The sequence below is a fragment of the Rhodamnia argentea genome, chromosome 3, assembly GCF_020921035.1.
Source record: "Rhodamnia argentea isolate NSW1041297 chromosome 3, ASM2092103v1, whole genome shotgun sequence".
NCBI lineage: Eukaryota > Viridiplantae > Streptophyta > Magnoliopsida > Myrtales > Myrtaceae > Rhodamnia > Rhodamnia argentea.
Genome location: NC_063152.1, coordinates 27,319,554 through 27,391,642, shown reverse-complemented (window position 1 = coordinate 27,391,642; position 72,089 = coordinate 27,319,554). Strand labels below are relative to the sequence as shown.

At 36.6% G+C, this 72,089-nt stretch overlaps 1 long non-coding RNA gene and 1 pseudogene across 1 annotated transcript; one reads left to right on the top strand and one right to left on the bottom strand.

Annotated features, from left to right (window-relative positions):
- Positions 1 to 1,144: 1,144 nt before the first annotated feature.
- On the top strand, positions 1,145 to 13,421 carry LOC115728420 (annotated as a pseudogene).
- Positions 13,422 to 32,132: 18,711 nt separating this feature from the next.
- LOC125314456 lies at positions 32,133 to 55,624 on the bottom strand. Its single transcript, XR_007197940.1, has 4 exons — positions 55,614 to 55,624; positions 45,807 to 45,813; positions 34,342 to 34,348; positions 32,133 to 32,375 (listed from the first exon to the last, which is right to left on the bottom strand). It is a non-coding gene; the product is annotated as an uncharacterized LOC125314456 (long non-coding RNA).
- Between the last annotated feature and the right edge of the window lie 16,465 nt (positions 55,625 to 72,089).

Genomic DNA, 72,089 nt, shown 5'->3' with positions numbered 1-72,089 from the left:
AAAGAAAAGAATGAAAGAAAATGAAATAAAAAGAAAATCAGAAAAAAAAAGGAAGGAAAAGAAAAGAATACAAAGGAAAAATTCCAATGGACGAAATTGCCCTCGGTATAGTGGCCGGCTGACGAAGATTTGGCCGGCCAAGTTTGGATTTTTATTTGAGATCAAATGAGCATTTTAGATCCTTATTTATAATAAAATTCCCCTTATTTTCTTTATTTAAAAAATGGATATGTTCACTAGATATCCTAAAACTTATTACGAAAGTGCAATTGAGTCTTAAAATTTATAAAAAGTGCCATCGAGTTCTAAAATTTGCTAAATTGGTAAAAGTAACATCCTTCCGTTAACTCCGTCCAACTTAGTTAATAAAAAATGCTGACGCAATTTAATATTTTCTCTCTCTTACATGACAATGACATGGCTAAAATGAGTTGTTTTTATCCAAATATGATTTTTTATAATTTTTATTTAAATTAATTGTAAAACATAAGGGGAAAAAAAAGAGAACCAGCGACGAGGGCTGGGCTTTGCAGCCCTCATCTCCGTTGCCCCACCATCATTAGGAAGGGCCGGCCATGGTGGGGTGATGGTGGCAAGAGTGGTTCCGTTTTGTTCTGCTTTAATTTTTTGGCTTAAAATTATATTAAAAAATCAGATTTGGACAAAAACGATGCTGTTTTAATCACGTCATCATCACGTAAGAGAGAAAAAAAATATTCAAAACATTCAAGTCTGTATTTTTCATTAGCCAAGTTGAACGGACTTAACGGAATAATTCGATTTCATCAATTTGATTATTTTTAGTACTTGATCGTAGTTTTTGTAACTTTTAGGACTCAATTATATTTTTGTGCTCAATTATATTTTTGTGATAAATTTTAGAAATTAGAATACATCCTTTTATAAGATAAACCTACTGTCTTGAAATTTTTCGCTTTCCTTTTCAGAGTTTTTCAACCAAAAGGAAGAAAAAAAAAGTTAAATGGCCCCTACTGGACACGTGGCGACTAGCTAGTGGCGTGAACCATGAGACTCTGATGCAGTCCAAACTACCTAATATTTTCTTCGCCCCTGGCTCCCTCTGCGCCCCCTCCTCTTCTCTCTCTCTCACACCAACCGACTGTCCTTTATATGCTCGGGCTGGTAGCCGACTCATGTTCTTCAAGGGATGGAGACAGAGAGCCAAGAAGGAGACGGGTTGCGCACAAGCTCTCTGCTTCTCCACAACTATGGCAAATCCATGTCTTCAAGTGATCACTCGGTCACGCCTCTGGTCGTTTTTAGCACGCTCGTTGCCGTTTGCGGGTCTTTCGCCACTGGGTGTACTGTGAGAATTATTGCATCAAGTCCTTTCGTTAATTGTGTGCACATATTTTGATCACTAAGAACCCCGCTCAATTTTCTGTCAAGCACACTTTTTTTTTGGCTTTCCCGCGACGGGGTTCTTCAAATTCGAGTGAACGCTTCGTTAGAAAAAGAAAGAGGACGAAGCCAATTGCTCGGCCCATGTTTGTCTTTTAGCAACTTTCATTCCGGATAAAAAATGGTGGCTTTCGTCTTGGCATTCGTCCGATGTTACAACGAGCAAGATCCTTGTCTGCAATTCTCGTTGAATGTCTGGTTGTTTTTTGTTTGTTTGTTGGGGCGTGTGGGGAGCGAAAGGGAATAATGTTGCAGAAGCACCTGCTGAGGATCACATGGTTTAATAGACCAAAGATATTATGCTGACCTGGATTTTTCAAGAATGTCATAATTCGGACAACATTAAAAGACTAAAGTTGCTTCTTTAGGATTAATTAAGTTTGTTATGAAACTCGGTTTGGGAGAGAGACAAACTAATTAGATTTCTTAACTGCTCTGTTTAGGCCGTAGTCTCTCGTATAGTTACTCTTCACCGGGTAGAAGTTACCATAACCAGTGGCGTATTTTTATAATGCAGTCTGGGTATTCGTCGCCTGTTGAGTCGGGCATAATGGAGGATCCGGGCCTCTCTACGGCGGCAATGAGTCCTATCAAGCATACATGCTACATGTTCTCCGTGTATTGCTAGAAAGTATAATGAATTGCTACCAATTTCAGCCAATTCTTCGTTCGGTGACATTTTGTGCTGAACATCTACTAATACGATCTCAAATCACATCTTAGCGGATAGAATACATCTCGAGCTTGAGATCGGAGGGCGTAAAGTAGTCGTAGCATATGAACAATTTCCGCACTGTGGCATTTATTAGAAGTAATCATGCGATCCATGTCCCTCCTTTGAATAATGTTTTACTCTTGAAGGATTCTTTTCGCCTTCCACTACTTCTCAACATGTGACGTCTTGGAATGTCCTTGGAACTTGTCTGCCTCTTTATCCTCAAAAGTGGATTTGCCTGCCTCTTTTGTTTTCTTCCTAGTCCCAAGTTGGACTTCGAGACTTGGGAAATAATTGTTTCTTTGTCATGTCTTGGTGGAGATCTCTTTTGCGCACGAAAGAGAGGTGATCGTACTCTTTCCCGCCAACTTGAAGAGCGTGTATTGTCGGCCATTTGACTAGCTGGTGATGGGCTTCTTTCACCAAAAAGTCAACGATGGTGAGCAAGATCTTCCCTTGGCTACAAATAGAGGAGACCCATCGTGTTTGAAGCGTGCCTTTGAGCACCAACGAAGGGAGGTTTTGCCTATGTGAGTGTTCTTCACGTGAGTTTATTTTTGTTCGTGAATTACACTCGAGAGTAATTTGGGTAGTTAGATTATTGTGTTAAGAATTTGTGTATTCCCTTTGTGAGATTAAAATATCATTTCACACGATATTGTGAGAGCTAAATATTATCAGTTATAATTGGAGGCTAGAAAACGGTATTTAAGTGCTCGAGGATGATTGTAATTTTCGTTGTATCGTTTAATTTGTTATGGAATTTTGTACTGATCTTCTCGTGGACGTAGGTCACAATGATCAACCCACTTTTGTTTACAACGCAACTTTTTCCTAAAAAGCATGGTCGATGCCCCGAAAACGCATTAGCTAGCTATGACTCTTGAGACACCATTGGATAAAGGGAATTTGAGAGTCACGATTCAGGTTTTCTAACATTAGTAATCCCGATTTGACATGTTACGGTACTCGCTTTTTGGTTCTATAATAACAATAGGAGGGGTAATAGGAGCTTTGGTTAATAGCCGGATGACCGATATGATGGGCCGAAGATCGGTACGGCATTCTCTAGCCTTTCCAACTATTCTTGAATTTGAAGAACCCGAAAAGGATCTCATTGAGTTCTTAATTGAGGTATTGTTGCGACGTTGCACAATGGGGATTTCGCAAATATTTTGCACTCAAGGAGATGGCTTTCTATAGCATTTGCCAAGGTTCGTCTTGTCTATTTACCTCTTCAGAACTTCGTTCGATAGATTGTCGATGACTTGACTAAAGTTTGGGGACAATTTGTTCCATTTCCTGCTCCGAAAAGGCTGTGATGCGGTTAACGATGTATTTCATCTTAGCTTACGGAATGTTTGGTGGCTCGATATCGGAAGACTATCACATGGAGTTGGCTTTGGGATTCTAAGTTATGAGGTAATGTAGAAACGTACAGATTTTCTTGTCCTAATTGATTTCCGGAAGACGTTGATCATGATTTTTGCGGCCAAACAGGTACCGGTGTACATTGCCGAAATAACACCCAAACACGTCCGGGGAGCATTCACGGCATTAAATCACGTAAACATTTTTTTGAGCCGTTGTAAACCGGTAATGGGGTCGACTCCGATGCGTTGCTCGTCAACCATTGCTTGGTCTTGCTGCAGCTTTTGTCGTGCTGTGGCATTTTGTTGATGTACTTCCTAGGAACTATTGTTTCCTGGCATATCTTGGCTTTGATAGGTTCCTGTCTCGGTTCTCTTGTGCTTTGTTTTGTTAGATTTACCTTGGAAACAATCAGAAGCTCACCGTCCATGAATTCATTTTCGGGTGGAATCCCCTGCGTACTTCACGTTTTTGGTTTATTCCTCATCCCCGAGTCTCCAAGATGGCTGGTGAGTTGTTCATGGAGTGTATCAGGTGCTCATTCGAAACTTTAATTTAGATTGTGGCCCTTCACTTTACTCTATGTAGATTCATCCAGTGGAGACGAATTGATGAGTTTTAGGTCCAAATTAGTCATCCGATGGGACTATTGAATGGTTGAGTAACCATGAGGGGGTGAACTGGATATTTTACGAAAATTAAAACTTTTTCATGAATAAGATACTTTCTCTCCTATGGTGCCATATCTCATCACAGTAGTAACATCGACGATTCTGCACATTGGAGCTCGATTTAAAATGCATATTCCATTTGCTTCCTCCGGACTCTCTTCGTTCATCTCTATCTCGAATAATCAAATTTCGTGCTAAGTTATCTTCTCATAACTTTTTTTACCACTCCTTACAAAACAAGGCAGAATTTACCTCTTCCAAAGTGATCATAATACGCCCATATAGCAGTGATCCATAAAGTGCTCAAAAGAATGTGACAGAGATGCCAACAACATCATATCTTGTTTCTCACCTGGCAATGACTCATTCACAATCTTCAAGTTCATCATGAGTTTGTTAAACTCATTTAAATGGGCTACAAAGGATGTGCCTTCAACCATTTGGCACTAAAACATCCTTTTCAGCATATACAAGCGATTGTTCAAACATTTCATCGGATTAAGTGCCCAAGGTTTGCCCATAATTCTGTGGATTTTTCTCTTCGACCACTTCAATCAATAGCTCATCTGATAGATTCAACATAATTATGATTTTTGCTTTCTCCATCAACTCTACCTTATCGGCCTTTTTCATTGTTTCTGGAAACATATTATTTCCATCCAACGCATTCGCCAAACCTTGGGTTGTTAATAGGGCACACACCTCAATCTCAAGTTTCGCTCCAAACATAATTGCATCTACAGAATTTCCAAATAGTGACAAAAAAGAAAGAAAAAGCCCTACATTAATTCTAGAAACCCTAACCTTAGCTTCAATACCAATTTTTATAATATACTATAGAAACATTAATGAATTTTGCAATTAAATCAATGCAAAATCACTAGAGAAATAAATGAGAAACAATAAAGAACACTAGAGATTGACGTGGTTAGGTCCAAGTAGGTACCTTCTCCACGTGAAAGCCAACAATAAATAATCCACTAACAATAAAAAAGTAACAATTGCTTACACGCTCAAGTCTTTCCAATATCTAGATTGAGCCAAAAGTAAACCCACAAATATTATTTTACAATCTCTCATTCAAAAAACTCATATTGAGAAAATGTGACACTCCTCTTGTTTACTCTACTCTATCTAATAGCCAAGTAATATAATGTATACATGTATGTATATGCTCTATATATATGTATATATGGTGGCATGTTTGTATCCTTTGTAAAAATTCTCTTGTGAGAAAATCTAGTAATGAATTTGATGAAAGCCCTACTGGATATGTACGAGAAGCCCCTGCGATTGACAAGGTCTATTTGATGTGACGTCTGTTTAACTTAAAGATGAACGAAGGTGCATCAATTGATAATTATATCAATGAATTCAATGTGAATGTTAGTCAATTGAGTACAGTTGAGGTTGACTTTGAAGATGAGGTATGTGATTTGATTCTAATATCTTCATTGCTTGATAGTTGAAATACTATTATTATCGCGGATAGTAATTCATCTAGGTCAACAAGTTTGACATTCGATGAGATTCAAGATTTGAGGACATCCATAAAAGAGAGTCTGGTGAATCTATATTTACTGCTTTAGTAGGTGAAAATAGAGAAAGAACTTGTACTCGTGTTAGGAGAAGTAGTATAAACTCGAATAACTTAATCGGTCTAGGACTAGTGGTGATGTCTGTTGAAATTTTGGTAAGAGGGGGCATTTTAGAAGGAATTTCCTTAAATTGAAGAATTAGAAGGGTAAGGGAATTAAAGTTGATTCCGCAAATAATGTTGTAGCTGTTGTTGAATGTAATTCAGATTAGTGCTCATTATGTATTCTCTATTACTAATGATTCGTCATTTGATGAATGATAATGGATTGTAGTTATTCTTTTCATGCTACACCAAACAGGAACTAGCTTTTACTTATCAATGCATATATAGTAGTAAAGTGCGGTTGGGGAACAATAATGAATGCGATGTTGCAGTTGTTGGCATTGTGTGCATAATGGTACTATGAAGACATTGATTGGAGTTAGGCATGTTCGAGAGTTGAAAAAAAACCGAATTCCCTTAAGTTTTCCTGGATTTAGCTAGTTGCTGGTATTCTTCAGAATGCGGTGTTCTGAAAATTGTTCGAGGTGCCTTTGTGATAATGAAAGGAATCAAGCACAATAGCATTTATGAGCTTCAAGGTGAGACATCGACACATTTCGATGCGGAGACATCGGATGCATATGTTCAAGAGTATGAATTGTGGTATATATGTTTGGGAACATTAGCAAGAAAAATCGGAAGGTTCTAAGTGAGTGGAATTAACTATGTGATTATGTGAGTAATGAACTGAATGTATGCGGGTGATGTGATTCAAATCAATGGCGAAAAGTACAGTTTAGTGCGAATGTCAAAGAAATCACGGAAATTGCCGAATTAATACACTTGGATGTTCGGAGGCTGTCATAGTTTTCTTCGAGGAAGAGTACAAAGTTTATGCTAACATTTTTAGATGACTACTTGAAGAGGACCTCGGTGATTGTGTTTAGGCACAAGTTTGATGTTTTTGTCCGGATCATGCGGTTAAGAGCTTTGATCGAAAAGGAGGCTGGTAAAATGATCAATCATGTGCGAACCGATAATAGCATGAAGTTCTACTTAGAGTTGTTAAATGAATTTTGCATGAAGGAAGGCATAATGAGACACGATACTAATGCTAGTAAACCACAATATGTTGCAGAGTTGATGAACGAAACATTATCGGAGAAGGCTCATAAAATGCTCTCTAGTGTTGGGGCAAAAGTGCACTTTTAGTGCTAAAAGTTGTGTACTGAAATTACTTTAGTGCTAAAAATTTCAAACGGATCACTTTAGTGCCAAGTTGGAGAGAAAATGATCACTTTGGTGCCTTCGACCAAAAATTCCAACCAAAATTGCCACGTGGCATTGTTATTTAATTTTTGAATTTTAACTAGCATTTAGAAAAAAATGAAATCCACGTTGGTTCCACGTAGACTTCAAAATTCAGAAAAAATAAAAATAATAAATTAATATTTTTAAAAAAGAAAAGCTAACAGACAAATTTTAAAATAAAAATTTTATTTAAAACAAATTAAAATAAGCTGAAATTTTTTTTAAAAAATAAAAATAAAAAAATGGGCGGCCTTGACGTGAGAGGCTTCGCTTGCGTTGAGGAATCGAGTGAGCCCCGGCGAGACGGAAGTCACTTTATGTATCCCCAACGGCTCGCTCGGCGCCTTCGGTGAGGCCGAATCGCTAGCCTTCTTCAACTTCGCCACAACCTTGGAAGCCTTAGCAAAAGCAGAAGTAGGAGTAGCAGCCACGGAGGAAGCGGACTTCGTGGGGGCCGGTGGTGCCACGTAACTCCTAAAAACCCTAGTAGCAGTAAATGATATCGCTAGGTCTTAGGAGTTTTTCCGCAGCTTCTTCGAATAAGAGGGAGGGGATGGCTGCTTTGGTGGTTTGAATAGGAGGGAGATGGTCACCTTCGTAGCCGTAGTGACTCAAACTGCCGGGGGAGAGAGAGAGGAGAGATGAAGACAGAGGGCTTTTGGGTTTTTTGACACGTAGAGAGGGAGGCGATTGCACCCGAAGGGCGAGGCCCCAATCGGCCATGGTTCTCTCAATCTCTCCTTCACCGAATCTCTCTCTCTTTTCCTTCTCTCTTGGTCTTCAACACAAGAAATTCCTCTTCTTTTCCTCTCTTGGTTTGGTATGGTTTTTAGCTCCCTTAAGAGATCTGTTCCCCCCTTTTTCTTGAATCAACCCCAACAAGCACCAATGAACGAGGAGGGAGCACCGTAGGCTGACCCCACCGGGTAGCGGCCCTTGTCCGAGGCCGCCGAGTGTCATTGGCCCCTAGCCGGGGCTCGGCGACCCTCGCTAGCCATACCCCACCCTCGCCGGCAATGGTGGGGCGGCGGCGGCAAGGGCTACTAAAACCCTTGCCTCCCGCCTTCAAATTTTTATTTGAATCTTCAGTTTTTTTTTAAATTTTTCAGCTATTTCTCAAATTATTTAAATAAAAAATTCAAATTTTAAAAAAAATTGCCATAGTGGACTGCCGGCGAGCCACATCAGCGGAAAATATTAATAAAAAAGTGCCATGTCAGAATTTCGGGGAAGCAAATCGAACTTGGCACTAAAGTAATCGTTTTTCAAGAAAGTTTGCACTAAAGTGATCTGATTGAAACTTTTTGCACTAAAGTAATATCCGTACACAACTTTTGGCACTAAAAATATACTTTTCCCCTAGTGTTGGTATAGCTAGGAGATTCCTAGCGAATGCAATTGGTACGGCGGGCGACCCGAGTGCGGTCGTCCCGAGGCAGCATGATGTATGGTATAGGGCCTCTTTTTCTCTCCCTTAAAGTCCTTCATGGATTTCAAGTCGGGAGTAGAGCAGTGGCTTATTCGACGCTATATCACAATTCATTCATTCTTGTGCATTGCTATTCACGAAACATGCATGGGACATCTGTCGATGGTAGGAGTCAACCATCCAAGTGAGAGGTCGGACCAATCCCATTCATTACGGTCCGATCATAGATCCTCATTAACTGCTATAGGATGTCGGACTCTCGAATGAGTGTGGTCGGATAACATTGTTGATTATTCTGTCATTAGAATATTTGTTTGTCCATGTTATGTTTGAGTTAGTGATGGTATGCTTGATGGAAGGGCAAGAAAGTTAAAGGTGCATATGCAATTGTTGTTATGATGAGGTCCGTAGTTATGTTAAAGTTCAAGCGAGACTTGAACTTGGATGATATCTATAGCGATTGAGCCCATAGGGGTTGTGTGAGAGTAATGACGATGTTCGGACTTTAGTGAAGTTGTTGTAACTTGACTCAAACGTCGAGCCAATGTAGAGATTGTTAAATTATGTCTAGCATTTGAGCCCGTGAATGAAACTCAACTCAAAATAACATATTATTTATATATGCCGTGAAGATCAGATTTCTTTTTTTTTTTTTTTTTTTTGGTGTTAGAGTCCAAATGAATAAGAAAAACAGGGAAAAGGAAATATACGGCAATACCTTTCCTAATGTGTGTGGGAGTTTGGCCACTGAACTTGGAACGTCAACATGGACATTGAATTTGACCTTGATTTGGTCGGACTTCGAGTTCATACATATGTTTCCTGTTGAAGTTGGACTTCACGTCTTGTTGTTGAGTGCTTGAAAGGGTTTACTTCGTTGGTTTTGATCATGAGATTAAGAGATTATTTCATGAGAAATTGTGAGGGCTAAACACTCGTGGGTTATTGAATGTAATTGGAGGTCGGGAAATATTGAGACTGTTTGAGTAACTCGAGTATGGTTATAATATTAGTTATATCGTTTAATTTATAGTGAAATTCATTGCTGCTCTCTCTGTGAACATAGACCTCTATAACTGAACCACGTAAATTTGGTACTTGATTTATTTTCTTATTTAATCTATTTTACTGTTTGATCACTTGCTTCGCGCAACATCTCTGTACACCACTCTCTTTTCCCAAATTACAAGAAATATAACCATCTCAGAGAATAACAATAAGTATAAGCACAAGAGTATGAATGATAGGGAGAAAATAGAAGTTCTTCATCTCCACCAAAGTCCTGAGCCATTCTTTTTAACTTTGATTTACCTTTCAATCTTCAAATTAATCGTGGAAAGCCATCTCAAGGTCACAGGAACCTTTGGACCAATTTATCTGCTCAATGCACCTAAAAATGGTGATTCTATTCACCTGTCCCTACGCAAAGCAGAACATTATAAGAACAGAGGCTTTTGGTTCTACAGGCTATCTGACTCTCTGACTGCTTGGACAGAAAAGGGAAAACTACTATGATCTTCTCCGGTTTGCTTGTTGTGGATTCCAAACCTTGAAAGTAGTTGCTAGAAATCAATTCGAATTCAAATCAAATTGGAAGAAGATCTAGGTCTTTTTATCCAGGAATGTAGAAGCCAACACATCTTATATAACATCTATAGCAGGAGCTGCTTCTGCAACCGGTCCGTCCAGTCTTTCCATACTTCAAATTGAATTTGCTGTTCACCTTCTACACTCCGGCTCTTCCAAACATATGCTTGCCTGTTCAACTTTGTAGAAGCAAAGCACTGCTGGTATTCAGATGTTCCTAGTCCAGACACCAACTCATTGGCTTGCGCATCTATAAGTTCTTTCTACACAACTAGTAGATGCATTGGTAACCTTGATTATTTTGTCAATCGTCAAAATGGTACAGGGTATTCTCTCAACACATGACATAAGGGAACTTGGTTGATTAGATGATGAGCCAATCTAAATAGCACAAGTAGAATGTTGTACGCCATGTGGAGAATCTTTTAGCACACCACGACGTACTAAAAAAAAGATCATTTTAAATGTTTCTCATGCGCAAACACATTACTTTGCCAAAATTTTAGATTGAAAATGGGAAGAGTAGTGACGAATTGAATATCATGCCAATATAAATTTTACTCATGACTGAAATTGAAGTTAATGTTGTAGCAATTTGGCAGTTAGGACTCAGCATTTTCCATTGCGCAGATGATGATTATTGTAGTTAATGACTGGCAGGTAAAAGTCCGTCAAGAAAAGGAGTTTGAAGTCACGTTGCAGAGACTCCGAGGCAAAGACACGGACATTTCCCAGGAAGCGGCAGAAATCAGAGTAATTTCTACATTTAACATATCAGAATTTTCTTACTACTTTTTGATATTTCCATCAGTATTGTCTTACAGGACTATACAGAAACCTTTGAACGGCAATCCCAGTCTAGGATTCTCGATTTGTTTTGACGAAGATATGCTCATTCCCTCACAGTAAGCCTTCCCCAGAAAATATTCGAACCGCACGCCATTTTTTGGTCTTGCTTTTCTTTTTATTTCCTAATGTTTGCAAATCCTAGATAGGAGTCGGATTGATGATGCTTCAACAATTTGAAGGGGCGAATGCATTTGAATATTACGCAACCACTATATTTAAATCAGCTGGTAAAGATCGCGGTATTAATTTGTTACTCAATCATAACGAATGAAGACTTGGTAATCTCAACTTATTATCCTGACAGACTTTTCAAGCAGCATTGGTACCCGAAGCATAGCTATTGTCCAGGTAATCGACTATCGAGAATCACGCTGTAACATAGTTTCCTTTGTCCCATTTTCAAGATTTCTCACCTGTTTTGCAGATCCCAGCAAGCGTTCTTAATGTAATCTTGATAGATAAAGTTGGAAGAAGACCGCTTTTAATGGTGACTAAACCAGTACACATTGACACAGTCGTTAAAGTCGCTCACACGCATAACCAAATCTGACCCTCATTTGCAGTTTTCTTCAGCTGGAATGGGCTTGAGTTGCTTTCTTCTAGGACTCTCATTCTTCATGCAGGTAATCCAACACTAACGAAGGGTTTGTTTGGTAGTGCTCCTGTTTCTTTGATTTCTGTTCTTTTGTTCTCAGAAATAGGAAGAAAAAAAAAAAAAACAGGACTCTGTTTGGTAATGTTAGGGCGCGCATGGTAACACTTCTGCTTCTGAAACACCATCAGAAGCAGAAGTTGATTTTTCAACTTCTCCATCAAAAGGAGAAGTTGATTTTTCAACTTCTCCATCAAAAGTTGATTTCTCATAAAAAAAGACGTTTGATAAAATTTCTACTTCTAAAATTTTTACTTTTAATAAAATACCGGGCGGGCGGCGGCGGGCGGCGGCGGCGGCGGCGACCGGCGGCGGGCGGCGGCGGCGACCGGCGGCGGCTGGCGGGCGGCGGCGGCGGCGGCGACCGCGGCGGCCGGCGGGAGGGCGGGGGACCAACGGGCGGGCATTGGTCGGCGGAGTCAAAGAAGTGATTAAACCGAGAAGCTAAAATTTTTAGCTTCTCAAAGTTGACCAAAAATCCAACCAGAAGTAGAAATCTCTTTCAGAAGTAGAAATTCCTATCAGAAGTCAATATTTTTACCAAACGGATTTCAGTTTCAGAAGCACTTTTGAAGTGTCTTTACCAAACGGATTTCAGCTTCAGAAGCACTTCTGAAGCAGAAATTCAGCTTCTGAAGTGTTATTAGAAGCACAAACTAATATTTTTGTGATGTCATGAAGTGGCCTGAACCTTTGTTTTAATACTTTGCTGTTAAGCCAGGACCTGCAGTATTGGAAGGAAGTCACTCCCATTTTGGCGTATGTATGCATTATGGTAAGCATGTATAACAAATACTTTCTACTTTCATGTTTTTCAACTCTTTATACGGCTAGCTCCTATGATTGAGGGCGTAACGAGTTGTGGCTCAACCCTAACTTACCGGGCAATAATACATTGTCAGATCACAATTCGACAAAAGAACAAAAAAGATTTGGCCCCCAGTAGTTTTTACTCAGTTTTAGAACAATATATTGGTAATGAATTTTTTTTTTTTAGGCTCATTGGTCAATCTGTCCAGGACAAGATAGGGAAAGAAAAGGAAAAATGTTTGACCGCGTTTTCTTTCAAACGTGGAAGCAACAGTTAACTGAATTCTTCATCAAATTTTAGTGCTTCTAAGTGCTCTACCGTCTTTCCAGGACTAGTTGTGTTGAAGATGCTGACAGATTATTTATTGCAATTAGGTGTATTCCATAACTTACTCCCTTGGCATGGCCGGGTTACCGTGGGTTATAATGTCTGAGGTAAGTACATACCATAAGTCTAACATTACACTCTATAATCTCCATTTCAAGGCCACAGATAAGATTAGAAACCTATCTATTCCGATGGACATGATCTCAATAGGTATTCCCAGTAAATATTAAAGGTTCCGCTGGAAGCGTGGTGACCTTGGCTAGGTGGTCCTGTTGTTGGATTGTTAGCTACACTTTCAACTTTATGCTCGACTGGAGCGCCACGGGTAATTAATTCTCCTTTTCTCTTTCTTGTTCCGTAGTTTTCACCAGCTATGCTTCTCTGGAGCCTATAAACATGAACTGCATGTGTTCATGTGTCCGGTGTGTGTACTAACAATTCTATGTATTGACTATGCTGCTTTCAGGAACCTTTCTGATTTTCGCATGCGTTTGCGGTTTGACTATCGTATTCACTGTGAAGCTGGTACCGGAGACAAAGGGGCACGCATTGGAAGAATTACAAGCATCACTTGCCCATTTCCGGCAATGATTTGTGCTTTGTTGAAATCTGAATTGATCCTACCATTGTGTTGGCAGCCTCAAAAGGCGTTGTGAGTCAAGCTTCCCAGAGCCTCCTTGTAGGACTAAATTTTTTGCGCCTGTTTGAGGGAAAAATTTGCAATATCAGAAAAGTAGATAAAAAGTAACGATCATACAAACAAGGGAATGGGATTCTGAGGAATAGGTTATGATTCGCTGGTAATATGTACAAAATAGAAGGTCTTCCAGTGAGGTATTTGAATCTTCAAGTGGTGAGTTCTAGTGAGATGAGAATGGATCTTAGGAGACTAAGTTTGAAATATTAAGCTTGAAATTTTGAAATTGGGAGTTATAGTTCAAAGAGTAAGATGTAATTGGTGTTGTTACCTTGTTTGAAGATGTGCTTTTCTTAAGTATGAATTAAGGCGAGTAGTTAAGTTATTGATCTAAGAAGTTGTGAGGGTTAAATTTTAAGTGAAGATACTTTGAATGGCCATACTCTTTTGGAATAATAGGGTGATCCATAAAGAATTATTGTTAAATTTATAGACGTGGAAATTGAGGAACTAGATGTCTATGTTAGTACAACAATTGGAACATTTATATTAGGTTTTCGGTTTATCGATGGGATATTGCAAAGGAGCTAGGATGATCGCAGAAAGGATTTTTATGGATCTCATGGAAGTTCGATTTACAAAAATCATAAGGCGGATGATATGATATTCTTAGACTTTGTGAATGAAACAAAGGAAATCGCGAAGACTAATAAATGACTAGCAGTGAAAAATTGAGGAACTTAGAATAACAAATTAATCCACGTACCAAAACGCTTCTTATTCATTATTTAATTGTACATATTTTAACCCTTCCTTGGAAGATTATTAGTAGGCATTTTGCAAATAGTGAACACTCTAAGAATATTTTGTTGCCTATTTCGGATAGATTGATATCTAATGTGAATATTTGAGATTCTAGACATTATCTGTTTAGGTTTGATTACAGAAGAAGATTACTTTACAAAATATTTTTATCCTTGACGTTATTGGTAACTTTTTCAATTATCCTAGTCTTTTATTGCACGTTTTGATGGATATTATAAAGTGGGTGAATGTGCTCTCATCTTTAATTTGGATATGTTTCCTCTTTTGAGCATACCAAAAATATTGCATCCCATGCAGATTAAGAAACATTTCAGATAGATTTGCATACTAAATTAGGATTGAGTCTAGATAGATTGCATGTTAATTTAGGATAGATTTTAGATTACATTCCCTAATAGGTTAGGATTGGATTTCTAGATAAGATCGCCTGCTAGGATTAGTTTGGGTATTTTCCTATTTAAATTGAATGCACGTTTAGATAATATCTAGGTCAGATAATATACTTGAATTGAATTGAATGCCAAGGTAAGTATCTAAGATAAGATAGGATTTAGGTTAGCGTATTTCCTAACCTAAAATAGATAATATCTCACTTTAGATAGATTTTTACTTTTGTTAATTTTTAATTACGAATTTTAATAGGAAAAAAAAAAACATGTCATGTAGTTTAATTGCATCACAATCATGTCATATAGTTTAGGTTGCATTCATGTTATGTCATTTAGGATTGCATGTTAGTTCACTTAAATAACCTTTGTATGTCATTTAGAATAAAGTTTAACTTCATTCATGCACGTCATGAGACTTAGGTCATGCATTTTCTTATCGTGTTAGGATAGATAACATTTTGCCGGGTCATTAATTTAGGTTAACTTTGCATATAATTTAGTCTACATTAAACGAATGAAAATCCAAAAAGAACCACTTAATGATTGCAGTTGCTTGTATTTCATTCATTTATGCAATTTATTTGCAATTGTGAGTATTGTTCATTTCATGATTGGGCACCCACTTGGACATTTTCACATGTTAGGAGATATGTCCTAAATTGAATCCAAACTATTTGGTAAACATTTTTTTCTAAATGGTACTGAAAGGACATTGGAGTTATCTAGCGTAATTAAGTCTTCAAACTCAAAATCTCTAGCTCGCAGGAGTAAAATATTCTCCCGTTATTTTACTCAGGTATCTAATAGACCTATGCCGAACTGATTAGTGATAACTCGTGATTAAATCTTTTGAATGTTGATAACTTAAAACATAAGTAGTGATTTGGTATGGACTTAAGAGAGTCCGATCTAGGTTTAAAACTTAGTAATCCTTTTGCCTAGGATGGTAAAATTTTAGGTTGCGACACCAAGGTCGGTGACCTCGAGGCTTGCCGGATCCCGGTGAGATTGAGCTCGCCCGCAACCCCCATTGGCCCGTCGCAGTGGAAGGAAGGAAAAGGAAAAGCAAAGAAAGAAAAGAAAAGAATAATATAAAAAAAGATATTTAAAAAATTATAAAAAATCCCAAATAAAATCTTCAAGTGCCCTCATCTAATGCGTAGTGGACCTTACTTCAAATAAAGACCTTTATTTGAAGTAAGGTCCAAGAAAAGGCATGATCTCACTAGCTAATCAAGGGAATTTTCATCTTTTTCAAAACTTTTAGCTTTCTTACGTTTTAATCTAATTTTACCAAAATCTACATTAAATTTATCTTTGGACGAAAATGCCATGGATCGGTGGGAATATTTAGCCGGTTGACGAGGTCGGGTTCTTATTTGAAAAAATGTGATGGCCACTTGACACGCTTATTTGAAACTATCATGTTCACTTCAAGCCCTTTTTATACAATATTTACTTCAGATCATTATTTGAAAAAATGAGGACCTTACTTGGAAATTTCACAAAAATTATTAAAAGTTTACAAAAATCGTCCATCTTAGCGTTGATGCATCACGTAGAACGGCCAAGTCCACATCAGCAATTTTCAGCCAAACAACGATGTGAAAAATCTACTTAGATTTTCTTCCCCAAACGACAAAAAATATTTTCAAGTTCATTTTAAGTTTCAATTGAACACCGAAATTATCCTTGTAACGAGGTAACAAATTGTTATTAACTAATTCCCATACAACTTTCTTTCCAATTTCTTTCCCTTCTTCCACACAACAATATACCTTTTGATTCTTTCTGCTTCCAGCTTCATCTCATGCACCATCTCCTTTTATTTTCTTTGCCCTCTAACTTTTCCCCCCAAGCATGTGTTACGGTGGTCGGTGGGATCTCTTTGAGAAATCTATACTAGAAACCCACAACACTAAGTGATGGAAACTAATTCCTAAGAAATTGCAGCGGAAGAACATACCTAGGATAGTTGAAACACCGATCGAAGAGTACATCACGAAATTTGGAGCGTACCTTATTGTTCACGGACAAAATGTCGCCTTTGCAATCTCCGGGACGGATCCGGTAACGCTTCATTGGAGGAGAGTTCGTCAAGAGAATCTGTGAGTGGGGAGAACGTCGTATCACTTCTCTAGGGAGAACTGTCGTCATATTATGGAAGACGACGTTTCCTTTTATTAAAAAGGAACTCCCTTATCCATGAGCTGCACAAAGGTTATGGGCTTGGCCCACATGGACGACCCCGTAATCATTAAATAACCTAATATCTCTCACTCGGCCATGATGGGCTAAACCATAACTCTCTCTTCTTTGCAAAGTTCATACTAACAAATAGTCTGTGAGACCAGCATACTTTGAAAGCTCGTTGTCATATATATGTTAGGAGTATATAGCAGCTCAAATTAGGCATGACTATTTAGAGTAGATCTAGTATGCAGCATCCTAGATCGATCATTCACATTTACATCTGTCTTGATTTCTTTAAATAACATATGTTGTATTTACAATTATGATTAAGTTCAAAAAAATCATAATTGACCGGTCAAAGAATACCAATTATAATGTGACTCGAAGATATATCGATCTTCCTCTTCCCTTAAACCTCTCGATTTCGGTTCGGATCGCTTTTCTAGAAATGTCCCATTAGACCGAATCATCTTTGATCATTGGCAATACTCTAAGATAGCAAACACCGAAATGAAACCTTGAGAATAAGTAAGGGTCGTAAGGGCACTAATTGAGGAACTCTTATCCTCAAGAGTCTCACAAGGGCTTAAAAAGTTGAGATCAAAACTTTTGTCACATCTTATTGGTCGAATAATGCATACGTAATATGAAATACGTATTACGGTCTTCCCTCATTCCCTATAGAGTATATGTCTTTACAAATAATACCGTATAGATGATAGTTCAGACATACCTAATGTCTAACTTGAGTTCACAAATCTACCCTCTTTTAAAAGAATCTTTCAGAACTCACATATGGCATTTAAGACATGTAAGGTGAAATGTGTGGGTTACTTCACCTGCGGATATAATAAACATTATGATCTCATCTTAACACTTAGTTAAGACGGCATTAGTTTTTTAAATTTGATCTCTCAATTATCACCTAGATAATAAGTTTAAAATTTCCTCATCTCTATTCATCACACAATAAATGAAGGCGATTACCCGTGTAAGTGGGCTAATCTCTCATTTGTCCGACATACCTTCTCAATATAATGCACCAAGCATTAACATGCATAAATATCAAATTAACTTATAGACATTCATATTAATAAACAACATCATTAATCGTGACCATTTAGGGAAAATACAAATATTCAGTATATCAACCTCTACACAGTTCTAGACTCTTTACATGACCGAAAAAAACACATCTCTAGGAATCGGGTTCATCATAGAATCTGCTAACATTTTATGCGTAGTTATATACTGTACGTTCTCATCCTTTTGTGCTACCATGTCCTTGACATAGTTATACTTAAAATCTATATATTTGGTTATGCAGTGGAACTTATGATCCTTAGTATAAGCTATTGCTGCCTAGCTATCATAATAAATCGATACATGATTTTTAGCATCTCTAGCGACACCAAATGATTCAAAAATCTTCTAAGCCAAACATCCTCTGGTGCTGCCGTTGACAATGCTACGAACTCGGCTTGCATGGTTGATAAGGCTATACACTGTTGCTTCTTACTGCTCTAAAATATGGCCCTATTATTCATTAAGAATACATTTCCAGAAGTGGATTTCTTCTCATCCAAATCTCCTCCTTAGTCAGTATCAATATAGCCCTCAAGGTGCAAATCACTTCTTTGATAAGTCAGCGAGTAATTAGCGGTTGCTTTCAAATACTTTGGGATTCTCTTAACGGCAATCCAATGTGTTGGACCTGGATTAGATTGGTATCTACTAACAAGGTCAATCGACAAGGAGGCTTGTAATGCTCTTGTAATTGTCCGGACCCGGTTGGTATTTTGTTAGCATAGCATTCTTCGTTGAACTAATAGCTTGTCCACAAAAGTATTAATGAAAGTTATGGTCGGGGGAGCATCGGCGGATGGGTGATGAAATGGCAAGTCGAGCTGTGGGATCGAGTCAAGCTGAGAGAGAGGGAGCAAGGAGGCTTCGATGGAGAAGCCATGGTCATCATTGAGAATGTGGGTGTTACGGCTGTAGAGGAGATTGTAGAAGAGGCCATTCACATTCGCAGGAGGCGGAAGAGGAGCCTCTAGGTCAAGTGAGAAGCCGCACCGCAATTTCGGAGAGGAATTTTTCAGGAAAGTGCCCGAATCGAAAGGGAAATCATTTGGGAAACTTTAGGAAGGGTAGAGGAATGGTTGACCTCCATGTAGAAGGAGAGGAAGAGAGAGGAAGGAGTGGGTGATTGTTGGTTTTGGCTTTGGGAGTGAGTGAATTATGTGTGTGAGTTGCAGCTTTGTATCAAGGACACAGGGGCGGGGAAGGGGTAAAGACGGTGCAATAGTGTCCACGTTCATTTCACAAAAATGCACAGGAACCAACCGTCAGGATCCGGCTATAGATTGGATTTTGAGCCTGGGCCAACTTGGATTTCGAACCATCTTGTGAGGCCCTTCACCGACGTTACAACACTCTCAACATCCACATTTATCACGGTGACAAGCAATGGTGATTCACATCTCCATCCAATTGGCTGCCATTTAAGTGAACATCAGCTAAAAACCATCAACAAAATTCTTGGTATTACGCCAGGGCGCATTCCGCCTACACCAGGGCTCATTCATTTCAAGCGATGACATATTCGTCACCCCGATTCTTATGAACTCATTCAAGAAATGAAGCACAAACTTCTTGTCGTTGATGAAATCAAGCCATATGCGATTCATCAATCCATGCCATTCCTCGGGTATGGTGTTTCTTAGTGCATAAAACGTCCTTTCGGGGTTCATTTCTTCTCCTTTCAAAATGATCTCTTGGATCATCTTATTGATCATCGTCACATGAGTTATAATGTCATCATAATTATCCCATCGATAATTGACCAATTCCTCAATCATTACATCAAGAGCTTGCCTTTGCTCATGGGTTATTATCCTTGAAGTTGTTTTTGCATTTCCCACCTTCCAATTTTTCTTAGGCCCCGGCCTCGATGACATTGCTCGTGCAATGAATGCAGAATAAAGTAGATTACTAAAACCTATCAATGATGTAATAATTACGAACATATCGTAATCAAAGACACGCAAATCAAATAACATACAAGCCACTATAGATTGATCAAAGAATTTTTTTTTGGTCAACGGTTAAATGGTCAACAAACAACAGGCTAACGGGTCAACCGGGTAGGGCCACGACCCAGGTCGGATCTCGAGTCGGGCATGTGCCATGTCATCAGTCACATGGCATGCCATGTAGGCAGCCATGCGTGCGCTACGTCAGCAAGAAGTTACCGATTGGTCCGGGCACGTGCGACTCACATGGACGCGTGAGACCCATGCGTAGAGTTTTTTGCTAGGCATATCGGTGCGTGCAGCGCCGTTCGTCATTCTATGGTGACGTTCCGCCCCTTAAAATACTCATATGGCCATGACCGTCGCGATGATATGATCAAATTACATTTTCGTTGAACCCATGTTCACGAAAATACAACTTTTCGCTGCGGACCCCGGGAGCCTCGTCCTGTCACGGCGTGTGCGTCATTGTCCGGCCTCCTCCGGCGACAGGCGACCACTCTCTAGACTCATATCGACGCATAGATTCTAACCATCTATTCACATTGTATTTTTTACTAAACCAATTTTCCAAAAAAAAAAAAACATGAACAAGATCGACGACTAAAACGAACGTGATTAACTTCAATCAACATTGTACGAAACATGGCGTAATTGGTTCAATCAATGAGTGTGTGATCCGGAAAACAAGTTTACAGGCTCTAATACCAATGACGGATACTAAATCCTTTCATCTAAACATTGAATTTGCGGAAAAAAAAAGCCCATAACACAACTTGCATCAATGATCGGGAAACGAATACATCATGAGAACATACCGTAATTGCCACATATTAGATGTCACCTTTGCTGTCTCGAGAGTCCCTTCGCGTAATTGCGATTCAACAATAGAGAGGGAGAAAGCATCTTTCGTGTTCTCCGGAGTACGATCAAATACTGTGTAAAGAGAGAGGAGATAATAATGTCTTCCAAAAGACATTATTTTTTCACTTCAAAATAAAATAACTATAGATAACTGCTTTTGCGGTTATACGTAGTGGGCGGGTGTGATTGCCCGCATGGGTGCACACCGTAAGATCCATATACCAACACACATGAATCTTTTTCTTCACTTGCAACTCTTGTGATTTCCATGTTTGTCTGTAAGCTTTAGTTCAAGTTGTTAATCCATGCTGCCTTGAGCTCATCTTTCCTGTCCGGCGTTCGCGAAGTGTGCATTAAAGAGACTAGTGAGAGTCTCAGAGTCCGATTGTGAGAAGAAATGGACCGAGAAAGAGTCCGATTGTGAGAAGAAACGGACTGAGAAAGAGGCCAAAAAGAGAAAAAAAAAGAAAGAAAGAAGAGACCGCACCATTAATTCCTTTTTTTAAAAATTTCTCTGCTAAATTTCTATAAAAGTAAAGAAGAAGAAGAAGAAGAAGAAGAAGAAGAAGAAGAAGAAGATGATGATGATGATGATGATGATGGAGCTTCCCTTTTTATGAGATGTTCCCGGGTAATGATTTGCTCTGATTGCCAATATGTGATTTGTGCCGTGTTGTTTATTTGTGAACACTTTGGACTTTGGTGTAATTTAGGTGAAGGAAACACTCGAGCGAGCATGTGACGCCTCAAAATGTCACATGGGCTTTATATTCTAAATATTATTACAAACACTTACAATTCTAGATGTCCCAGTGTGAGTGATTGTAACTCTGTAATTCTTGGTTTGATTAGTGGACTAGTTGTTGTTGGCTCTCCACGTGGATATAAGTACTAATACTTAGACTAAACCACATAAATTTTTGGCGTCCTTTATTATCCCACGTTTATTTCTTTTGTATTTTTGTATTTATTTATTTGCAAGATCCGTTGATGTGTCCGCATTATTATCACAAGAATTGATATCTGACAATATTGGTATCGGTTAAAGTGGAGTCCCCACAAGTGAAATATCAATTATAAAATAAGTGCGCCCCTTATTATGTCTTTTAGTGGCAGAAAACTTCTCCTTCTTTCTCCAGGTATAGTCACCGGTTGGCCTTCAGGCCAGACGCCGGGCGAAGCCCGGTGGGGCCGGTGGATCCTGGACTATAAAAAAAAAAAAACTTCTTCTTTGTGCGGTTAAACTGAGTATTTGTCCAACTGGGTCAAGTTTAATAAAGGATTCAAACTCGAGAAATAATTTAACACAGAGACATATCAAGCCGTATGTATGCTAGATGAATGAGTTTAACCATTGTTGAATATCTTTCCAATCAATGGTATGTATAACTGTGAATTCAATAATATGAAAGAGATGTGAGCCTGATGTGACTAACTATAACTTTCAGTAGCAAATAATAGTTTATCTACGTACTTTAAGGTTTTATCCAAAAAATATAATTGGTACTTTGAATATTGTGAAATTGCTACTGATGTTTCCATCCATTAAAATCATCCACAATCTAATGGTCCAAATTTTAAATTTCTCAAATAGTTAAGTAATCATCAAGCGTTATCGTCCAAATTTTGGTGCTTCACACCTTAACCTAAGTCAATTCCACTCTCTCCTAATAGTCCCAATAATTGACTCATTTCCCTCCTTGTATATGAAGTTTTCTCTTGACCTTTTTATGTCTGTCTTTGTCTACAACGCAAGACCGGGTGATTACAATGAAGCCTAGAATCGGCCTAGCTTCGCTGTGTGAACGCCAGATAATAGAAATTTCCTACAACTCCTATTGCAGCGGAGAAGGCGACCCCTACTGATTACAACATGCAGAATGAAGTTCTTGGAGTCCAATTCTCCACCACAGTGGAATTTCAGAGGGAGCGGCATTCGAACATGCGCCAATTGAGGGCAATTTTTTTCGCCTATAAAGCCAACCTGTGTTCTTATTTCGAGGGAGAATCGTAGAAGTAGAGAGAAAAAAAGGGACGAGTTAATTGCCAATGCCTCCACTGTCGACTATCTAATGTGAAAATTGTATAAGACCTCGATGTACTTTGTATCGAATCAAAAGTGTACCGTAGTTCAATGAGTGATAAGTCTTCTTCTTTTTCCTTATTAGAGATATTGTATTGCACTTTAATCTTTCATATGTGCTCTCGTTTGTGCAGTATACCCAATTCTCGCTTTCGCGATAAGCAAGAGTGATTAGGGAATTTCGTTGAATTTTGGTTATATACAAGGTGATTCAGCGAATGATTCTATCTTAGAGTGGGTTATCAATCTTCTTCTTATTCAATTAAGTGTTATCAATCTAATTAGTACATTCATTTCATCACATCCAAGTGCGATTTCAAAGTTTTTCTCTATTACGACAAATCTTCAATTCTTGCTTGGCTTACTATGCACAATCGATCGGCCACCAAAGACAGTGTGCTTAAGTGGATCGTGCGGGTCTCCTCTCACTGCTGCCCCTGTAATTAGTCTAACGAGTATAGAAATCATCAGTATTTTGGCTGTTCCTTTTCTTCGCAAGTCCACAAATCTAAACTTCAACTTCACCACATTGATCGATCCCCTGGGCGGCATGGCCCTGCTCATCTTTTGAAGCATTCCAGTAAAACCATGAATGAGATTCCTGTAAAAGTCAACTCGTGTAGGTAACATTTGGCCCAAATGGTAATGATTTTATTTAGGGAAAATTTAATTAAGTTGAATTAGTTTTTGTCGGCATCTGCCTTTCAAAATTACAACAACTGAATCATGAATGACAATGCCATAACATATTACACATCCATACATTTACCAGGGAAAATTGTCAAAAATATCCTACACCTATTGCACTTTTTGCCAATTTAGTCCTAAATCTTTTAATTTTTCAAATTCAGTCCAAAATATTTTACTTTGACAATTAAGCTTTAAACCTTTTCAATTTTGCCAATTGAGCCCATCAAGTCAATTTTGGCCTGAAATAACTAACATGGACGCCTACCATCCTATGTGGCACGGGCAAGGCTAATATGGCAATTTTCACTATTATTTTAATAGTTTTCAAAAAAATTTAGTAATTTTTATTTATTTATTTATTTTTTTTTACATCTCTAGATAGTGAAAGTCACCTGGTCTAGGGGAGGGCATCGCCACCCTCGCCAACCACTAGTGAGGGCTTCTGCGCCCGGGTAGGACACAAGCGAGAACGTTGGGCCTTGCCCAAATCCAAGCAAAGGCCGAACCTTGGCATGTTGATCAGCTAGGGCGCGAAGACCCTTGCCAAGATCCAAGTGAGGGCCGCAACGCCCTCGCTTGCCATAAGGAGGGGATCGCAACCCTCGCCCATATTGGTGGTCGCCGGCCCTGGCTGATGGCCAGCGATGGTCGACCTATGACCTCATTGGCTAGAGATGTAATTTATGTATATATTCGAAAAATATTAAAATATAATTAAAATTTGGGCACATCAGCTCGACCCATGTCCATGTTAGCGATTTTTAGCCAAAATTCGCCTAATATACTGATTTGGTAAAATTGAAATGTTTAAGAGTGAATTGGCAAAAGTTCAAATATTTTTAGGACTTTTTGGATAATTTTCTCACAATTAATGTCTAGCCAAAAACATAGATATCCAAAGTTTAACATAGAGTCCTCCATTATGGGGAATTGCTTCATCCACAAGATGTGGCTTTGGTACATTAAATGCTATCGACAACCCATTCATTTTCGATGATCGCATAGTTCAAAAAGTACTAGTATCTATAACAGTCTTTATCTTTCACATATTATATCACATATTATCATATTATATGCTTATTAACCTAGGACAATAAACTGAATTACGAATGCAACATTAATGAAACATAAGTGGAATACACATAGCTTTAATCGCGCGCTCTTATCCGAAAAGCTCCATCTCCCTTACTCTCCTCAATTCAAGCAATATGGGAACACAAAGTAACAAACGCCTTTTACATCTTTTAGAAGAATAGGGTGACCATAGAACTATTAAATCCCAAATGAAGATAACTGTATTGGTTGTTAATAAAGTCACAAGACTCACAATGTTGTTTTTACCTTGCGTTTTCTAAAATAGATGTATAGTTTTCTTTTACCAAGAAATGATATTAGCACTACATGCTCTCTCACATAAATTTGTCGCTAAATGCTTTTAGAGAGTAATTCTCTCCATCCTTTGTTCTTAGTAAGTCTATCCCACCTTTGATGAATATCGAATAATATATGCGAGATAAATTAGTTTGATTCATATGGAATCCATCTAATTAACAAAGATGGTAGTTAAATAATAGAAATCAACTGAACAAGCTACGGTTTTTAGCTGCACATAATAACCTCGAGGTTAAGTACATGGCCGGCGAATTCCATAACAATATCCAATATTTATATTGAGTTGCCTTATCCACAATAATATGAGGTTTGATATATCGATTTTCCATAAAAGTGAAGTAAAGATCAAAGGATGTGCATTGACGCGTTAGTGGATTATACAATTCCTACCTAACCTACCATTTATCATATCTCTTGGTATGGAAATATATTGAATGCAAAATATGCAGGTGTATTCACTAATAATGAGACGGGAGTTGCTATTCTAATAATCTGATAGTACTATCGGTTATTTTTTACCACACAATTTTCCAATCAATAAATGCTTTATGCAAAATATGAAAAAATAGTGTGTGGATCTAAGGTTGAGATTGTATCGCCCCTAACAAGATTGTCAGTGAATCATTTCCCTAATGAGAATGGCCAATTCTTTTCCTATTTATACAGCTCTCATCTTGTGAGTCACCTAAAACCTAATAAGCTTACAAGTAACTTGCACGTAACTATTTTTTTTTTTTTTCGGTGGGAAACTTGCACGTAACTTGCACGTAACTTGCACCTCATGGGTTTTCTAAAACCTCAAAGATGAATAGGTTGTCTGAAAACTCACTTAATATAGATTTTATCGGTGCTCCTCTGCCCTGAATTTTCTGTGTATTGCCGAATACTTTGCTTACGGCACCAATGCAAATCAAATCATCATAGTAGTGAAGTGGTTGTTTAAGAGCATGCACAAACCATTGTTTAAAGGGGAAGATGGTCTTCACGTTAATGATTGAGTGACAAGTATTACAGCTGAGCTCACCTCAGGATGAACAAAAAAGTCAATTTACCGAAAATCTGTATAAGACCATTGACAATTTTTTTTTTTTTTCCGAATTTGCTTGTGCTGTAATCAGCTCATCATGAGTTCCATACCCGATTCATCACTAGTGAAGTGATTGATCCTTTTGTTTGCTGTTTTTTCATCCATCTTATGACGAAAAAGGCGTAGCATAAAGCTTAGATAACAGCTCTGTATTTAGGAATTTTCTTGCTGTGTTTGCAGATGTCAAAGTCTATTTGTGTGGCTTGATTGAATTAATTCTCTTTAGACTAAAGGGAGTTTTGTAGATTAGATATCATGGATTTACCTCTTTAAAATTAGAAAATAACAACCCATCAATGCCTTGTAAAACACAAGAAAAGGATTGAGAACATATAGAGGAGAAACAGAAGAAGCCATGAGAAAGATGAAAACTAAGTTTCTTGTATACTTGATAATTGATCCTCACTGATCAATACAAACATGGTTTGAACATCTGAGACTACCAAACTCAGTAGCTAAGAAAGTTGGACAGTTCTCCGACCAATTTGAACTAAATGATCAATCTGATGCGGTCCTTACCCTCGCATAGTTTGTTCCCGGCTCTCTTAGCTTGATTCCATCTACTTTTCTATGCCTCATGGGAGTTGGAGTAATCATGACACAATCATCTCCTATTACTGTCACTTTTATTGCCGTTGCATTGCTGTTATGCATTGACATTTGCCGCTTTCTTGCATTAGAAATCATTTCCAGTGACCATGCTAGAGCATTAAACAAATATATGATTTTCTTGCAATTGCAACTGGCCCTTATTCTAGTACAAATAGCTATAGGAAACTAGCAAATAAGTGCTGACATCATAATTGCATTAGACATTTCTTGCATATTTAGTTTTCCTAAGAGCGTCGTTGTGATGCTCTTCAGGAGGAAACTGAAACAAGTCGAGCCACCCTTTGCCAGGAGGAAAGCATGAGCTCATTTCAACGTGGAAATTGGCTTGATTTGCTTCTGCTGTAATCAGATATAGCTTGAGATAAAATAGATCTTGCCATCTTTTCTAAATTCTGTTGGTTTACCAAGTTTTATTGCTGTTACTGCTTTACAACATTTCGAAAATACTAAGATGATATCGACTGTCACTTCCCTAAATTAACTGTGTCACTCATTGCCGTTCTCCTCATTGTCGGGGTAAGGATGGTTTCCTAGTGGTTAATCCAGCTCAGTGAAGCATTCTCTGAGAACGTTCTTGTTTTCTGCCAATACAAGGAGCCATTATCCTGGATCAGTGACCAGCTGAGATTGACTTTCCGGTGGTCCTACAAAGGAAAAGAGTTTCTACGCATGCATGGGAGCCTCGGTATGAAGGAAAATCAGCGTTTGATTCAACAACAGCAGAGCCAAGCGACAGTAATGATAGCTTCAACAGAGGCTTGCTCGTAGGGCATAAGTCTAGTTGGAGCATCGAGAGTTGTCTTGCTCGACATGGTTTGGAATCCTTCGGTTGAGAGGCAAGCCGTCAGCCACTTGTTCAGAATTATCCAGGAGAAGGTTGTAAACATTTACCATCTGATCAAAAAGGGAGTGGAATGCGACGAGTACTGCAAACAGATCGAGAAAAGTAGATTTTCTTCCCCAGACAAGGAAAATGGCGAGAGAAGAAAATCCAGTGTGGTTGCCGAAGACAGGATATAGGACGAGATGACTTCCAGCAAAAAATACAAGGTTTTTTTTTATCAGATACTTTACCAGCCAAGGGACTCTGATGCAGTCGAGAACTGTGACTCTCAGGCCATCCCATGACTGGTTGTATAAGTGTGACTGGCAGCTTGATCTGAAGTTGAGACCTGGTACCTTATGGCCGTTAATAGTTAGTGCAAAAGAAGTTGCAGTGTCAGTTTTTTTAGGTCTTGTGCTTACTGTTGTAACCAATGAGCTGAATCTGTAATCAATCATCTGTAAAATGTTCTAGTTTACAGAAATGGAATCCGTACTCTAGGTCAGTTTCTGGGTGATTCTCGTTCAGAGTGTAAATTTTGATTTGCTTTTCTGGTTTTTTGCCAGCGGAATCAAGGTCCTTGGACTCGGAAGAGGGTTCACACTTCTCCACATTGCCGTACGATTCAGAGTCGAACCGTTCAGGGCAAGTCCCTCCTATCGACCTTCGGCATCGTCAATACAATCAAGGCTCCTAGCAGTGCTAAGATGACTCTCGCACGAATCTTCTCCTTCGTTTGCGCTCTTGCAATTTCCATTTCCATCCGCAAGCTTTAGTTCAAGTTGTTAATCTCTGCCAATTTGAGCTCATCTTTCTCGTCCAGTATTTGCCATTGCAGAATGGCCTTTCTTTCCTCATTCTCTCCAGATTCTCTCCACAAATTTCAGCTTCTCCTTCAACAATAATTCATCGTAGTTCGGGCAATTGGAGGTCGACCCAATCAATGAAGCCCCCCCATCCATCAAATTGCAAAATGAGCATGAACCTAGCAATTCAAGTCGATAGGGAACATTGATCTTTCGACACTGGTCAATCCAAATTGATACTCTCAGTGCAACTACTGAACATTGATCTTTCTAGTTCAAAAAAACCGAAATCGAAGCGAATCCAATCAACTCAGTCGCTTCCAACAATTCAGTAGGGCATTACCCTCCACAATGAACAACGTAAAACCTCCTCGTGGGATTCTTTGGTGTTCGCCAAGTGTACAGCACAGCACGCTTCTGATGCTTGCAGGATACGTTTTCTCCTTCAAAGGTGAAACTTTTCGAAGCCTTGTCACCTTTTTTTTTTAAATTAATTGCTGCTTCGCATCGACGACATTGCTGTTGATTTGCTCAAGAACCCTAATTTTTTCTTGCCCCCAAATCAAGAACTCTCAAGAGCCCTAATTTTTTTCCCCAAATTCTAATGACCGCATCTCTCTCCTTTGTCCCTATATCGTTGCTCGATGAAACGACGTTGTCTCCAAGACACAAACAGTGCCTTCTTTTAGAGAATTTGACCTTCACTGTACTGCAAGTAATTGACTGGGCTAGAATATAAGATTATCATGGTGGTCTATTCACCGATACGCATCACATACTTTTCCAAGAAAAAAATTTGTTCCGTTTTCTCGATTTCCCTTTCTCATTTGTCATGCATGATGCTTGTTTACTCTTGTTAATTAGCCTCACTATCAATCCCCACATAGCAAGATATTATGCTTAAAAACAACTAGGAGATCATCAAAAAAGTCCTAAGTCTATAATGGTTGTGCCAATTCAATCCGTTTTTTTTTTTTTTACCCAATTGAGCGCTAAGCCTTTTGTATTTATAACAATTCAGTCCATCCGACCCGTTACGGCTGGAAATCACCGACATGGAACCTTGCAAGCGCATTATGCCCAAAAGCCTTTATAAAAGACAGGGATGGGCGCTAGATTTATATGGTGCTTGCCCCGGTGGGGCCAACTTGTTGAAGGAAAACAAAGAGCGGGACGGAGGAGAGGAAAATTTCACGAGGAGAGGCTACTGTTAACCTCTCCCCTCCTCACCCATCCGCCTTGCCAAGGATATCAAGGAAAGAAAATATGTGTTATGTAAAACATCCAGAGCGTTCAACTGACCTAAGCCCAACCTTTCCTGCTTTTCCCTTGTGATGTTTATTCAATCTTTATTTACAAATCTACAAAAAAAAATAAATTACACCCAATAAAATATCATTCTATAATGCATCATGTTATCACTTTTCCTAGAGAAGTTCGTTATTCTTAATTATGATCTCACGCTTTTAATTAGAAAAACTATATAACATGTTAGAAATTTCTAGTTATAACAGCTTATGAACACACAACTAACTATCTATTTTTTATGAAACAATTTGAGGGAAACTTTATTACAAAGTTGAAATTTAAAATCCAATATAATTATTGCTTATTTGTCTTTTTTTTTTTCACATTTTAATATGAATTGCAAGATAGAGTTGAAAATTTGTTTATACATTTTGCACTTTCAAACTCGTGTAAGTTGATCCACTTGCTATGAAATTGAATTTATAATCAATATTAATTCCTTTCTTTATATCAAGAGTTGAACAGCACGAAATTTTGTGTTTTTTCCTTTAAGTGTTTATCCTTTGTTAATACATATCTAAATACAAATATGTTCAACATTTATTATGCTTTTAACAAATTAATCTTTTCCATTATGTGATCAATTTTACTTTTCCCTTTTTATCAAGATCTACTAAAAATAAAGATGGATTTGTGAATTAATGAGCAAAAAGGAGTGTCTTAGCCAAAATGAGAGTAGAAATAACGCCGCTTAAATAAGCAAAATGAAAAGGATAATCCAAATCCAACCTTTCCCAATTTGCCCCTTTTTTCGTTCTGTAATTGTTATTATCTTCCTGGAACATTATGCAAAAGTGGTGAGAAAATGAATTGAGACCAAAGCACAAAATAATATATATATATATATATATATATGTATATCTGGGAGCAATAGATGGTTGTCGATGTTAGTGGTAGAGATTCCGATCAAACTGTTAAGGCCAATGGTACAGAAACATATAAATGCATTATATGATGTATGCAAGATGAATGAGTTTAAGCGCGTTGGAGATCCTTAAAATCAATGGTAAGTGCAACTATTTTAATTGTAATAGCAAAGAGATGTGAGCCCAATGTATCTAACTTTGACTTTCAGCTGCTGATAGTAGTTTATTTATGTACTATAAGATTTTATTAGACACGTAATAGGGATTTTTGATATCGTGAAATTGCCTTCAGTATTTGCATCCATTACGACCATCGACAATCTAAAGGTCTAGATTTTAATTTTCTCAAATAGTTATGTAATCATGAGGGGATGTACATGATTGATCTTCTAGAGAAAATCAATTCTAGCAAAATCTGCCATTTTAATATTTCTTACTATGAGAACGTGTTGCAAATTGTGCAACTCAACAATAATGAGCATAACTAGATATTTACCTATTTATTTCTGCAAGTCTATCCACAAACAATAATGAGCATGATCAATTATTACCTATTTATAGAGCCTTTATCTTTTGGTGCTCCATGCCTTAGCCAACTAAATTTCTTCTTTTTTCTAACTAGTCCTTCAAGCGCTACAAAACACGACCAATGGTAACAGCAACTACTTGAAGATAAAAAAAATCCAGCATCTTTGCACTACAAAAAAACAAGGATTTAGCCACAGATTTTGCCACGAAAAATTGACCAAAATTCGTCGCTAAACTGATTTGCGACGAAAATTAGCGACGGAAAAATATTCGCCGCCAATTCGGTGTCGCAAAATTAAGCAACGAAAAACTAAAATTCGTCACTAATTAGCGACGAATTTTACGACGAATATTTATCCGTGGCAAATTAGCAACGAAACTTATTCGTTGCTAATTAGCCACCAATTTGGTCACGAAAATAAATTTCGTCGCTAAATTTAGCAACGAATTTAGTGACAAATTTTGTATTCGTCGCGAAATTTAGCGACGAAACATTGTGTTTTGTCGCTAAATTTTGCGACGCCGGATTAGCCACAAATTTTGATTTGTGGCAAAATTCATTGCAAAACCCAATTAGTGACGAATTTTGCCGAATTTTTCGTGGCAAAATTAGCGACAAAATTTTGATTTCTTCACTAAATTTGATTTACTTTTGAACGAACTTTCCAACGAATTTTTTCTGTCGCTAATTAATGACGAATCAAATTTAGCCACGAAAATATTATTCGCCAATAATTTGCCACGAACATATTCGTGGCAAAATTCGTCGCTAATTTGCCTAAATTCGTGGTAAAAGTCTCGGCAATTACGAATTTGAAAGTTTAGCATTGATATATGCAATGAAAATAGCCAGAAAAGTATTTAGTGATGAAATTTAAAATAATTTAGTGATAAAATTAGTGACGAATTTTTTATTAATTCTTTAGCGACAAACTCTTCAATGAATATAGCGACGAAATTTTTTTTTTCATTTGATAAAATCATTTCTTTTACTTTTCGATCTTAAATTTAATTAAAAGCAAAATTAATTTCTACAATTTATATTTAACATTGATTAAGCACTTAATAATATCAGAGTTTTATAATAATATGAAAATGCGATACATTTTTTTTTTTGGTAAATGAAAATGTGATACATTCATCTACATTTTTTACAAGAATGACATAAATATTTTTCTTTAGGGAATTTACACAAAATTAGTTCCTCGTATTACAGTAGCTCCTCCATTGAGGTGACATTCACTTGTTGACATACAATGCCATACTGAATCAGATCATCCTTGGCAAATCTCCCCCTCCGCATATCAACACATAGCTCAATGTACTTAAACATAATCCTCTCAAGGGTATTTTGCCATGCTTGCGATCTCTTCGAGGTAATAAGATCGTGTAGTTCTTGCAGAGCACCTTGCTTCCGCCCAACATTTATCAGCTCTGCATCCACACATGAACATTGTCAGCAAAACTCCATGTTGCATAAAAGGACTGCAGCGAAAATGATAACTATTCTCTTATTGTAACTATACTGAATATGAGCACAATGTGGGTCAGCTCAAGAAATAGACTAAAACCGGTCTCACAACTGACTTTTGCAATTTCTATGCCAATCGCACGTAATTTTTTTTTAACATACCAATATGGCAGTCAAATTGAATGCATCATGAATTAGTGCATGGAATCATATCAACATTTTGAACATGGAGTAGCAATCAAGAAGAAGAGGATCTAAGTTTTTACCTCCCCTTGTAAACAGTTGATCGACTTAGATTCTCATCATTAAGATTAAGGAGAAAAACAAATTCCACCATTGTAAGAATTTCATACCTCGAAGCATCTTCTCAACTGATCAAGCTTCCCTCTAACTATACGCTGAAAAGACAAATAACAAATATAAGCACATTCATTGTGCCTCAATTGTTCATTATGCAACAAGAAGTTCACAACTTTTGTAATATTTTCACTTCTCTTCTACCCAAAGAAAAGACAGTTGCCATACAGAACGTAGATGCTCAATTGAACATGAGGATTTGCAGATTTGTATTATTTTTACTTTTTTAGCAAGAGAAATATCTCAATCACAAGGAAAGCCAAAGTTCAAACGGCAAGATCTAAATCATGGTGATGTAAGGATATATTTGATGAAGTCGACAGAGAACTTACCGCATACATGCACTCATTGATAAGAAAATCTTCAAGTTCTTGCACATTTACAACATACCTTCGCCCAGGCTAGTTTTCTGCATTGAAGTATGTCAAAAGATGTTCAAAGTACTTGACATATCTCTGGAAAAAAAATACAATGATGTTATCAAACAAAATGAAAAAGGTTGAGGACATTGACCAAAGTGTATCACTAATTGTTATTCAGAAAGCAACTCACTATCTGACTTGGCAAGACAAGCCCTTTTCCATCCACACATCTTTTCTGGTTGTAGTAGTCAATAGAATCCTTAGCAATCTGGAAGAATTGTAGAGAATGTCCAACAAATGAACAATGAAAAATATGAACCAGTGTATTCTTGAATCTTAATAAGAAGTCTATGGAATTGACAACATGTCAATCCTTAATCATGAATGAGTAAAGGAACGATGAAATCAAGCCTAAAGGACCTAGAATCACATTAAATTAACACCATTAGGCAGCCTCCAGAATTGAAACGGAGTATATAAGACCCCAAAAATCACAAGCATTTGGCAAGAAACCAACCCGGGATTGATGCAATATTTTCTCACATGTGTATGTAAGCTCTTATGATCAGTACAGTTACAAATTAGAATCAAATGGGAGTTAAGTTGAAGCTCTAAAGTCACGGCCAGCAAATTCCAATGTTGTTCCAGCAAATTCCAGTCAAGGAAAACATTTACAATTGTGACATAAATCTCGACCACGTATGGTGCTTATAACTATGAAACAAGAGAATTTTGGACATATGCAACTCCAACAAGCATGCCAACAAATTCCTAACAAGTAAAGCATTATTAGTATGAATTTCCTCTTTCGACTCAATATACAAAAGTATATGCTAACGAAAGAGAGAACGAGAGCGAACTGAGGGACTGACATCGATCCGTCGTTGGTGGCGACGAGATCTAGAGATGGAGGTCTGCGTCGCACGTTTGCTAGGGCTTCTTCTTCTGAAGTGCAACACCTTTTTTCTCTCTACCCTAAAAGATGAGTGACGCCTTTTTTCTCTCTGCACCTGCGTGGACCCATCATCCCTGTTGGTCGGACCCTGCAAAACAGATTCAAGTCTCACTTGTTGGCCTCCGCCGAACTGAAGAATGGCTACCAAGCCTCAGTCACACCTCAACGAGCTTCGATCTCCTAGCTACTGTACTTTGGCGAATCTGGAAAGGAAGGAACAACGCGAAGCAAAACCCAAAGAATCTTATTAGTTTAGTCGTGGCTGACAATCTTCTCTTTGTGAACCAGGACAAATCAAAAAAGAAGGAGCAAGCTGATAAGGGTTCCTCACCTCAGATCTGGAAGGGCTCAACCAGTTATGCTCTTAAAATCAACATCGATAGATCATTCTTTGCAGTCATGGCTCCGAAGAGGGAAAGGGAGCAACGTTCTGAAGAGGCGAGACTCGTGGTTCTTTTTTTTGGGTTTTGCCCGCATAGACAATTGTGACGAACCGAAGGTTTCGAGTCTCCGACGTTGGAGAAGAAATATAAGAAGGAAAAGGAGCAGCAAAAGCTCCGAACCCAAGCAATCAAAGCCCTTGGAGCATCAGGAAGTTGCGAAGAAGGAGAAGAAGAGGAAGGCGTTGGAGATGGGCGAGAACGACGATGAAGGTAAGAGCAAGACGAGCTCCGAGTTGGTTGACCCTGAGAATTTGAAAGCGAAGGAAGATGGGGAGAAGAAGAAGAAGGCAAGGTTGAGTGACGGCGATGATCAGATGGTTCAGGAGGGAACCCTAATTTAGGAGAAAAATTTAGCGACGAAAAATAATTCGTGGCTAAATTAGCGACGAAAAGCGTCTTCGTCGCTAAATTAGCGACGAAACACTCATTCGTCGCTAATTTAGAGAAGTAAATTTAGCGACGAAACACTCATTCATCGCTAATTTAGAGAAGCAAATTTAGCGACGACATTCATTTTCGTAGCTAAATTAGCGATGAAAAAAGAATTTGTGGCTAAATTAGGGACGAAAAAGTAATTCGTGGCTAAATTAGCGATGAAAAACGCCTTCGTCGCTAAATTAGCGATGAAACACTTATTCATCGCTAATTTAGAGAAGCAAATTTAGCGACAAAAAAAGAATTTGTGGCTAAATTAGCGACGAAAAACGCCTTCGTCGCTAAATTAGTGACGAAACACTCATTCATTGCTAATTTAGAGAAGCAAATTTAGTGACGAAATTAATTTTCGTGGCTAAATTAGCGACGAAAAAAAGATTCGTGGCTAAATTAGTGACCAAAAACGCCTTCGTCGCTAATTTAGCGACGAAACACTCATTCATCGCTAATTTAGAGAAGAAAATTTAGCAATGAAAAAAGAATTTGTGGCTAAATTAGCAACGAAAAAATAATTTCGTCGCTAAATTAGTGACGACAAAGTTAATTAGTCGCTAAATAGAATATTTTCTTTTTTATTTATATTTCTATAAAATTAGCGACAAACAATGTGATTCGTCGCTAATTTTAATATTTTATTTCTTATTTTTATTCATAGTGCTAATTTTGCAACGAAATCAACATTCATCGCTAATTAGCGATGAACGGCAATTTTTGTCGCTAAATGATAGCAACAAATTTGTGACGAAAAACATTGCTCATCACTAATTTTTTTTTTTTTATATATCTTATTAGTGGCGAAGAAAGAATTCATCACTACCGTAGCGACGAAAAAGATAATTTGTCGCTAAATTGAACATTTTCTTTTTTATTTTTATTTCTATCATATTAGTGATGAATAATACATTTCGTTGCTAAATTAGCAATGAAAATAATAATTCGTCGCTAATTTTAATATTTTCTTTTTTATTTTTATTCATAGTGCTAATTAGCGACGAATGTTGATTTTCGTCGCTAACTTTTAAGAAAAGAATTTGTGACGAAAAAAGACGTTAGTCGCTAATTAGCGACGAAATGTGGCTTTTTTGTCGCTAATTGGCGACGAAGCCTATTTTCGTCGCAAAGGAGATAGCGACGAATAATCTTTTCATGGCCGGTTTCGTCACTAATTTGCGATGAATTGTTTTTGTGGCCGTTTTTGTGGCAAATTAGCGACAAAATATATTTCGTGGCTATATTAGTCGCAAATTAGAGACGAAATGTTTTTCATGGGAATTTTCGTTGCAAATTAGCGACGAATTTTTTTTCGTCGCTATATGCGTCGCTAATTAGCGACGAATTTTTTTTCGTCGCTATATGGGTCACTAATTAGCGACGAATCTTCAATTTGTAGCTATTTTTGTTAGAAATTAGTGACGAATTTTTTCCGTCGCAAATTTTTCATGGCTAAATCCGTGTTTTTTTGTAGTGTTGGAGATCTTTCCGACCAATGGTAACAGCAACTACTTGAATTTATAATAGGAAAGAGATGTGAGTTCGTCAAAGCCTTTTTCAATTCCAATATACCAAACATTTTTGTATTTCTCCAAAGCCCTTTAAGCTAAAGACGTTTGCATTTGGCCAAAGACTTTCCACAAATGCTGAACCAAATGCACCCTTAATCTAAGGGAAAGTTCGAAAGACAATCAAAATCTGACTGAGCCCACAATATGAATTATGAATGAAGAATTTTCCATCCAACAAAGTTTTTAAAAGTAATTAGAAAGAGAAGGTGTGGATTAGATAGATAACGAGAGCTCAATTCCAACACAGCCAGAAGCAAACATTTCAATCTTAGAACTCTTATCCATGATTTCACTGATCTTATCAATTCTAGAATCTAATGATGGTATTCTCTTGTCGATAGAATTACAGAAAAAAAAAATCAGCAATAAGGCACGAAGGGGCTGCGAACCCATGTGCAAAAAGAGCCCAAAAAGTTAAAGCCATATATGCAAGTCTCCACCACACCAACCGCGGATAATTTCAAGGCAATTTCCAATAAAAATAGAAAGGAAACATTGCTCTCCATCAGAATCTATCATGTTCCGCTCCACTAAAACCGACCAAAATATTATTATGTACAACAATCAAAGAATTCTCAACAATACATGTGTTTTTAGTCACTCAAGTACTTAAGGTAACCAAAACTGTCTTAGCATACCCAGCTTCTCTGCTTTACGAATTCTATACATAAAGCTCAAATGGAAATGAAGCTAAGCAACATTGTTCAATATAACAACACATTTTGTGTGCGCATCGTGTGAAAATCTAGGATTATCCTGCCAAAAAAAAATATCTTCAATAATTCAAGACAAAGAATAGAGTTCATGGCTGCTTGTGCTTTGCTGAGTGGTGGCGACAATGGCATCAACACTGGCGACAACAACGGCCATCGCGAGAGCTCGAACTTCCTGACCTCCTCCAATATTGTCGGCAGTGGGGCGACGACGACGTCGATCAGTGAGGACAAAGAGGAGGGAGAGTGCTCACCAATGATGGAGATTGTCTGGAGCGGTGGAATTGAAGAGAGAGGAGAAGAGAAGAGGAGCAAACTATGAAACTTGTTTTATGTAACTCTAGAATTTTGGTTGAAAGTGGGTCTCCAATGCAATAAACCCATTTTTTTCTAGATTTTTCTCCTTGAACCCATTTATGACCCACGTTGCATTTTTGACGTGACCAATATCTAATCCATTTGAACAAACTTAGAGTCAAAATATGAGTTTGTAACCCACTTTGACGGCCCTAGTTGTACACTTTTCATTTGAGCAATGCCAAAATTAGGGGAAAAAATTCAAATCGAATTATGTTGTACGTGCATAGTACATTTTTATTCTATTTCTATTATAGAGTAATAAAATATTTATGAGTTGTTTTTTTTTTGTAGCAGAATATTATGTCATCATGCCAAAATTAGGGGATATAATCGTATTTCTCAAACTGGATTTACCTTGTCAGTGAAATATTGAATGCAACGCTCGTTTTTTCTATCTTGCATGCATAACTTCAATCTAATTGTGAAAGACAAACTAATCTTGTGAACAAGAAGAAGAGTGCTTCCTACTGGGATATTTATGCGAGATTTTTGTGAATACATAATCTATAAAAAGAAAAAAATCAAACTTCTTTTTGAATAACATTAAACGAGACTAATAACTCAACAATATTTTTCATAGTACACTCTCTTGTTTATTCCATAGAAGTGTTTACAGATTCATAAGAATTTATTAATTTTAGAAATTAATCTTCTAATATGAAATGCAAGTACATTGACCTTACCTTAATAATTATTGTGGCTAATATTTGACATATCCAACAGAACTCTTTTAAACCCTTTACGTTATATAGTTGAAAATCATACATTGATTTTTGTTTGCTTATGACGATAACCACTTATGTTCACCCAATCTTCAAACTAGATATTAAACATTTAAAAGTCCATATTTAAGCAACTGACACCCCCCCCAAAAAAAAGTAAATTCTACATTTATAACAGCATACGTTTTTGGTCAAAATTGCAAAATTTGGATTAGTGGCCGAATTAAGAAAAAATATTGCATCATCTGAACTTAGATCTTCTTTGGTTAATAGAGTCATACAAAAGCATCATCATGTTACAAATATCTGTGAATTACTTCATTCAAATTGAAATAGAGTTGCTTATCATTTAAAGCACTGTAGCTACAAGTACCATTGCTTATATACTACTCGAACATTAAATTTTTGCCTAATATCGAGGAAACCTCTCACTCACCCATCATTAAAAATGACTGGCTCTCATACAATTTAATATCGAATACATGAAACGTTATATCTATCGACCATTTAACTTGTTCCCATGTTCTCCTCCGCTACAATTTTCTGAGGAGGGAGAACAGCAGCTCACTTTTATAAGACGAGGAATTCCATACAAATACCAGCATGGAAACCTAGGCGAACCTCCCAACAAGAAAGCTCCTGAGGGTATGGCTCGAGACTTCTTCCCGATTAGAGGTTTCATCTACAATTGGTTGTAGAGTCTGGCGGGTATAGTGACTACATCAAACTAGACTGGACTCTAGGGAATCATCTGCCGACAGAGTAGTGCTTCAACAGAGACTTCACTGCTATAAGAGCTCTCTTCCGTCGGTTAGCCATCTCATTGCCTCCTCCTGTTATTCAAAAATGATAATCAAGATGTTGTTATCATCATGAGAGAGAGAGAGAGAGAGAGAGAGAGAGAGAGAGAGAGAGAGAGATTTTACCAAGGATGCAATGTTTTTCTGGTAGATCACTGATCTGATACTTATGTACATACAAGGTTGGAGTATGTGAGACAGGATCATTTTTTTCTTTTGGTCAAAAGACATGATTATTGGATGCACGAGAGAGAGAGAGATTTTACCAAGGATGCAATGTTTTTCTGGTAGATCACTGATCTGATACTTATGTACATACAAGGTTGGAGTATGTGAGACAGGATCATTTTTTTTCTTTTGGTCAAAAGACATGATTATTGGATGCACGACAAAAGAGGTATTCCAAGACGAGGGATCACATAAGTCTTGCTTTGAAGCACTTGAAGGATTAACAAGAAAGAAGAAATTCAACCCGCTTAGTGTAGTGCAGCAAGAGACAAAAGGCTCTACAAATAGGTAAATAATTAGTCCTGCTCATTATTGTTGTGGATATACTTGCACAATTTGCATTTAATATGTTCCCATACTAAGGAATACTATTAACGGCAGGGTTCGTTAGAAGTGATTTTCTCTAGAAGCGCGACAATATACATGCTTGGTGATTACTTACCTATTTAAGTAATTTAAAATCTAGACCTTTAGATTGTCGATGATTTTGATGGATGGCAATCACGATTGCAAATTCACAATATTGAAAGCACCTATCACATGCTTCTAATAAAACCTTAAAGTATGTAAATAAATTGCTATTTACTGTTGAAAGTCATGGTCCATTATATCAGGCTCACATTATTTTTCTATTATAAATTAAAGTAATTGCACTTAACATTGATTGGAAAGATCTCCAACAACGGTTAAATTCATTCATCTAGCATACATATTGTCTAATAAGTCTTTGAATGAGAGAATTAACATTGTCTGAGCTAGTAAACAAAGAAAGCGGAGATACAAATTTGTTTGCATAATCAACTACTAGATAACCACGAGCAAAAGATTATGTTTTCCATTTTACTAAAAAGTATTATTCTTACCAAGAAGACACAACTATATTAATTAACTTGAAACGAATTAGTTTATAGTCACATACACACACACATATTTATTATATATTGTAAAGTCATAAATTGATTTCAAACATTGTATCTCATGGTAATTGCATCTATACAAATGATAAAGGTAAATTGTAAAAAAGATAGGAAGCAACTTAAACTCTTTATATTCAATGTTTTGAAAAATCAATCTTAATTTTAAGCTTGTATTGATATTTTTTTCATTTGAGCAATGTCAAAGTTTTAATCCAGACATTTTTCCACAGAAACTACGTGTCCTTTTGACGTAGTCCTTGTATATGCCTAAGTCACTATTCACTAATGAAAAAAAAAATTCTACACGAAAACTATGCAGTACGTGCATGATACATTTTTAATTCTATTTATAATATAGAGTTATAAAATATTTATGACTTATTTTTATTTGTCATGTAGAATGTTTTGTTATTGAAGCACCTACCAATGTGCTTATATATTTTAACCTAGGTTTATCGTATTAGTGAAATATCAAATGCAACTCTCTCTTTTTCTTTGTTACACACATATAATCGATCTCCCTTTTTCAGAATCGGGCATGACCCTAAAGTTCATGCTTTTTGAGGGAAATTCGGTCATTCTTTTCCAACCATACCTTCTATAGCTTATCTTTTGCCGATATTTAATACTCAGCATTTAAAGGTGACATTCAAGGCGCATCCATCAATTTAATATATACAACGAGAAGTTTGGGTGGCCAAGCAAGGCTAGGCCCAAAGTTAGGTGGATCGGGCCTTTTAGCAAGGCCATTACTCAAATTTGCCCATTTGGATCAAATTTGGGTGAAGCAGGCTGCTTGCCCAATAATCTTCTCTATTGTGTTCTACACTAAGTAAAATCATTATATATATCCATTCTAAGCCTCTTTTTATTTTGAAAAAAAAAAACTTGTTCTTTTGATGAGTTAAAACGGTAGGAAAGGGCGATCAAGATAGCTACTTCTTTGGGTGTTACTTCTTGCAAAATGTTACATTTAAATTTCAACTATTCAATTCTCTCATTAGTATTTGAGTTTGTAAGTCAAAAGTCGAGAAATTTCTTCAAATGTGGTAGCTAAAGTTCAAGGCACAAGCTGGCCAAAGGTTCGCTCACAATAGGGTTCGAACTTGTAACCTCATTATACACCGTGTTCTCTTTACCATTGAGCCTCGATGATTGCCAAAAACTAGCTATTCAAAAATATTATCAATATTCTCGTCATTTTAAGTATGCATGCGTAAAGCTTCTAATGGTTAAGGAGAGACGCAACACAACACGGTGAAACATAAAAACAATGTCACTACAACATTAACAAGAAAATGAATGGGAGAAATTGACAAAATTAAAACTCAATTCGTTTTGTGGAAAACAATTTCCTGGAATATGATTTCATGATTTTTCAACATTTGGTTCCCGGAAAATAACGAGTCAAGGAAAACATTTCTTGTCATGAAAAAAAAATTCAAAAGTAGGGAAAATAATTTTCTCTTTTTGAGAAAAGAAAGATAATTTTCTCGTCTTTCCTTCCTCCACTCTTTCACCATTCTATTTAAAAAAATTGAAAATTTTCTTTTGTCTCTTTGCTTTTCTTTTTTTTTTCACAAAATTTTTTTTTTCTCTTTTCCCTTCTTCTTAGGCCCGTCGTCGGCGAACTTGAGCCTCACCAGAGGCCGGCAAGGCTAGGCAATGCCGGATCTGGTGAGGCTTGGCCTTGGTGGACCTCGATTGCTATAACAGAAAAGAAAAGATAAAATAAAAAAATAATAAATTAGAAAAAATAAAAAAATAAAACTAAAATAAAAAGAGAAAGATAAAAATAAAATTTACTAAACGAAATTCGATTTTCAATACCAAATGGTGAAAAATATTTTTTAGGTCATTTTTAGGTTTCGTGAGAACATAAAAAATTTATTTTCTTAGTTTTACGGAAAATATTTTCTAGAAATACTTCATTTTTTGCGAAACAATCTAAGCCTAAATAACTAAATTTGAGCATAGGTGTTATCCGCATATTACCACATGACTCAAGATATGCCCCATCTTAGGAATGCCACACCAAAGATGGCGTCTGCTTCCTTTTCTAAGAAACTCTATAACATTAACTGATCTAACTTTGATTAATTGTTTGGATCACACAAAAATTGCTGAAGATGGAATCAATCGATTGAGGAGATCCATATATTTATTCAATAAGATCAAAATTGTTTCTTCTCCAATAATTCGCAAAAAATGTAAATAGATTAAACTATAGGAAAATCAGATTGGCATATATGGTCAAAACCCTCATCCTATGTACTATGAGAGATCATGGATGTCAGTCTCTCTCCTCTCCCATATCCGGCTCAAAATCGCATATTGAGCTAATATTATGGTGGAATTTGTGACGGTGTTGTTGTTGTCTACTTGTGGTTAATCGAAGCATTTGTAGTTATTCTAGTTTTGCCCGATAATAGGCGACGTGAACGTCAACTGTCTTACATGGTACGACGGAAGCTGATGTGGACAATTTTCTTATAATATTTACATATTCTTCAAATTTTTCTATTTTTTATTATTTTCGTTTCTTTTATTTTTTGTTTTCCTCAAAGTGGCCGGTGAGGGTCGCCGAGCCATCACCCGTCACTGGGCAAGGGCAGCGAAGCCCTCCCTAGCCGCTGGCAAGGGCCACGACCCTCACCGGTCACTTAGGTTAAGCATGTGCTTTTGAACATGAACCGATACATCTTATAATTGAATTGCCATGTCTCTCTTGAGTTTGCAAAATTTCCTAAAAATTTGAATATTCATGAATCGATGAATGTGCATCTCCGTTTTTGGATTGAATCATTCTAATAGACCAACCATTTATGACAATTGCTTCTATGGAAATGCGCATTAAATGCAAATATGCAAGTTAATCCACTGTAATAATGAGTATGGCTAATACATTTGCCTAATTGTACAATCCTCCATCTTTTTATGCACGATGCTTCTTTACTCTTGTTAATTAGCCTCACTATCAATCCTCGCATAACGAGTCATCATGCATAAAAATGACCAGGAGGATTATCATAAAAATCCTAAACTAATTGCAATCGTGTCAATTTAGTCTTAATTTTTTTTTATTGTTTTTGGCCAATTGAGTCCTAAATCTTTTGTCTTTATGTCAATTCAGTCCATTCGGCCACTTATGACCTGAAATTGCTGACATGGAACCCCGAAAGCGCATTATGCCTAAAAGCCTTTGTAAAAGATAGGGATGGACACTGAATTTATATGGTGCTTGCCCTGGTGGAGCTAGTTTGTGGAAGGAAAACAAAGAACGGGATGGAGGAGAGGAAAATTTCGCAGGGAGAGGCTACTGTTAACCTCTTCCCTCCTCACCCATCCGCCTTGCCGAGGATATTAATGAAAGAAAATATGTATCATGTAAAACACCTGGCGCGTTCAGCCGACCTAAGCCCAACCTTTCGTGCTTTTCTCCTATGATGTTTATTCAATCTTTATTTACAAGTCTACACAAAGAAAAGAAAACAAGCAAACTGTAATTGTTATTATCTTCCTGGAACATTATGCAAAAGAGGTGAGATAATGAATTGAGACCAAAGCACCAAATAATCTCTCTCTCTCTCTCTCTCTCTCTGGGAGCTACGGATGGTTGTCGATGTTAGTGGTGGAGATTCTGATCAAACTGTTAAGCCCAATGGTACAGAAACATATAAATGCATTATATTTCACTAATGGGATGAATCTGACTTGGAACATATAATTGCATCATCAAGTGCTTCATTAAGGATGAGTGACATGGCCATATAATAGGAACATATGTCAAAAGAATCCATATTTTCTATGTAAAATTTTGACATTGCTCAAAACAAAATATCAAATCAAGCTTAATATTAATATTTTTTGTTATCATGGAAATTAAAACCGTTTTTTATGTTTCCAATCTTCTTTGAAATTTACCTTTTTCTTTTGTATAGATGAAATAGCAATGGTATACAATGTTTGAAACCAATTTATGACTTTTTGGTCTATATATTGATCCTTTCTTCTTATAAAGTAATGCCTTCCAAAGTTAATTAATATAGGCGTGTCTTCTTGTTAACGATAATATTTTACTGACGAATAGTGTATCTATTCATATAAGAGTTGCATATTTTCATAGTAATATTCCCTTAAATTAAATAATTTTAATTTATATTGAACAAACAGTCGTTATATATGGAAAACAAAATTTCCACGTGCAACACTCATGGTTACCTAGTAGTTAATTACATAGACAAATTTATTTATTCGCATCTATATCCTTGCTTGCTCAGATAATGTTGATTCTCTCGTATAGAGACATATCGGACTATACGTATGCAAGATGAATGAGTTTAAGCGTGTTGGAGATTCTTAAAATCCATGGTAAGTGCAACTATTTTAATTATAATAGGAAAGAGATGTGAGCCCAATATATGTAACTATGACTTTTAGTTGCTGATATTGGTTTATTTACGTACTATAATATTTTATCAGACACGTGATATGGACTTTTGATATCGTGAAATTGCCTTCAGTGTTTGCGTCCATCATGACCATCGGCAATCTAAAGGTCTAGATTTTAATTTTCTCAAATAGTTATGTAATCATGAGGGGTGTACATGATTGTTCTTCTAGAGAAAACCAATTCCAGCAAAATCTGCCATTGGAATGTTTCTTACAATGAGAACGTATTAAATGCAAATTGTGCAACTCAATCCACAGCAATAATGAGCATGACTAGATATTAACCTATTTATTTCTGCAAGTTTATCCACAAACAATAATGAGCATTACCAATTATTTACCTATTTATAAAGCCCTTTATCTTTTGGTGCTCCACGCCTTAGCCAGCTATATTTCTTCTTCTTTCTTACTAGTCCTTCAAGCGCTACAAAACAAGACCCTTGTGATGCCTCCAAAATAAATAAATAAAAAATCCAGCGTCTTTGGAGATCTTTCCGACCAATGGTAATGGCAACTACTTGAATTTATAATAGGAAAGAGATGTGAATTCGTCAAAGCCCTTTCCAATTCCGGTATACCAAACAATTTTGCATTTCTCCAAAGCCCTTTAAGCTAAAGAAGTTTGTATTTGGCCAAAGACTTTCCACAAATGCTTAACCAAAAGCACCCTCAATCTAAGGAAAAGTTCGAAAGACAATCAAAATCTAATTGAGCCTACAATATGAATTATGAAAGAAGAATTTTCCATCCAACAAAGTTTTTAAAAGTAACTAGAAAAAGAATGTGTGGATTAGATAGATAACAAGAGCTCAATTCCAACACAGCCAAAAGCGAACATTTCAATCTTAGAACTCCTATCCATGATTTCACTCATCTTATCACTTCTAGAATCTAATGATGGTATTCTCTTTTCAATAGAATTACAGAAAAAAAAAAAATCAGCTATAAGGCACGAAGGGGCTGCGAACCCATGTGCAAAAAGAGCCCAAAAAGTTAAAGCCATATATGCAAGTCTCCACTGCACCAACCGCGGACAATTTCAAGGCAATTTCCAATAAAAATAGAAAAGGAAAGATTGCTCTCCATCAAAATCTATCTTTGTCCGCCGAAATCGACGAAAAGAACTACTAAATTATTGTCTCGAGTTTGAGCCGTGCATGAGACGATCTTCCTTATTTTGTAGAGCAATCCTTCTTATTTGTAAGGACCTCTTTATTTTTAGCCATTCAACAATCTCCTTCCATCCTTATAAAAGGGTGAGAGCACCGGTTGACGTCGCAGGTTAAGGCGAACTTGTTCAAAGGCACGTTTTGCATAGCTTTCTTTTCCGCTTAAATTTGGGGTGATTGATTGTTTTAATGGCCGAAAATAAAGAGGATTCCTACACTTGCGAAGGATCGTTGTACAAAATAAGGAGATTCCCTACAAAAAAAAGTAGGATTGTTCAATGGGTTCTTATTTGTTTTCATCTTGTGTCTGAACAAGGTCTGCACAATCAGTTTTTATTTTCATTATTTTTATAAAGTTAATTCTTTATTATTCACTATGTTTTATTAAAGTGGACACAGAGGCTCAGTCCGAATGTGGACTGTACTGGGACCTCGCGAATATGGCCTATAAATGGGCTTTATTAAATCCAGCCCCTTTCAATCCTAACCTCACCAAGCTCAATCTCAAATATAACCAAACCATGGCTTCATTTGTTTGACGAAAAATAATCAAGAAAATTTTTTTAAAATTTTTTTACGTTTGATTTACAGAAAATAAACTAGTTAAGAAAAATATTTTTCATCAATAGAAAAAGACCTTCAAAAAGTGGGAAAATGATTTCTACTGTTTTGAAAAGAGTAAATCCTTTTCCCTTATATTTCCTCTTTATACTCCTTCATGTTCTTTTTCTTTTTAACTATTTTTATTTATATATTTTTTCTTTTCTTCTATCTTCTTTTGTGCTTATTCATGGCATGGTCGCTGGACGAGGCAATAGACGTTGACCTACCATAAGCGAGGGAGAAGCTTGCCCAATTTGGCAAGGTGGAGCTCACCAAATTGACTGGCATTTAGATTGATCCAATTTTGTTTATTTCAATTCAATTGCATCCATATATTATGCACAACCCAAATGAGTACTTTGAAAGTTTTACCCTTTTCTTTGAAATCATGCAAATGTGAGAACTGTCGGATAACTCATGAAGGTGCATGATGTAAGATCTAAAGCATTTTGAGACATATGTATCATTTTCAAAATAATTTTTATTTTTCAGAAAGTAATACATTATAACAAACTAAAAAAGCGAATTAATTAGTTTGAAATTTCAAGTGGTTGAAATTTCGCTACACCGTTGCATAAGTAGAAAATTATGTCTTAATACATAAAATATCTACTGGTGCACATGATACTCAACAATTTACCATAAACTATGATCTCGTTAAAAGAATAGTCGTCTACACCAACTCGATAAAGGAAATTTCCATGTAGGATCCCAATGAAAATTCCCTTGTTGCATGAAGAAGCCTGGTAGCAAACTTTCGTCCAAAGTTGGTGGAGGCGGTTGGCAGTGGTTGATGTTGGTGGTTTGTTTGTAAAACAAACGAAGAGGTATCTTGTCCCACTTGACAGTTATTTTATTTGTTCAATTGATGAAAGGATACAAAGGTTGTGTCTATTCAATTAGCGGTTATTTTCTAAAACACTCTTACAACCTTTGGTGTGACATCCTGAATTTCGACTCACTTTCGAAGCTTTGAATAAATGAAAGGTCTCATTGATGTATTTCAGTCTAATCTCACTCGGAGTTGATCCCTCTCGAGCAGACTAACCAAATGGGAATGGCTAACTAGGAAAATCAAGTACGTGGACCTAAGAACTTGATCCTGGATTGACTCTTTGGCCATGAAAATTGTCGAGGGAATATTCTGGACCAATATAGGCCGATCCTAGAATGATTAAGGAACGATTTGGATAATACCCTACGCTTGGATCTCGGGTGATTCCGTTTGACCTGTATGGGTTCCGAACGTCCCTGAATTATTTTCTAACGATCGTGTCCATCGGGACTAGTGATTGACCCTCGCAATTGAATGACAACCAAGGTAGCCAAGGCTCGAGTAATTCTTAAACGTGATTTTAATCACGGGTCGATACGCGTAGCTCCTAAAAGCCGCCCGTTAGTTTGAGATACGCTGAAAATTCTATTGATCGAGATTGATCGCGAATCGAGCTTCAGAATTTGACGTCGGACCTTCAAGGGTTTCAATAAATAAAATTTTGGACGTTTCCTCATCCTGTGTGAAATTCCTTCACGGTTCGCCCCAAAGAGGTTCAGGAAAAGTATATTTGGACTGGATATGGGAAAGGACCCATTTGCCCTCGAAAAATACCCCATTTTTCACTTGGAACGAAGGGTATTTTGGTCATTTCCCCTTTTGGCCGAGATTGACTAGTCAATGAGGGGAGATAATTATTTTTTCTCTTGATTTGTGGGAATAATTAATTATTATTAACCTATATTAATTATTATATTGGCATCTTCTTCTTCATTATCCAAAGACTCTCTCTCTCTCTCTCTCTAGCTCACTTTCTCTCTACCTCACTCTCCCTCTCCTTCTCCCTCACTTGGCCGAACACCCTCTCTCTCACCCTCCATTGCCGAAAATTCTTCAAGCCTTCTTTGGTGTCGCTTTGGAGCGCTTGGAGTCGCTAGAACGTCGCCAAGTCGCCGGCCGTGCAAGGATCGCCGGAATCGCCGATTGGTTCGGGCTTTTCCTCAACCGTTCAACGGACGTTTTTGCGAGTTTTTGAGGTAGGATTGTTTCTAAACCTAAATTAGGTGGTTAGGTTGCTAAAAGACCATGAAATTGTGAATTTTTGATGAAGAAAAGTGTTGGATTTGAGCTTGTGGAGGGGCTGGACGAAAATTGCAGATTTGAGGGGGAGAGAAAGCTTGTTCTTGCATGAATAGTAAAGTCAAGAAGATAATAGTGGTCAAAGTTTAACTATGGTTACTTTATGCCCTAACTAGAGTTACTTTATGCTATTGTTTAATCATGGTTAGGTTAGTATTTGACTCTAGTTAGTTTTTGAACCATGGTTAGTTAAAATATTAACTAGGGTTACTTTTATGTGACATAAAGTCGTTATGCCACGGTGCTAATTAAATGTGACATTATTATAGTATAGTACTATGGTTGTGAATTAATTATGTTAGAAAATTATTATTGTTCGGCCGTGATAAATTTCCACGTTATTATAATTTTAGTGGCGCGTGATTTATGAATTGCTACGTTAGCGTAATATGGTCGCATGACGTGGATTGGATACTATGTTAGTATTAATTGATCGGGTAGTCTGAATTAATATTTGAATTAGTGTGAATTAATCGGGTGATCCCGAACTATTAATTCTCTAACGTGAGTGAATCACGTGGTCCCGAACTATTCTAAGAAAATGAGAAGGTCGTATTCAATCAAGTCGTCCGAGGCCAAAGTGAGCCGTATTCGTCTGATTGTCCGAGACCGGGGAAATGAGAAGGTCGTATTCAATCAAGTCGTCCGAGGCCAAAATGAGCCGTATTCGTCCGATTGTCCGAGACCGAGAAAGTATGATGGTCGTATTCAATCAAGTCGTCCGAGGCCAAAGTGAGCTGTATTCGTCCGATTGTCCGAGACCGAGAAAGTAAGAAAGTCGTGTTCAATTAAGTCGTCCGAGACCAAAGTGAGTCGTGTTCGACTAATTGTCCGAGACTTGATCCGGTCGTGTTCCTATGTGTCCGAGACCGAGATCCGTGGGTCGTATTCCTATGTGTCCGAGACCCGGGTATATGTATAGAGCCGTGTTCCATAAAGGTCCGAGGCTCAATGTTATGAACTTATTTGATGGCGGTGGAGTAACGTGGAATATTCTGGAGGAACGTGGAATATTTTTGGAGTAACGTGGAATATTCTGGAGAGACGTGGAATATTTCTGGAGTAACGTGGAACATTTTGAAGTGACGTGGAATATTCTGCAGCGATGTGGAATATTTCTGGAGTAACGTAGAAATTTTCGGAGTAATGTGGATATTTATATTATGGCATGATGTGTTAAAAACGTGCCCTGGAGCACGTAGAATATTTTATTGTCGGGCTGAGGCGTGAAACGCCAAGAGGGGAGTAACGTAGAATATTTGAGAAGGTGTGAGAATTTTCGGAGAAAGAGTGGAATTTTCTGGAATTTAATTGGGGAATTTTTGGGTAGCGCAAGAAAGAGTCGTTGGAAATTGTTGCTCGCCTAGTTTGTGTCTGGAGGCACTAGCGACCTGATCTAGGGTTAGAGATTTTCCTACTGAGATTTTATCTCATCCCGTCGTGGGTTCGTTGTTTTTCAGACCTTTTGCCTCAAGTATGAATGACCCGCCTCAAAGGTTCGGTATTCCCCGAGGTCATGGTACCGGGAGAAGATGGGGAGGTTGTAGAGCCATCGGATGCGGAACAGCCACCCGAGCTTGACGAGGATGAGTTGGAACCGAGAGATGATATAGTACCGGATAGCAAGGACGAGGCCTAGGGTAGTTGGCCTCTTGACTTTTGCTGGCTGTTTTATTTTGGATGTATAGTAGGCTTCGATCACATAATCTTTTTTGTTCTAGTGATCATAGGATTGTACAGTGGCCTCCGAAACCGTAGGTTTGGAAAATTGTACAGAACGTGTGGATATGTAAATGAGTTTGTTTTTACCGTCTCAAGTCATCGTGATGTTAATTGTTTCTGTACGGGGATTTGTTTTTTTTGCTTTCGCATGAATTTGTTGGCCTTTGGATCCTGGAGAACTGTACATAAGCGTGGCCAAGTGGGATGTTGACGAGCTCGCAGGGTTCGGGTCGTGACATTTGGAGTATTTGTGTATGTTCGAAAATAACTACCGATTCAAACATGAAAAGGTGTGATTGAACGTATAGTTTCGAACATGAATAGATATGTTTGAACCATCAGTTATTAGACACGAAGAGTTGTAATTAAAAAAAAAAAAACTATTTTCGAACAATGAAAGGTATGTGAGAATTAACACCTTTTTGGACGCGAAAATGTGTGTTCTTTTCTCTTTATATACTCAACTATTCTGCTCATTGTTCATAACTTCTAATTTCAATTTTCGTCCTTATAAACAAGAGAAATACAGCCTTCATTTCCAATTGTTTCCTAGAGAGTTCTCGAAGAAATATTAGAATTGCTATCTAATATTCTCGCTTGAGACTCTGTTATATCCTGGAGGATTTTTACCGGAAACCATTAGCAACGTTGTGGGGCAAATAATTCTTTAAAGAAAGTGTTATCACGCCTCGTAGTTTGATTCCTTTGTTCATCTCATTTGACCATTATTTTACTAACAATTTTAAGGAATTATTCATTCAACAATGGAGTCAGAATCAATCAAGGTTATGAACTAGGATATGGTGAAACTGGATCGGTTCGAAGGCAACAATTTCGCTCGCTGGAGAGATAAGACGATGTTTCTCCTCACTGCCCTGAAGATTTCCTATATCCTTGACCCCAATTTAATGCCTATAGAGGATCCGGTGCCTACCACTGAAGGAGGAGAACCTAGTACAGAAGATGTTGAGAGGGTCAACAAGGAGAGGAAGAAACGTGAAGAAGACGAATTGGTTTGTCGAGGCCATCTACTGAACATGTTATCCGATCGTCTCTATGACTTGTTCACCGAGATGAAGTCTGCTAGAGAAATATGGAATGCGCTCGACTTCAAGTATAAAGCAAAGGAGCAAGGTACGAACAAATATCTGGTCGCAAAGTATTTTGACTTCAAGTTCGTTGATACTAAACCCTTGTTGGAATAAGTCCACGAATTGCAAGTACTGGTCAATAAAATTCATGCTCTCAAGATAGATATTCCAGAATCTTTTCAAGTTGGAGCAATTATTCCAAAATTGCCTCCTAGTTGGAAAGATTATGGAAAAAGGATGCTGCATAAATCTGAGGACCTCACCTTGGATCAAATTCAAAAACATCTCCGCATTGAGGAAGAGTCACGTTTACATGATAAATTTGTTTTGTATGATACCAAAGTGAATTTTGTGGAGGGAAATTGATTTCAGTCCAAAACCTACCAAAACTTGAAATGCAAGAGAGGGCAGAATTTTAAGAAGCCACAGAAGAAGAAAAAAGGTTGTTGCTTTGTTTGTGGCAAGGAGGGTCACTGTGCAAAGGAGTGCGGACACCGCAAGAGCACATTCAAGGACAAGAATACTTCAACAGTTAAGGCATATGCAAATATGGTTAAAGAGAACTATGTGGCCATGGTTTTAACCAAGTTTTCGAACTTGAATATTTTTGAAAAGGTTAAGGATTCTGTAGCCATGATTTCTGAAGTCAATTTTGCCACTATCGAATCTACTTGGTGGGTCGATTCTGGTGCAACTGTGCACATATGCAAGGATCAATCAATGTTCAAGCACTTTGAAGAAATTGTTGAAGTGCATCTTCAAGAGGTTGAGATGGCAAATAAAACTCTTGCAAAAGTTGTTGGAAAAGACACAGTCATTTTAGATTTTACTTCTGAAAAGAAGGTTTTTCTTCTTAATGTACTATTTGTACCCAAAATCAAGAGAAATCTGGTTTCTGTTGATCCGCTTTGTAAAAGGGGCTTTCGGGTTTTGTTTGAGTCCGACAAGGTTATCCTGTTGAAGAATAGGCTGTTTGTGGGAAAGGGCTATGCCAATGATGGCATGTATCAATTGAGTATCAATAATAATATTGTGTCTTCTGCTTACGTTGTTGATTCTCCTCATTTATGGCATAGTCGATTAGCACATTTAAATTTTCGCTATTTATATAATATGAAAAAGTTAGGCTTGATAAATTTTAATGGAGAATTTGATAAATGTGAAATCTGTGCTAAGTCTAAGTTAACAAAGAAATCATTTCCTAGTGTCAAAAGAAATTCAAATTTATTAAATTTGGTGCATAGCGACATATGTGAATTCAATGGCATGATAACACGTGGTGGTAAAAGGTATTTCATTACCTTTGTGGATGACTATGATAGATATTTATATGTCTATCTCCTAAGATCAAAGGATGAGGTGTTTACTATGTTTAAAAAATATAAGGCTGAAGTGAAAAATCAATTAGAAATGAAAATTAAAGTTCTACGTTCAGATAGAGGCGAAGAATATTTCCTAAACGATTTTTCAGCATTTTGTGTAGAACATGGTATTATTCATCAAGTTTCGGTACCGTACACTCCACAACAAAACGGTTGGGCTGAAAGAAAAAATAAGTCTTTAGGAGAAATGGTTAATTGTATACTTTCGAATTCAAAGCTACCAATTAATCTTTGGAGAGAGGCATTGCTTACTGCATGTTACATTCATAATAGGATACCATCCAAGAAAAATAACATCAGTCCATATGAAGTTTGGAAAGGTAGAAAACTGAACTTGTCACATCTTAAAGTGTGGGGGTGTTTGGCATATTATTGAATACTAGATCCTAAGAGAACAAAACTTGGCTCTAGAGCTATGAAAAATGTATTTCTTGGATATGCTGAGAATAGTAAAGCTTATAGGCTTCTTGATTTAGATTCAAATGTCATTGTAGAATCAAGAGATGTTGAATTCTTCGAGAATAAGTACTCTACGGATTCTGAAGTTATTGAGAATAATGCTCAAATACAAGATACAAATAATTCAGAACCCATAGAAACAAACGTAGATTATCGTGAGAAAATAACAAATGATTCTGAAATCATGATTGAACCTAGGAAAAGCACTAGAGCAAGAAAATCAAAGGATTTTAGTCCATATTTTATCACTCATGTTTTCCTCGTAGAAGGAGACATAGATAATAATGTGGTAAATAAATACGTACTAGTATTAAATTTAGAAGATGATCCTAAAAGTTTTAGTGATGCTATGTCTTTTAGAGATGCTTCTTTTTGGAAAGAAGCTATAGATGATGAAATGGACTCGATCATGTCCAATAATACTTGGGTATTGGCAGATTTACCAAAATGATCTAAACCTATTTGGTGCAAATGGGTTTTCAGAAGAAAATATAATTCTGATGGTACTATCCAAGCTTTTAAGGCTAGGTTAGTAGCTAAAGGGTATAGACAAAAAGAAGGAAGAGATTATTTTGATACTTATGCTCCTGTAGCACATATAACGTCTATTCGAATTCTTTTTGCTCTAGCATCCATTTATGATCTATGTGTTCATCAAATGGATGTTAAAAGTTCTTTCTTAAATGGAGATTTAAATGAGAAAATTTACATGGAATAATCAGAGACTTTTGTTCTTCTTGGAAATGAGAGGAAAGTATGTAAATTGGTCAAATCTCTTTATGGGTTTAAGCAAGCACCAAAGCAATGGCATGAGATATTTGATTCAGTCATATTATCTAATGGTTTTAACCATAATAGTGCTGATAAGTGTATTTATTCTAAATTCACTAAAGACTATGGTGTTCTAGTTTGCTTATATGTTGATGATATGCTTATCTTTGGAACTAATATAGCTGGAGTCATTGAGACTAAGAAGTATCTAACTTCAAATTTCAAAATGAAAGACTTGGGCGAAGTAGATACTATCTTAGGTATTAAAGTTAAAAAACATAGTAGGGGTTATTCCTTGAGCCAATGTGATTATGTTGAGAAAATGTTAAATAAATTTAAACATCTTGGTTTCAAAGAAACAAGCACTTCGTATGATACTAGTGTCAAATTAAATTATAATACTGGTAGAGCAGTAGCACAACTTGAATATGCGAGTGCTATAGGGTCTTTAATGTATGCGATGCATTGTACTAGACTTGATATTGCTTTTTCCATGTGTAAGTTGAGTAGATACACTAGTAATCCAAATATAGAACATTGGAATTCGATTATTAGAGTTTTTGGTTATCTTAAGAGAACTAAAAATTTGGGATTGTTCTATAATAATTATCCGGCAGTATTAGAAGGATACACCGATGTTAGTTGGATTTCTAGCGTGGGAGATAAACATTCTACTTCTGGATGGATCTTCACGTTAGGTGGATGTGTTGTTTCTTGGGCGAGCAAGAAACAAACATGAATAGCTCACTCAACTATGGAATCGGAATTTATTGCTTTAGCAGCAAGTGGGAAAGAGGCTGAATAGATAAGAAATTTGTTGATGGACATCAAATTATGGCCTAGTCCTATGCCTCCTATTTCTATTCACTGTGACAGTCAAGCTACTTTAGCAAAGGCTTATAGTAACATTTATAATGGTAAGTCTAGACATATCAGCCTAAGACATGAATACATGAAACAATTGACTCATGATGGTACCATAACAATTGTTTACGTGAGGTCAAGTTAAAAAGTGCGGATCCCTTTACAAAGGCTCTTCCAAGAGATGTGGTAAAGGTGACCTAAAAAAAAAATTAAAATCACCAGTAATAGTAACCCGACCTAATACTAGCACATCACTAGTTATAAGGTTTAATGGGTAAAAACAAGTTACTGAAAGTGATTATTTGATATCGACATTAGCTCAGATATGAGCAGTAAGTATCGTCTGTCACGTTTTAGAGGTTGAGTTACACTCTTAATGAACTATAATATGATTTAGTAACGTGTTTATTAGTAACAGAAACATGTAGTAATACTTCACATATATGGGCTTAGAAGTGGTGCCGCTTCTTACAAAAGTTGGGGTTACTTTCTAGAGAGCTTATGAAACAGGAACAAGCACAATGCCATAATAGTGCTGAGTAATTATGAACTTCTCGTTGAAAAAAGAGGTCAGTATATGTGAGGTATGTCCGATTCTATTATTTAGAGTAACAAGTTTAAAGCCAAGCTACTTGTAATTTTGATAGAGTTTTGAGATACTTGCACTAAATAAAGGTTTTACTCGAAAAAGACCTTTATGTAGGTATATTAATCTCATGGAAATGTTGGCTGTATTTTAAAAAAAAATTATTATTTTTTAATTTTGTTTTACAAACAAAGTGGGGAATTGTTGGTGGTTTGTTTGTATCACAAACGAAGAGGTGTCTTGTCTCACTTGACAGTTATTTTATTTGTTCAATTGATGAAATGGTACAAATGTCGTATCTATTCAATTGACGGTTATTTTCTAAAACACTTATATAACCTTTGAAAGGTCGTGTCTATTCAATTAATGGTTATTTTCTAAAACACTCTTACAACCTTTGGAGTATTTGTGTCTGTTCGAAAATAACTATCGATTCAAACATGAAAAGGTGTGATTGAACGTATAGTTTCGAATATGAAGAGATATGTTTGAACTATTAGCTATTAGACACAAATAGTTGCAATTTAAAAAAAAAAAAAAACTGTTTTCGAACAATGAAAAGGTATGTGAGAATTAACACATTTTCGGACACGAAAAGATGTGTTCTTTTCTCTTTATATATTCAACTATTTTGCTCATTGTTCACAACTTCTAATTTCAATTTTCGTCCTTTCAAACAAGAGAAATTAAGCCTTCGTTTCCAATTGTTTCCTAGAGAGTTCTCGGAGAAATATTAGAATTGCTATATAATATTCTCGCTTGAGACTCTGTTGTATCCTAGTGGATTTTTACCGGAAACCATTAGCAACGTTGTGGGACAAATAATTCCTTAAAGAAAGTGCTATCATATCTCAAAGTTTGATTCCTTTGTTCATCCCATTTGACCATTATTTTACCAATAGTTGATTGCACGGAGTGTCGGTGGTGGGTGGTAATGGTGGTTATCTGATGCAGCCTAGCTAATCCAGTACCAATGGACAAACATGTATCTTCTTCACATTTTCACAGATTCGAACTAGAAGAAATGCAAGTTCTTGTTACTGTACGGTTAAACTAATTCATCTAGCATACATATTTTGACTCACCTTACCAAGAACAAAGCAATTTTTTTTTTTTTTGGTTAATCATTGATCTGATACTTATTTGCATACATGTCCGACTACTGGAGACATGATGATTGGATGCATACAAAAGAGGTTTTGCAAAGATGCGAGGGAGATATGATGCTGGATTCTTTATTTTGTAGGCTTGACAAGTGCTTGAAGGACTAGTAAGAAAGAAGAAGAAATTCAATTGGCTATGGCATGGAGCACTGAAAAATGAAAGGCTCTATAAATAGGTAAATACTTGGTCATGCTCATCATTATTGTGGATAGATTTGTACAAATATATAGCTAAATATCTAGTCATGCTCATTATTGCTGAGGATTTAGTTGCACAATTTGCATTTAACATGTTCTCATTGTAAGAAACATTATCAATGGCAGATTTCACTAGATATGGTTTCTCTAGAAGCACGATCATGTAAACCCCCTCATGATTACATAACTATTTGAGACAATTAAAATTTAAACCTTTAGATTGTCAATGGTTGCGATGGATGGAAACACTGATGGCAATTTCACGATATTCAAAATCTCCATTACATGTGTCCGATAAAATCTTATAGCACATAAATAAGCCTCTGTTAACAGCTAAAAGTCATAGTGAGATATATCAGGCTCACGTCTCTTTCCTATTATGATTGAAGTTGTTGCACTTATCGTGAATTCCTTGTCGCACCTCTTTCGCATAATGTTCGTGGAAGATAATAACAACTACAGAACCGAAAAAAAGGGGCAAAACGGGAAAGGTTGGATTTTGGGTCAAAGATTTTCCTTTTTAGTTTGCTTGTTTTCTTTTCTTTTCATAGGTTTGTAGATTGAATAAACAGCATGGGGGCAAAGCGGGAAAGGTTGGGCTTGGGTCGGCATATTGCATACAAATCCGGTGCCCATCCCTATCTTTTACAAAGGCTTCCGGGCATAACGCGCGTCCTTGTGGGGTGAGCACTATAAGTGTAAATAAACATCATATAATTGAAAAAATACAAATCGAAGAAAATATACGTTGTATATCGGTGATAATTTTGATGGCAAATTCTAGAAAATATATGATACATATGGGTGGTTATTTTGGTCATGAATCTTTCTATTCTTTGTCTTAAATTGTTGAAGACTTTTTGTTTGGCACGATAATCCTAGATTTTCACACGATGTGCGCACCAAATGTGTTCTTAAATTGAACAATGTTGCTTAGCTTCATTTCCCTTTGAGCTTTATGTATAGTATTCGTAAAGCAGAGAAGCTAGGCATGCAAAGATAGTTTTGGTTATCTTAAGTACTTGAGTGACTAAAAACACATGTATTGGTGAGAATTCTTTGATTGTTATACATAATAATATTTTTGATTTAATTCATGATATTCAAAAGAAGAAGAAGAAGAAGCAAGGCCATAAAAAGTTGTATCTCTTGGACGGGTCAAAAGCCTGGTTCATTACGAAAGGATCAATACTATTGCAATATCGGCCTCTTTCAAAGTTGTCAAAGTAAGAATCTCTTTCTAGTTGCTCTTGAAAAATTACTTATTGCTAGGCTGATAGTTGTGCTTCTTGGATTTTTTTTTTCGTCATAGGTTGCGAAAGCCTACTCTCTCTCTCTCTTGTGTCTACACCCCACTCTCCCAAAACGTGAGAATTCGAATCCCCCACCTTCCTCTTCCCAAATGGGAAGAGTGGCTACTGGAGCAATCCCCCGAGTGATTAACCACCGAGAATTTGACAGTACAATATCCGATGTGGTTATTAGAGCTCCATCTGTTTTACGGAAAATGAATAATCTAAAAAATATTTTCCTAAAAATGGTCATTCATATGACTTGAAATAATTAGCTAATAAAAAAAAAGTCATTGGCAATAACATTGCATGTCTAAATATTTTCGTGAACTATGAAAAGGTTTTTCATTCATTCATTTTTCTAAGCAATCATTTTTTAGATTTTTTTTTTAAATTATTCATTTTTACAAACAGAGCCTGGGTGTATCTGACAAATTCATTTACAAATAAATTCGGGCATTTTGAATTCTCCAGTTTCTCCCCCTCATTTTGCCTTCATCTTCGTTTCTCTTCTTGCTACGAAGAATCATTGTTCATGGCTGCTTGCGCTTTGCTGAGTGTTGACGACAATAGCATCAGCACTGGCGACAGCAATGGCCATCGCGAGAGCTCGAACTTCCTGACCTCGTCCAACATTGTGGGCAGTTGGGGGCGGCGACAATGTCGATCAGTGAGGACAAAGAGGAGGGAGAATTACTCGCCAACGATGGGGATTATCTGGAGTGGTGGAATTGAAGAGAGAGAAGAAAAGAGGCGCAAATTATGAGACTTGTTTTATGTAACTCTAGCATTTTGGTTGAAAGTGGGTCTACAATAAACCCGTTTTTTTTCTAGATTTTTATCTTTGGACCCCGTATATTATTCACATTTCATTTTTGACGTGATCGATATCTAATCCATTTGAACAACCTTGAGTCAAAATATGAGTTTGTAACCCACTTTGACCGCCCTAGTTATACACTCTTCATTTGAGCAATGCCAAAATTAGGAAAAAAAAAAATCAAATCAAATTATGTTGTACGTGCATAGTACATTTTTATTCTATTTCTATTATAGAGTAATAAAATATTTATGAGTTGTTTTTGTTTTGTAGCAGAATATTGTATTATTGAAGCACGTGATGATATAATCGGATTTCTCAAACTAGATTTACCTTGTTAGTGAAATGTTGAATTCAACGCTCGTTTTTTATATCCTGCGTACACAACTTCAATGTAATTGTGAAAGACAAACTAATCTTGTGTACATGAAGAACAGTGCTTCCCACTGGGATATTTATGCGAGATTTTTTTCAATACATAATCTACACAAAAATTAAACTTCTTTTTGAATAACATTAAAGGAGACTAATAACTCAACAATATCTTTCATAGTACACTCTCTTGTTTATACCATAGAAGTGTTTACAGATTCATAAGTGAAGGGAAAACCACAAAATCCCTATTCTAGATCTAACACGCAACGAAAACCATAGATTGACATGCCCATGAATGTAACTTGAATCACTGGTTGGAGATGTAGAACGGACATATTTCGATAGCCACAGATTAAAAGACCCAAAAGTAGATGAGAAAGAATCCGGATCCAACGATCGCTTGTTCTTCGAGAGAATTCCTTAGAGAGTCGGGAGAGTATGAGCGCTTGTCTAAAAATGTCATACGTTCTGACAAAGGGAATGTATGGTCTTCACCTTTTTTGGAATGTGAATCAAATCGCTCATTATTGCGATCAATAAGACTTACCTTTTTGGTCTCTCTCTATATGGTTACTGGTACCATATAATAAAAGCAATTTCGATTCTTGCACTACATGTGTGCAATTAATTCCAACAATAAGAATATATTAATTTTGGAAAATAATCTTCTAATATGAAATGCAAGTACATTTAGATTACCTTAATAATTATTATGGATAATGTTTGACATGTCCAACAGAACTTCTTTTCTGATTAAAAAAAAAGAACAGTACTTCTTTAACACCCTATACGTTATATAGTTGAAAATCATAAAAAAAATTTTGTTTGCTTATGACGATAACCACTTATGTTCACCCAATCTTCAAACTGCATAATGAACATTTAAAAGTCCATATTTAAGCAACTGAAGTAAATTCTACATTTATAACAACATACTTTTTGGGTCAAAATTTTGATTAGTGGTCGAATTAAGAGAAAATATTCCATCGTCTGAACTTAGATCGTGTTTGGTTGATATAAGTTATGAAAAAGCATCATCATGTTACAAATTTTTGTGAATTATTTCATTACAATTCAAATTGAATTGCTTATCATTGAAGGCACTGTAGCTACAACTACCATTGCTTATATACTCAAAGATTAAATTCTTGCCTAATATCGAGGAAAGCTCTCACTCACACACAATTCAAAATGACCGGCTCTCATACAATTAAATATCGAATACATGAAACATTATATCTATCGACCATTTAACTTGTTCCCATGTTCTCTTCCTCCATAATTTTCCAAGGAGGGAGAACAGCAAATCACTTTTATAGGACGAGGAATTCCATACAAACACCAGCATGGAAACCTAGGCAAACCTCCAAACAAGAAAGCTCCTGAGGGTATGGCTCGAGACATCTTCCCGATTAGAGGCTTCATCTGCATTTGGTTACAGAGTATGGCGGGTATAGCAACTACTTCAGACTGGATTGGACTCCAGGGAATCGTCTGCCAATAGAGTAGCGCTTCCATAGAGACTTCACTGCTATAAGAGTTCTCTTCCGTCCATTAGCCATCTCATTGCCTTCTCCTGTTATTCAGAAAATGATATCCAAGATGCTGTTATCATCAACACAGAGAGAGAGAGAGAGAGAGAGAGAGAGAGAGAGAGAGAGAGAGAGAGATTACCAAGGATGCAATATTCTTCTGGTAGATCATTGATCCGATACTTATGTACATGCAAGGTTGGAGAATGTGAGACATGATCATTGGATGCATTTCAAAAGAGGTATTCCAAGATGAGGGATCACATTGGTCTTGCTTTGAATCAGTTGAAGGACTAACAAGAAAGAAGAAATTCAACTGGCTAAGGCGTGGTGCAGCAAGAGATGAAAGGTTGCATAAATAGGTAAATACTTAGTCATGCTCATTATTGGTGTGGATAGACTTGCACAATTTACATTTAATATGTTCCCATACTGAGGAATACTATTAACGGCATGGTTCATTAGGAGTGATTTTCTCAAGGAGCACGACCATATACGCTCCCTCGGTGATTACTTACCTATTTGAGTAATTTAAAATCTAGACCCTTAGATTGTCAATGATTTTGATGGATGGGAATCTCGATGGCAAATTTGCAATATTGAAAGCACCTATCACATGTTTCTAATAAAACCTTAAAGTACGTAAATAAATTGCTATTTACTGCTGAAAGTTATGGTTGGTTATATTGGACTCACATCATTTTCCTATTATAAATTCAAGTAATTGCACTTAAAATTGATTGGAAAGATCTGCACCAATGGTTAAACTCATTCATCTAGCATACATATTGTCTAATAAGTCTCTGAATGAGAGAATTAATATTGTCTTAGCAAGTAAACAAAGAAAGCGGAGATACAAATTTGTCTATATAATTAACTACTAGATAACCACGAGCAAGAGATTATGTTTTCCATTATACTGAAAAGTATTATTCTTACCAAGAAGATGCAATTATATTAATTAACTTGAAACACATTAGTTTATAGCTATACACAGGGGCGATCGTGCGCGCGCACATATATTGAAAAGTCATAAATTGATTTCAAACATTGTATCTCATGGTTATTGCATCTATACAAATGATAAAGGTAATTATAAAAAAGAATGGAAACAACTTAAACGTTTTATATTCAATGTTTCAAAAACTAATCTTAATTTTAAGCTTGTATTGATAATTTTTTTCATTTGAGCAATGTCAAAGTTTTAATCCAGACATTTTTCCACAGAAAATATGTATTCTTTTGACGTACTCCTAATATATGCCTAGCTCACTATTCACTAATGAACAAAAAAAATCTACACAAAAACTATGTAGTACGTGCATGACACATATTTACTTCTATTTATAATATAGAGATATAAAATATTTATGACTTATTTTTACTTGTCATGTAGAATGCTTTGTTATTGAAGCACCTAGCAATGTAATTACATATTTTAACCGGGGTTTATCGTATTAGTGAAATATCAAGTGCAACTCTCTCTTTTTCTTTGTTACACACATATAATCGATCTCCCTTTTTTAGAATCAGGCATGACCCTAAAGTTCATGCTTTTTGAGGGAATTCAGTCATTATTTTCCAACCATACCTTCTATAGCTTACCTTTTGCCAATATCTAGCACTTGGCATTTATAGGTGATCACTTTTAGGCCCAAATCAATTTGGACCCGAAAGTTAAGTCTAATATGTCATTCAAGGCCCATCAATCATTTTAATATATAAGATGAAAAGTTTGGTGAATCGGGCCTTTTAGCAAGGCCATTACTCAAATCTGCCCATTTTGACCAAAGTTGGGTGAAGCAGGCTACTTGCTCAATAATCTTGTCTATTGTCTTCTACACTAAGTAAAATCATACATATATATATATATATATATATATATATATATATATATATATCCATTGCGAGCTTCTAAAGTTCAAGGCACAAGCTGGCCGTAGGTTGGCTCACAATAGGATTCTAATTTATAACCTCATTAAATACTGTTCTCTCTGTACTATCCAACAATATTGTCGGTATTCTCGTTATTGTAAGTATGCATGTGTAAAGCTTCAAATGGTTAAGGAGAGACACAACACAGCACGGTGAAGCATAAAAACAATGTCACTACAACATTAACAAGAAAATGAATGGGAGAAAATTAACAAAATTAAAACTCCATTCGTTTTGCGAAAAACAATTTCCAGGAAAATGATTTCGGGACTTTCCGACGTTCGGTTCACGGAAAACAACGAGTCAAGTGAAACGTCTTCTTTTCATAGAAAAAAACACTTTCAAAAGTAGGGAAAATAATTTCCTCTTTTTCATAAAAGGAAATATTTTCCCCCATCTTTCCTTCCTCCACTCTTTCACCATTCTATTTTTTTTATATTTTTATTTTTATTTTTTTTCTTTGCTTTTTCTTTTCTTTTTTTTATAGAAAAAATGTCTTTTTCTTTTCTTTTCCCTTCTTCTTAGGCCGGTCGGCGGCAAGCTTGAGCCTCACCAAAGGCCGACAAGGCCAGGCGTTGCCGGATCTAGCGAGGCTTGCCTTGCTCGACCTTGCCGGTCATAACAAAATAGAAAAAGAGAAAATAAAAATAATAAAAAAGAAAAAAATAAAATTAGAATTAAAAAATAAAAAATAAAGATAAAAATAAAATTTATTAATTAAAATTCAAATTTCAATAACAAACGGTATAAAATAGTTTTCAGGTTATTTTTAAATTTCAGCCGAACATCGAAAAATATCATTTTCTTAGAAAATGGCTTTTTGGAAATATTTTCTAGAAACACTTTATTTTTTGCGAAATGAACTGAGCCTAAATAACTAAGTTTGGGCATAAAAAGGTGTTATCCGCATATTACCACATGGCTCAAGATATGCCCCATCTTAGGAACGCCATGGTGTCTGCTTCCTTTTCTAAGAAACTCTATAACATTAACTGATTTAACTTTTTATTAATTGATTCGATCACAAAAAATTGCTGAATATGGAATCAATCGATTGAGGACATCCATATATTTATTCAATAAGATCAAGTTTTTACCTCTTTAAATTACTATTTTTTTTCTTCTCCAATAATTCGGAAAAAGTAATTAGATTAAACTATAGGAAAATCAGATTGGTATGTATGGTCAAAACCCTCATCCTATGTACTACGAGAGATCATGGGAGACAAACCCATGCTTGGGCGATGTCAGTTGGACTCCCTCTGTCCTCTCCCATATCCGGGTCAAAATCGCATATTGAGGTAATATTATGGTGGAATTTGTGATGGTGGTGTTGTCGTCGACTTGTGGTTAATCGAAGTGTTTGTTGTTATTTCAATGTGTAATCATGCTATAAAAAATGGGCACAAAAAAGATGAACGACAAAGTACAAGAAAATTATTCTGTGTTGTAGCGATAATCTGGTTTTTTAGTTAAAAATCACATCTTAGGAATATTTAAGGTCAATAAATTAATTTAAATTATGATGCATTTAGTATATTTTTAGGGTTAATATAGATGCTGGCATATTAATCTTGGACAGCACGTTTTACTTGGCCTCTAACCTCTCTTCAATAATCGACCAAAAAAAATTGGGAAAAATCTCGAATAAAGGCTCGAAGTGTTCCGATTTTTTAAAGAAGGGCTTGAAGTGGACATTATTTCAAAGAAGAGTCTGAAGTGCCCTATATGTTTTAAAAAAGGGCCTCACCAGAGGGCGTTTTCGTCTTTTTTCCTTTTCTTTTTTCTTTTTGTTTTTATTTCTTTCCTTTTTTCTTTTTCCTTTTTCTCTTTGTCTTTTTCCTTTTTCTTTTCCCATCCCCAACCAACGCCGGCCTCGTATGAGGGACGCCCACGCCATTGTAGGGCGGGGGTCATCCTCACTTGGGCCCACGTCAGGTGTCCCTTGCTCGGGCCGGCGTCGGGCCAGAGTTGCCTTGCTGGATTACCTGTCTTCCAGACCAAATCCACCACCAAACACCCAAGTTCCAGATTCTTCAAACCTTTTCCTTTGTCTCCCCCTCACGTGATTCCAACTCTCGCTCACTATTTTCCGAGAAAGTGAGAGCCAAGAAACAAGCAGAGGGCAACTACAGGAGGAAACCCCCTCCCCTGTTTTCCCACTCAAGAAAAGATCGATGGAATTTCAACTTCTCCACCGAAACCCACCAAGATCAAAGACCATAATTGAATCGAGCACCCACTTGGATCGACAGAGAAGTTCATGCAAGCTATTGGGTTCGATTTAGATCTTGAATAGAAGATAAATATCTCGATCGGATGGGCAATCCGGCAAGGCAACCCTCGCTCGACGCCGGCCTAGGCTAGGGTCGCTTGATGGCGGCATCGGTGGCCCTTGCCTGAGGTCAGCAATGGCCAGGGGAGGTGAAAGAAAAAAGAAAAAGAAAAAAAGAAGAAAAAAAAAGGGAAAATTAAAATGGTAAAAGATAAAAATATCATTCGTCCAAGCCCTTATTTGAAACAGAGAGGGTATTTCAAACCCTTTTTTGAAACAAAGTCTACTTTAAGCTTTTATTTGAAAAAGCACTTTTAGCATTTTTTTGAAAGTTTCCCAAAAAAAGGGCCTTCAATAGGTTATTAGTGGCTCCATAAGTAATTTTTTTTTAATAATTAATCGAGAAACCAAGTTGAGATAAGGTAAGATTTGAGAGAAATCGGGCCAAGTGTGAGCTCTCCTCGCAAGGGGAATCGTACACACTTACCTGGTAATCTGTTAACAACCTCGGGTACTAACGCAACATATGCCGTCAAAAGTCAAGAAGCGACTTTTGGAATTATACGAGCTTCTCGCAGGAACGATTGTTCATGTTAGCTCTAACCATGTGATATGTTGTCTTCAATTGATGGCAGAGAAATTCCAAGAGTTTGTTGGTCTTACCCATTAAACCTAGAAATAGGGGTGGCGGTGATCCTTCCAAACAAATCTTCAGGAACTTCGAAGGACAGATCATCAAGATTCAAGCCCTCTCTCCCATTCCAAAAATCCTCAATCAACACTTGATCTTCTTCTCTGTTAAGAGGGCTCGAACGCATCTTCTAAGTGGTCCAAGACCAGACCAGTTAACATCCCAAAACGGGTTACCTCCGATGCCCTTCTTCGATACGACACACACCTGTGTCTAAAGCTTCATCTGTATCTGAGAGTCCGCATCGTCTATTGAAAGCTTCCTCTCCATCCCTACTCTTGATGTGCTTCGGCTTTATAAGCATTGCCCACTGAGCTCTTCTGTTCTTGTCTACACGCCATCTGAGTTTGGAAGGAGAGCTACGTTTCTTCCGTCTGGCTTTACAAAGGCCAAGCCCTCCATCCTCTTATTTTTAAAGCGCGAGATCATCTCACCTTAAATGAAAACTATCGTGCTGATGCGAATGAACGTTGATGGTGGTTGAGCTGCTTGACTGTGTGGTTAATGATCAGTGAAGAGTTTGACGATGATTGTAGATACGACCGTCTGCCGTGTGGTTAAACGGCTTAACTATGTGTGACATGAGCAGATTGATTGTCATCCAATGATGAATTTGCAGCATCCTTTGACCTATTAGTATAACAAACTCCCCATATTAGCAAAATACTGAAGAAGAAACCAGGTAACCATGAATGTCTCTCAATCAAGAATGAGAAAATTAAGGATAAATAACACGCAAAAATTGCATTATGCTCTCATATCCTTTCTTCCATGCCTTGGAAGAGTTTGCTTTTATGATGGTGTTCCGCACGAAACTATTGTGGCCTAGATGTATCTACGTCTATCTGAACCGTTCAAATCAATGGTCTCCATATATAATTATGGATGCATACCTCAAGAACATCTTCTCATTATTGGTGTGGATACACTCGCCTATTTTGTTTATAACACATTTTCAATACACGAGACAGTATAATTGGTAGGTTTTGTAATAATAGATTTACTCCACAAACATGGCAATGTACATGCCAGATAATTACTTAACTATATGAGAAAATTAAAATTCAGCCACGAGATTGTTGATAATTACTATTCATGGGATAACCAACCAAAATTTGACAATATAATATCTGACGTGGTTATTAGGTGCTCCAGTAAATACCCAAAGCACAAAAAGTTAAGGAGTAATATTTCTAGCTTAAAAATTATAAATTGTAATGTATGACTTGCATGTTTTTCTTATTACATATCAACGTACCAATATGTTTTTTTATTGGTCAAAAGGATTTCCAGAAATGATGGAATCCATTAATATATCATAATCACGGAAAATCAAATAAAGATCATCGAAGTCCTACAGGGTCTCTATCATTCTCGTCATTTTCTATTCCACAATAACTTAAATAAATTAGGAATTTCTAATATTTTGAAAAAAAAAGTCCAATTCAAAATTTAGCGTTTCCAAGAATATTTTCAGATCGCAATGCAAAATACCCTCAAATGTGGTAGCTTTATTAATGGTAGATGAAGCCGGTTTTAAAAAATTTATATTACCGCTTGTGTACCCTTAATGCTAATCCTATTTGAAATAGAGAAACTAATACTACCAAATACAAAAGCTATATGAATCTAACCATGTAGAGATCCATGTTAAATCATAAAAACCCAACCTAATTCCGAGACTATTAGGGAATCACACAAACTTCTCGTAAGGAAAAAAAAAGAAAAGATTATACTGTCTATGTTCATATATTTTTTTTTTCTATCCACCAATATTGTATGTACTAGGAGGAACTCCGCATCAGTGTTTGGATTGTATTTACCCTTTCGAATGATTTCCCAATTGAGTGTTTGATACGTTAGTCACATAAAATTTCGAGATTAAAAAATAAGGATCCATAGAAAATTTATTGTCTTCAAAGAAAATAGACGAACAAGTTTGAAATCAAAATGGAAAAAATACAAGTGTGGCTATAATTAGTCATCAAATTAATAGAAAATATACCCTCTCTTAAATGATGCAATTTTTTGTGAATTACTTCATTAGAGTTGAAAACAGACTAAGGCATGTAACTGAATTAGCATTAATTAAATATTTTAAAATTAAATTAGTAAATAGGGGAAGTCATTACTAAAATTTTCTCATGTTTTGACCACTATTTGGGACGAATGATACTTTTTGTTTGTCATAAGTGATGAGGGACCAGCCCTATGTAGAATCACTCTGGTTATTCGAGGCCTCACCACATGTTATAAATGATTCGCAAGTATATAATTATCATTTGAGAGAGAGAGAGAGAGAGAGAGAGAGAGAGAGATCTTGCCAAGGAAGAATTTTTCTGGTAGATCACTGATTCGACACTAATGTATATGCAAGGTTGGAGTACATGAGACATGATCTTTGGATGCATGTCAAAAAAGGTTTTCAAAGAGAAGGCGTCACAAATCTTGCTTTGAAGCACTAGAAAGAAAGAAGAAGAAATTCAGCTGGCTAAGGCGTGGAGTACCAAAAATTGAAGGGCCATATAAATAGGTAAATACTTAGTCATGCTAATTATTACTATGGATAGACTCGCACAATTTGCATTTAACACGTTTCCATATTTAATAATATTATCATTGGCAGGTTTTGTTAGAATTGATTTTCTGCATAAACGTGACCCTGTGTACCGCCTCGTGGTTACTTATCCATTTAAGAAAATTATAATCTATTGTTGAAAAAACATCTCATAAAAATATTTTGATGATTTTCAAACTATTATTGGTATTTATTTTATCTTATTGTGTGCAGATGTTTATTTATATGACCAAAAGAATCACGTGATATCCATCGGGTGAAGATCGTGTGACATCCGAATTGTTTTTATGAAAACATCACCTGACCAAAAAAATCTGGTAACTGATAATGTTTATTATCAGGTACTGAAAGATCAAGTTTTCGACATCGTTTGACCTTCAAACATTGATGATGTTTATTGAAAAAAGAAGAATATAGCCGTTGCTTGATGAGAATGCACAATGGGAAGATCTTGTAGCTTCTCAGAAACAGTTCTCTAGCTTTGTCAGACAGTGTCAAAAGTAGTCAGTATGGGACAACAGTTATGCACCTATTTTGAAAATACTGTGCTGATTCACAAAAAGGAGTTATATGCATGTGAAGTCACTCTCCAACGGCTCATTGTTTCTCCTGGACATCTTCTAATGGTAATATTGCCAATGTCTATATGAGAGATGATCAAGAAGACCAGAAGAGAGAGACAAGCATATAAAACTCCAAACCTTCGGTCAAGCTGTTTTTCTTGTTGAAAGCTTATGTTACTCAAAAGATCTTGAGATTATTTTTTGCTTTGTAATCTTGCGAAAGTCAAGTATACATATTTAGCACTGTTGCTAAATCCAGATAGTGTGAACTATCAAAGATTAGAACATACTGTTTGTAACTTGTGAGGTAGTTTAATGGTGGACGTAAACTTTGCATATAAGCTGAACCACTATATATTTAATGTGCTTGCATTTTACTTGATCTTTATGCAGTACTGTACACATTCAAATAGTATTTAGTGAAGCATCTGCTTCAACCTGATTTTCACATATCACCTACTACTCTTTGCATAAACTGAAAAAAGTTTTAAATAACCTATTCACCCCCTCCGGGTTATATTTTTGGCCCCAACATCTAGCCTGTTAGATGATTGATGATTTTGATGGATGGAAATGATTATGCGGCATGGATTTTGCGGCATGGATTTTGCTTGTACCTAATAAAATCCTAAAGTGCATAGATAAACATATACTTGTTACGAAAGTCATAGTTCACTATATTGGGGGCACATCTCTTTCCTATTTTAAATTAAAGTAGTCGCCACAACCATTGATCAGAAATATCTCTGACAAAGTTAAACTTGTTCATCTAGAAAACCTATTGTCTATTATGTATTACTATGTAAAGAAAACGTTAATTAAGTAGGCGAAGAAAAAGAGGCGGCAAAATAAATTTGTTTGTATAATTAACTACTTGTTAACCACAAGCGTTGCACGTGAAAATTATGTTTTTTCATATTTAATGACTATTTATTCAAAGTGAATAGTAATATGTAAAGATGCAACTCTTATTGAATGGATATACTACTCATCGATAAATATTACAACTTAACAATTATACATATCCATATTGATTAGCTTGGAACACGTTAGTTTATAGAAACAAAAGAACAATATATAGACCGATAAGTCATAAATTAATTTCTAACATTGTAACTCATGGTTATTGCACCTATACAAAGATAAAGGTAAATTTCAAAGAAGATTGGAAACACCTGAACTTTCTTTTTTTTAACTTTTATGTTCCGAAATAACTACCGTTAATTCTATACTTGAATCGATATTTTTATATGGGCAAAGTCAAAATTTAATCTAAATAGAAAACATGTATTCTCTTGACATATTCTTATCACATGCCTAAGTCACTCTTCAATAATGTAAGAAAATTATCTATACAAAATTTACATTGTAGGTGCACACTACATTTCTAATTCTATATACGTTACAACGTAATGAAATATTTATGAGTGATTTTTATTTTTCATACGAAATATTATGTTACCAAAGTGTCTGATGATGCGACTACACGTTTTAAATTAAATTAATCGAATTAATAAATCATAATGCAATCATTTTTCAAATAATCAATGTACTTAGACAGTCCGATCAGAGTCCCCACTGGCATCATCGACAGCTATTCACTTCCGCTGTCTCACCTCTTCCGCATCATTTTCTTCCCCCTACCACTTCCGCTGGATTTTCCCAGAAGAGAATAACAATTACAGAATAAATAGCAAAGGGGCAAAATGGGAAAAGGATGAAACGAAGGTCGGATTTTATCTTACAGCCCCGCCCAAAAAAATTTAGCTGTAATAAAACGAAGGTCGGATTTTCCAACAAAAATATTAATTTGTGGCGAGAAAATTTTGGATAGGCCCGACTTGTCGTGTAGCCCATGTGCCTATCCCTTGAGTGATTAACACGTGTCCAAAGCGGGCCCCACTTTTTACCCTACCATACGTCACTCGCTCTCTCTTCTCCCTCTTGGTTCTCTCCGTTCTCGAGCTTCTGCTCCTGCGTGCACTTTTCACTGAGTAGCGCATCTCAGGTGAAACAAAAGCAACAACTCGAAAGTGATGGCATTGTAGAAGTTGGTACTGGCAGTTAAAAAAGGCAAATGGATACTTTTGGTGCTAAAAGTTATGCACATATATCACTTTAGTGCCAAAGTTTCATTTGGTTTATTTAAGTTTTAAGTTTTTGAAAAACCGATCATTTTGATGCCAAGTCCAATTTGCTCCGCTGGAAATCTAATGTGGCATTACTTTACTAATATTTGACGCTGACGTGGCTCTGATGAGGTCTAGTTACCAATTAAAAAAAAAGGTAAAAATCGGAAAAAAATTACAATAAAAATACAAACTTAATTAGTGTAATAAATAAATAAAAATATAAAATCTGGAAAAAATAAAAAATTCATTTAAAATAAACTGAAAATTCAATTAAAAATTAACAAAATAAAGAAAAACTCAAAATAAAAAAAATTTTGCAACAGGCGACGAGGGTGGGGCATGGCCGGCGGGGGTTGCCGGACCCCCGCTAGGGGCCTACGACCCCCGTCGGCTGCAGGTGAGGGCCTAGTCGTTGGTCCTTGCCTAGGGCTCAGCGACCTTTGCTGGCCATGCCCAACACAAGCCCTTGCTTCTTGGTAACCAGATTTTTTTAAAAAAATTTTAAGATTTTTCTGTTAAATATGAAGCTTATTTTTAATTTTATTTTAAATAAAATTTGTATTTTAAAAGAATTTACTTTTAGCTAAATTTTAAATTTGAATTTGATTTATTTTAATGTATTTTAAAGTGTAGAAGTCTATGTGGCAGCCCATATGGACTTATTATTATTCTTAAATGTCATTTTAAATTAAAAAAATAATTATTAATCACACGTGGCGCTTTTGGATGGAAATTTTCGCTAGAGGCAACAAAGTGATCCTTTTGTCTCCGATTTTGCACTTAAGTGATCCGGCGGAAACTTTTAGCACCAAAATGATCTCCGTACATAATTTTTGACTCCAAAAGTGTCCTTTTTCCTTGTTAAAAAAGCACTAACTCCTGGCTTTGACCCAATTCCAACACAATTTTAGGTTGAGGCTCGATTCCGGCAGCCATCACGCTGCCATTCGTATTGGCCGTTAAAAAGATGACATGGGATCGTGCATGCATAGGGGCCCATGGTAAACAAGTTTTGGGCGGTCGCACGTTTTGTTCCGCTGTATAGAGGTAATGGCTCAACTCATGGGCTGGTCATCACGTTGCTCCTCCACCCGGTAATGCAGTAGTTTAAA